Raw genomic sequence first — 53,719 nt, forward strand, 5'->3', positions numbered from 1 at the left:
ACAGAAATACACAGAGCTGACTGAGACCACTGCAGGGGAAAGCCATCTGGCAGCACTTGGGTTTCTGCCTCCTCTGCAGCAAAAGGACATACAAATTGCCCTGTCACCACTCATCCCCCAGTGGGTCACTGGGACTGCAAGACATCAGAATTAGGCTTTTGATGGTTTTCCAGTGATAGATGGCTTTCTTGCTCCTGGGGCAACAAAGCTTCCCAGCAAAGTGGGGAGAAAAAAAAAAATCAAAACCACTAGCACTGATTTCCTAATGTAGTGTTTAAAATACAGTTGAGATTTCTGACTGTTTTATTGATATTTTTCTGCCTGTAACTGTTTTTTTTTCCATTCTTCTGTGCATGAGCATGTTGTGCTTTTTGATTTGCCTCATTTCATACAACCAAACTGCTACCATTCAGATTTCCCATAGATTTAACTTCTATTTCATGGAGATATCTGAGCCATCCTTATATAAAATATTCCTATTAAACTAGGTTGCTTTACAATATTGGTGCTTCATATGAATATTCTTAAAAAGCTGCTTGCTATACTATCACTAGCTATGCAATTATGTGGCAGTTACTACTGTTAGCATGGGCAGGATGAGTTGTGTTTTATACGCTGATTTATTGATATAAAGTATGTGCTTAATTAACAAGTATTTATGTCCAGACAGTAGCTTTGTTAAATATAGGGTAATCACCAGAATAAGGAGCACAACAAAACAAGTAGGGCAAGAAATTCTAAGTGAAGTGGATATAATTCACATGCAGGAAGATTTGCTTGAGCAATTCAGTCTTGCACACCATAGGGAAAAAAAAGCAGAAAGGTACCCCTGGCCTTGCATAGCAGTGACCTTTCTTTTTTAGCTTCATCTGAGGAGGATACAGTACCAGTCATCTTACTGGAGATTCACGTGCTTAGGAAAAAGATTGAATAATGTTTATTGTGTAAAAAGGATCCTAGCATAATAACACTGGGTATTTGCAGAATGTGTTCATAAACTGTACTGATGGAGTTAAAATGCTGTAACTCAATGAAGGCGTGAGCTTTCTACTAACGCTGCATCACACAGAACAGGCAGAGGGAGCACAGTTTCCTAAAGAGAAGTCAGTTGTAAAACCCCCAAGGTGAAGGCAGTGCAAGCCTTTATTAGAAAGCATCCAAGAGCTGGTACTCCTTGTCCATCTCTGAAAATGCTCCAATTTACTACAGTGGCAAATCCAGTGTAAAACAGGAAAAGCAGAGTACGTAATTTATCATATAAATGCTCTAATTAAACCTTCCCCTACCTATGGTAAATATTTCTCTTTTCTTATTTTAAGAAGCTGTAAAAAGGATGTTCTTAGTCACTCTTGCTCAGCTTTGTTTTCGTTGAAATTCCCGCTATATCATCAATAAAATACAATCAGAAGGTTTTAAGGGATTCTCCAACAGGACAAAACAGAGGGTCTTTGCCATCCTGCCCCACAGACTTGCCGCAAGGGAGCTGTGTTTCTGATTTGGCATTGTGTACCTGCCGGGCTCCCTAACCTGTGTGCTGATCCTGAAACCCAGAGCTTTTGCAAAAGTTTGTGCACATCTAAGGACCCTGGTTTTTACCTTACAAGAGTCTACCCACGTAACTGCATGGATCATAAATCAAGGCTGATTGGCTCCTGTGCTCTGACCTAGCAATTAAACATGCACTTCAACTTAAGTACATTAGGAATGAGTGCCGGATTGGTACAAGTCGCTCTGGCATATTCTTGCCACAGGTTTTCTGCCTGCCCTCCTACACCTGCTTGTCAACAGTGCTAATTTTGGCCTTTTGTCTAAGCTTTACACAGGACTTCAGAGGAACATGGAAATGCTTGGCCACGCAGAGAACCCTGGCAGGTCAGACGGGGGCCATGAGGAAGACATGGCAAGACTTTTGGATGACCTTCCCAGCCGGTACGTGAATTGAAGAGAGAAGCTTTGCTGCTGGACTTGGTGGGTGGATTGGGGAACCTTGCTGGGAACTGTTCCTCGTGCTTCCACAAAATGCCTGAGGAGTGATGGGAGAGCAGGAGGATGGGTACTCAGCAGTTGATGCTGAGCATCAAGGTAAGTAGCAAAACTCCATGCAAGCAAGTCAGAATAGATTGGAGTGGAAAAGACCCCATCTTTACCTGAGGAAAGAGTATTCTAGGAACAAAGTGTTGGAAAGACAAAGCCAGGGCCAGTAACGAGGACTTCTCTTTCTGGGTGCACAGCAGATGCCAGGGACTGGAAAGGACCCTGAGGTACTTTCCATTCACAGGATGACCAGGAGCACCAGTGCCATATGGGTGTGATGTGTATGTGATAAAAGACTGTTCTAAGTGTTGCATGGACCCGGGATATTCAGAGCAGACAGGAAAGTGGAAGGTGTTTTTGAGATACTAAGGCACCCATGAGTGCAGCTCCAAATGTCTGCTCCTGCAAGGTGAATGTACTAAAGGAGGAAAGGGGAACGAGCTCAGAAAATGGAAAGCTTATTACGGGGTGTCTAAATGGGGTTGGTCACCCAGATAGTAAATTAAAAGTTCCTAACCGCTGATGGGGGGGATATCGTGGCCCAGGCCTTCTGGCTGGAGAAGGCTGAGTATGGAGGTGGCTGCATGGGGGCTTGCTCTTGGGGCAGATCAGCCTCCGTGGCCTGGAAGGTCCCTTTCTAGCCCTGCATTGCTCAGAAGGAAATGATGCAAAGGGGATTTCTAGACTATTTTTAGACTGCTGTTATTAATAGGCTAGAAATAACTGTAAACTAGTTTGGGTGGTAAGTACCCAGTGTAAACCCCTGCCACTTCCACACCTATGACAGGAATCGCTTAGAAGCGACGCAGCTCTCCCCACATCCTGACTCCTTGGCAATGTCTCCGGTGCCAGAGGCTCTGCCAGAAGCCACATCGCAGGCTCTGGACAGCGAGTGCCAGTGGCAGGACCAGGCCCAACACGCCTGTCCACCCAGTGGCAGCGGGACTTCAGCTCCTAGCAGCCCCCATGGCCGCCAGCAGGCGGTAAGGTCGGGCCGGCCTGCTGCCCCTCCGGCACTAGGCCGCAGCCACCTCCCCACTGCCGCAGCGGGTGCCAGGCCCCCACTTCTGTGCCTGGGCATTTCCGAGCCGTGTGGTCCTTACTGACCGAGAGAGAGGTGTTGTACACGGGCACATTGCCCACTCTGCGTCGTGTAGGGCTAGTTTACGTAGGGGAGCGCTCCTGGCTTCCCTCTGCCTGAAAACACAAAAGTCCTTCACTGTTTTTAACTTTCCCAATGGACGCATTTAGCCACATTTTTACATAGGATGAATAAGGGTCTAAAGGGTTTTGTTTTGCTCTGGGCGAGCTGGAATTTTGTGTCCGTGGCGCTTTCCCATGCCAGCCATGTGATGTATTTGTCTGCATGTCCTACTGTCACTGCCAGGGACAACAAAAAAAAAAAGCTTTTCAGCAGAAAACTGGCATTTTCCAATACCCAGGAGACAGGATCAAGCAGTTTCCAATAATCCACACCTACTTGTGTGTATGAAATGGCAGAGACTGAAAGCCACACAGGACTGACCCCTTGGCGCCGATCAGCAAGCTCTGGTCTCACTTTGCTCTCACATGGCCTGGAAATAGCTTTCGCCAGAAGTTGGATGCAGGTAGTCAGACAAAACCCCTAATTCAGTTTCCTGCATGGTCTCCCTCCAGATATAATCTTGCTTTAATTAAATCACATTACTCCAATGAATGAAAATGCAAGCCACAGATCGTCTTCCACATTGAATTTTTTCCACAGCCTGTTTTCTTAAAATTCCTCTCTCTGCTGTTCAAGGTCTTTTAGATGGAACATGTACGCTGTGAGCCTCACGTCAAATACTCTAAGGATTAATTGAAGAACATGATGGAAGGAAAGGGAGAGTGTGAGTAAAAGGAATGGTTTATATTTGTATCCTCAAATGTCAGTTCGTTACCAAAGTTAGAAATCAGCTGATGTAGAAAACTCATTACGGCCTCATTTAGAATGCTTATTTCTCAAGAAACAAAAAAGAATTGCTGTGTGTGACTTGTCCAAGACAAATATGCCAGATTTTACCGTATGCACTGGGATGTGAAGTAAAGAGCGTTTTTTTTAGGGTGCAGTATGTTTAATACTTTATATAACTTGTTTATCTGCATTTATTTAAAGTCCAAAGCAGTGAAGACTCACACTGTTACTAGTTTTCAATGCACCTATCAATATTCATCACTTTATTTGCATAGTTTTTGTGTATTTTGATTATTCATTTGGCAGCATATAAGTTAAGGCAAAATGAAATGCTTGGGGGGGGGGTCATGTCTACAGCCCTTTGTGCTAAACTAGACTTTTCCTGTGATTTTTTGTGCTTGTAGCTGCATCCTGTCAACAGTTTGGTGGCTCAGATCCCTATTCACAAGTGCAGCCAGGATGCGCTTGACTGCTTCTGGGGGTGAGACAGGCATGCAGTGCCTGGGATAGCCCTGCATGCCTGTTTGGCCAGCCAGCAGGCTGTCTGTCAGTGCAACGGTGGCATTTGTGTCACGGAGCCCAGACCCACTCTGCAGGGAGCAGGCTGAAGTCACCTGTCTTCTGCACGAACCCCCAGGTACTTTGTCATGCCCCCCTTTCCTCCAAGCCAACAGCAAGGGTGTGACCGGGAGTGGTTTGATTTGAAATGAAATTCTGCAAGTGAAACATCCCACAAATCTGTACAGAATCAGACTGTTAAGGGTGGTCACTGATAAATGGTCTCTGCATCTGAGCTGTGGCTGGGGCACTGCTCTGCGATGCTATTGTGAGGGCAAGGCAGGGTACGTCGCTTGGTATTGCTCGCTGGATTTCCCGAGCACTGCTAGCGTGTCATCTGTGCCACACTTGTATACCATTAGAAGGTGCATACCTGGATCAAGGGAAACTTGGGAGAATAAATAAAAAATGAGTGTATTACAGGGAAAAAGGAGCAATTGCTGAAGAAAATTGCCAATTTTTTTTAATCTCTGTGTGAAGTTTTATGCCTGGTAGTCCAGCCTTCGCCATTTGTAGGCACTTGGAGTTGCACCTCGCTGTACGACGGCTCCCCTGGGAATCCGTGAGTCTCCCCGCGAAGTGCGGTGCTTACAGGGAAGAGCCGCGGCCCTTCTTCGGGCATCCCTGTCTGCACCTCCTCTCTGCCCGGGGTCCCCGCCGTGCCACGGCTGCGGTGGCCGGGCCGTGCTGTCCTTTGTCACCTCTCTTTTCCCCCACCCCGACCCCGCGACGCTCCGCTTCCCGAGGAAGCCCAGCACCCTCCGTTCCCCCGGCAGGCCGCCGAACTCCTTCCTGACAGCAATTTGAAGCCCTTCTTCTGCCCGCGGGTAGGCGCGGCGCCTTTAACGCGGCCGCCATGTCGCGGGCGGCGGCCGCTGCGGGCCGCGTGTGGCGGCGGCGTGAGGCGGGCCGGGAGCCAGGCGGGGCCGCCGCCCGGTGTCACCCGGAGCCGCCTCCCAGCGCCCCGCTGCCGGCGGGGGGGCGGCCGGGGGCGGCGGGGGGGGTGGGGGGTGCTCCGCCGGGCCGGAGCAGCGCGTAGCGATGCTTTGGTTTAGTGGCTCCTAGGTAGGTGTCTCCGTGTTCGCTTCCCCCGGCCGGGATCCCCGACGACGCCGGCGGGAGGGCTCGGAAGATGCTCCCAAAATGGTGCGCGGAGCCCTCCCCGCGGGCAGCGGGGCAGCGCCGGGAGCCCCCCGCGGGCCGGGAGCGGGCGGGGAGCCCCGGCCGGGCGGGGGCAGCCGTGGGCGGCGGGGCCGCGGCTGTCAGCCCGCGGTCACCTCGGGTGAACCGGGCGAGTTCCTCGGGCAGCGGCACGGGAGAGCCCCGCCATCAGTTCGTCACTGCCCTCTCGGTGCTTTTTGCGCCGGTGCCTGTGTAATAAAGGGTCCTTTCTTTTCTTTTTTTGTTGAGCGGTGTTGATTGCTATCGGCTGTGTTTGCAAAGTTGTGGCTGAAGAGCATGGTTTCCCTGTTGGGTACTTCCCCGAGCGCTGTGACATTTCGCCGGCGTCCATTAGCGCGACAGCAGGAGCGTCCTGAGCCCTTGGTTAGTTCTTTGGTGCTCTCTGAAATAGAAATGTCTTCTCTGAGAACAGAAAGGAAAGGCTGGGGTCGTTTCTGCCTGTTCCTTGGAGCGGTGGAAAACGCTGTGCAGTGAAAGCACTCCGGCACGACACGAGGAGGGAAACAAACGGGATTGTCTCCTGTGTCCTTTGTACGGTCCTTTCCTTTTCAGAGTTCAGCGTACCCACAGAAGAAGCTGTGCTAGTGCAGGAAGGATGGTCTTACGGATAAGGTACGGAATTAGGCCTCAGGAGTTTTGGACTCGATCAGTAACTCGGCTTTCCAGCTTTATGTGTGACTTGGGTAGAAATCACGATGCTCATCTGTGCCTCAGGTTGCCCGTTTGTAAAACAAAGACATGGATTTCAAACCTCACTAGGGATAGGACTGTACACCAATTCGGGATGCTCGGTATAGCAGGGCGACTGAAGGCATCGTAAGCACATATGGGCTCTAGCTGTATACGTATTGCAGGTCAATCTCGCTGTGTATAGTTTACATCAAAATTTTATTAGCTTAAAAAAAATCAAATGTGGTATTACCTTCCTTAATTTTCAGGCATGAAACATTTGTTGTGTTAAAACCACAGGTAAACTTTTCCTAGCTCATTAGCTATTACCAGCTTTGCCAGGCTTCTGACGAAAGCAGTCTTTGACAGTGCTTTTGCTCTCAGGTGGAAACAGTTGTGTCTCTATACTGCTTGTTTCTGTTAACGTTATGTTGCGCTTTTCATAACCACCAATAATTAAACATGGCTTTTCCCCTCCTGTTGATAGTTGCTGAAGAAATCTCCTCCCCATGCTAACTGTTGACATGGAAAACAAGGAAAATGGCTCTCTGGATGTCAAAAAGTAAGTGATTCCATAGTGTTCAGTTTATGTAAACAGCACATCAGTTTTCATTGTAGTTTTTCATTGACTTAATGTGGTTGGCAAGGGTGGGGAGTCTCCATCTTTGTTTGTTTCAAACCTTCTGTATTCTCAATTACTTTTATTTCTGCTTTGAAATTGAAGAGTCTCAGGCATTGATGTAATTAAAAGTGGTATGTGGGAGGACTGTATAGCACTGGAGAGATGCAGAAACTAGTAAGTTGGGAGTATCCGTTTTTGCATTGATTTCTCATTTCAACCAGAGATCAGAGCAAGTGATAGCACTGTAACCAATACTCTACCTTTTCTCATCTGTCAGTTTTTATGGGGGAAGCTCTTTTCACCATCCAGTGTGAGTGAAATGGTGAAACTCCTGAGGAAGGACTTGCAAAAGTCAAAGCAGGAAATGATGCCCGAGGGAGTCTCTGTACTTCCAGCTAGTGGCTTTTACGGAACCAATGCCTGATGGGGAGAAGCGTCCCATGTGGAAGATGTCCCCTCTATTTCTCTTTGAAAGAGGTGTGCACATTTCTCTGCTGACTACCCAGCCACCCTGAGCTGAGAAGTAGTAGCAACAGCACGTGTCTTTGGTTTCAGTTCTGAAAACAGATATTTTAAACTGTTTGCTGAAGAAGCCCTAAACTGCTAGGTTACTACTACAGACCTAGGGTGGAAATAAGACGAAGACATGGTGTGCATTGCTCTACAATTTTCTTCAGTGTGGTGGACTGCAAACTAAGGGATAGAAACTGTTTTAGGGCATTTCCATATTCCTGAAGGTCAACAGTTTTTCAGTTAGGATTATTAGTCCTAATCTAATTTATGACCTGAAAAGTGCATTTCTGTGTGGAAAAATCGGCTGGGCTGTGTTAGGCTTACAGATGCTGTGGTGATCTATAACACAAAGAAAGGAACTAGAGAGAGTTCATCATCTGTCCTCTCAGACTGCAACACTTTACGAAGCTGCACCTCGTTCTTCTTCATATCTCTTTGCTAGGAGCCTTCCACAAAAACATGACAATTAGGCTTAGGTTCCCTGGCACTAAATGATATAAGCAATAGTAATAATAATGGTCAATTCAGAATGCTGTTGAAACACCTGATTATGACACAGCATCGAAAGATCTGCTGGTGGCCGTTAATATTGGTATCCTTCCTCTTCGTTGGCTACACCCCACCAATATAAAATGCACTTCCCTATTTAGGGACTGTGTGTAGGTTATACTGTGTGTGTCCATCAGAAGCCACCTCCAGTTACCTGTTTTTCTTCTACAACCAGGACTCCGTGGCAGGCGGGAGAGCGACAGCAGTCAAAGCAAGGACCGTTTACATTTAATCGTTTTCCCTTGAGGCTTGCGTGATAAAGGTTCAACTACTAATTGCAGTGGTGTTTTTTTAAAACCGATGGTGATTGTAATTAAACTGATCGGAAGCTGTGGTTTCTAAATGAAAGTATATAATAGCGCGTGTGCATATCTACAAAGGAGGTATTTGGCACTTTCCTGAAGTCGTTATAAATAGATGGGATAAAATCTGTTCACAGCTATGTCCTTTCAGGCCTTGCTGCTTCTGCCACATGATGGCAATAAAGCCACGGGGACAGTGGTGAAAAGCAGACAAGCCAAATCTTTATTCATTACTCGTACAGCTAGTATCTGGTTATAAAGCCTAAAATGCCAGCCCTCTTAAGGTTTTACAGCATCCAGGATGCCTGGCAAAAGCTGGTGTACGGCTGAGCCATGGCTGTAATATATTCCCCTTTCTTGTCTAAAGAATTCAGCCATGCACAACGGCAGGGCAAGGAGGAGGCTGTCTAGAAGCCAACTGAGCATCTGTGCGGGTAGATGGGTTAAAATCCAGCCAGTCTCCCAACAGTCTGCCACATGCCATGCTATTCCTTGAGGGAGGAACTTGCAATTATTTCCTGAGATTAGTTAATGACTAAGGTGGTGCCCTAGAAGCCATTGCAGTTGGGCCTGGGATGGGGTTGGACCAAGCTGTACGTTCCCTAGCAGTAAAAGAAGAGCTTTATGAAAACCAGTACATTTGGGCTGAAATACAGAATTGTGGGAGGGACTATATTTAGCTGGAAGTGAACATGCTTTGGGAAGTAAGCAAAATACAGTTGGGAGGTATTTTTTACAGGTCAAGTCTTTCATTTGCTGTTTAAGAATAATTAAATTCAACATCTCCTAGGATTTTTTATTTAATAGTGGGCTTTGGGGATTTAGTTTATTTGTCTTTAAGTAAGTGGTAGTTTACATATTGGGGGAAATGCAGAGGTTTAAATAAAGTGCTGCTTCCACAAATACCTATAGGTTTTTTATGCTGTTTTTCACGGCATTTTACTTCTTAGGTCTCAGAATGTGTACAACACCAAAAATCTTCATTGAAAGACATTGTGATTTAAAAAAAAGAAAAAAAGAAAAAAAGAAAAAGTGTTGCTCTGATAAGCTGGCCAGATAGTCTCATTTTAAATTTTGCTGAGTGTTGCCTTTCTCTGTTCCCAATCAGCGGAGCAATTCATGAAGCAAGTCATTATGTGATGAGCAAGAGTAAGAAACTCTGGCCTTTTGCTCCTTGCTCTGAAATATGTGTATGTTTTATGTGATAAGTGAGAGAAACTGCTTTTAAAAGGCCAACTGCAGCATACAGTGTGATTCATAGTTATTTAGAAAGTCCCTAGATTTGCCTAAAGATAAATCAAAAACAAATTTTAGAGGATATTCTATATTGAGCAATTGCTGGTACCTCTCATTTCTTGTTTTACAAGGTAAAGATGGTTTCCAGTAGTTTCTATCCGTGTTACAAGAAAGCACAATCTCATCTTGGAAAAGAGTAACCTGTAAATTGCAATTCTATATAAATACTTGGTAGTTGAGAACAGCCTACAGTCTTGAAAGACCCTGTACCTCAGACCCGGTAGTCTTTGTTCTCCAGCTGCAAAGGCAGCACACTCAACAGGAAAAGGTCCTGGCTGACTACCTTTGGCTGATGTGAATATTCATGTACTTTCTTCTTTTCTGAAGGGAGAGAGGTACAGAACAGGTACAGAGGAACAGAACAGGAGTGCCTGTTCTGTATAGGAATGGTGGGAGGTGTGTTGAAAGGTACTTTTCCTGGAGTTACAGAGAAGGAGGGAATGTACATAGGTTGTCTGTAAAGAAGCAGCAGATACTATAGATATTTAGTGATTACTTGTCTGGATTTGTGCTTTGCAGTTCAGTAGAAAATGGAAGACCTCCGGATCCTGCTGACTGGGCTGTTATTGATGTTGTGAATTATTTCAGAACAGCTGGATTTGAAGAACAAGCCAGTGCTTTCCAAGAACAGGTAAATCTGCTAGGAAACATCCTGGCACAGCGGAGATTTGTTGTTAGCTCTTGGCATGCAGAGAGATGCCTCTCTAGACGGCACTAGAAAGGCATACTGAAAGCTGGCATTGAAGTTGCATCATGAAAAAAATGCAGAATATAGAAGAGTAGCAAAGAAGAAATTTATACGATTCTCCAAAGCATATAAATTCTTACCTGATGCCAAAAAAAAAATCAGAATGGTGATAACAAATCTATGGAAGCAGTTTTAATGGGAAAACCAAGAAGAGGTGGAAGAAGTAAAGCTTACAGTAAACACCGAGATGTAATATACTTGAATATATATTCACACATACCCAGATAAGCATAGAGAATCAGTTTTCTATTCAATGAAAGCCTTAGATGACCTAGTTCCAGTATTTATTGAATCCACAGGGAACCTTGTGGAAGAAGAAGGGAAGGGAAATAAATGCTGTCTGTTCTTGGAGTTTGTCCTGCTCCAGGTACTGGATTTACTTCATCTGGATCCCTCCAAAGCTGTTCTTACTCCATAGCGTCATTGAACACCAGTCGAAAAGGCAACTCTAGAGCAGTCATATCAATGAGCAAAATACTCAGTGGTGTCAGAATTCCCATAAAAAGAATTGTGACAAATGAAAATGAGAAAATAGAAATTCTTTTTAACCATTAACATTTTCAGCAGTAATTGGAAGGAGGCACCTGCTATAATTGGGTAAAAAGTTACTGGAATCCTTATTTTTTAGATATGCTGTCACACTGTGCTCCTCGGTAGGGATTAGCAGTTGTATCTCTCAGTGAGGTTTTACAGAAATTTCACTTTCAGCTGATGTTTGACTATTTTGTGCTTTTTTCTTGTATTTAGTATTTTTAAAATTTATCAAATCATGAGAGAGATCAATGGACAAATTACTGCTGAACTCTAATACGTCTTCCTTTTTTTTTTTTCATGTTCAGTTGTAACCAAGGGTGTGATCTGTGACATTCTGAATACAACATTTAATATTTGTAAGGAAGATACTGCAGTGGGATAAGTTAATGTATAGTGTATATTACTTACAAAAATACACAATTTTGGCAGTATATAATCATGGACAACAACAGTGTATGCAGGCATCTGAACTTGTTGCTGGCTATTGATACCAAACTGAAAATCTATAAATTTTATTAACAGTAGAAAAGATGGCAATGAAGTGAAGTCCAGTGCAGGAGTACGCCATAAGGTTGAAGATTTCTTTGGGCTATGATGACCCTGTGGGGTCTGGCGGTGTTGTGAGACACCAGTCACTGCCCTGTAGGTGTAGGTCATGTCTCCTGGGTAGTGCACTGCGGTTGAGCTGTAGGACTGCATAAGTAAAAGGATGGTCGTTTGTCTAAAATGAAGAAGGGAGTTGTGAGGTGTGGATTCTTCCGTCTGCTTTTTGACCCATGAAAAAATGATTTACAGTGAACTTGCAAACATATGACAAGGTTTTGAGGTGAAAGAAGAAAAAAACACAAAACTTATAGGATTTCTAATCTAAGTAGGTCAGAAAGTCAAGGTTTGAGAGGAAAAATATATGTGTATATATATGATTTAAAAGTGGAACTTAGAGGTCATCGAGACCCAGTCTGGGATGCTGCTGCTTTTATCCTTTTTTGATGTAAGTGGAGGAAATGTTCCCTCAGAGTGTTGAGGTCTGCAGTTAGACCTTTTTCAAATTTTTGATTGCAGGAATGTTTTTTCCCCCACAGGAAGCATAAGAAGTTGGCTCTTTAAAGCAGGCACCTGAAGTTATTAGCAGATACTGACTAGTCCAAACTTGCAGGTTGCTGTCAGTGGTAATTCTGAAATGCATTTCACTGCCTTCTCCATAAATGTATCCTTCCCTTAATGGCTGTTAATTAGGCAAGCTGTACATGTACCTATTAATTTTAAACAGATGTACAAGGAGGGAATTTTGAAATGAGGTTGATTTGGATTTTGTGCTTAACTAACTAGCATTTATGCTTTAGTCAGCACAGGTGAGCACTTGAAAAACCAGACAGCAGAATTTAGCAGCTATAAACGTTGTTTCAGGAAATTAAAGGCTATTATTTGTTTTCTCATTGATCCTCTGTAATAGTCTTCCATTTGTTGCATGATTGTTCTCAACTGTTTGATTTGTATATTGTCTTTATCAATTCTTAAATTCTTCTTATAGGAAATTGATGGCAAATCGTTACTGTTGATGACAAGAAATGATGTACTGACTGGACTTTCATTAAAACTGGGGCCTGCGCTGAAAATCTATGAATATCACGTAAAACCTCTACAGACACAACATCTAAAGAACAACTCTTTATAGCAAATTGTCTAATTGGGGTCATGTTGTGCCTCAAACAGTATATAAGCAATTTGGTTTCATGTGATGGAACTTTGTAAAGAGAGAATATATTAAGAATTTAAACCAAATTAAGATATATATCCTATTGGATAGAGTTGGCAATATACTATATACTGAGTCTGAACTGAGAGAGGTGGTGTGTATTTTTTACATAGTACATGATTTTCTCTTTTAGGATTTGTCAGTGAGCATGTTGAGATAGCTATATCACTATATCCAGAACAAAAGGGAGGTATGTCATTCTCATTTCTGAGCCAGACGTGTTCTTGATTTCGTAAATTAAAATACCAAAAAAAAAAATATATATATATATAAAAATAAAGTTTACATGCATCTTTGGGAAAGAGAAACCAATAGAAGTAGGTTTTGGTTTACATTAAAGACCTACTAAAATTATTACTACTTGTAATTCTGGGATGGGACTGACACTTGCCAACTCACCCTTTTTTGCAGAGGGTCCTATTTTGACCTTATTAAGGTTTATTTGTGGTATGCTGCAATGTTTAAAGCTGTACATAAAACTAACATAACCCCTTCGATAGCAGAAGGCATTGCTGACAAGTGAAACTGGGTTGTGTATTTTTTGCTGTCCTTCAAATTTTCAGCTTGTTTTCACTTGTTTTTAATAGTAGTTCTATGTAAAGTATAGTTGATTTTTAAAAGTTTGTGTTGCTTTGCAAACAAAAAAAATCATTTTATTCTTTTTTTTTAATTTATGATAACTTGTTTTCTAACATTATGCAGAAGTTTGTAAAAAAAAAAAGTGAAATTCTGCACATTTTTAATATTGTCTGTCATTGGTGTTGTAATGGTTGATTATTTTCTTTTAATGCTTTACTTAACGGTTTGAATACTTGTTTTAAAAACTGAAAGAAGCTGTCTTGTCACCATACATCTCTGTTAAAAGAGAGTCTTGTTCAAACTGTTTGTACCAGTTCCCTATTTGATAGGTTGCTTGCTATATCCCAATAAAGCATTGCTTATGTTTGGATTCAGTTTACTTTACCGATTTTTTGTTTTACTTTCTCCGTTTCTTTGTTGTGGTATACTGGAGCACTTGTCTTTTTCCATTCCCCCATTAAAATGATACAAAAAACTACTTAATATTCAATGCTCTTCTGATTGCTTTTAATACCACCTACCAAGATACTTAAAGATTTCATTATTTTTTCTTTTTCTTATCCAGTTACATACTGCTGAAGGAGAGAATTTGAAGCACTGGTCATGTTCACCAGTAACATCTGAGCTTTTGTTCCCCTTGTCTAGAGCTGTCAGTGGTGCAGAGGTGCCACGCTTGGCACTGGTACAGCAGGGTGAATCACCCCGCAGTGCCTGGAAGATGACCCACAGGTGGTGCTAAACACTGTCCAGGCTCCCCATCTTCCCTGGCCCAGAGAGCTTTGTGTTGACCCCTAAAATGGGCCGGGGGGTCGAGGCTGAGCAAAAGAACTTGGGAAGGAGGAAATTACCAGGAGAGCGTGGTTTAAGTGGAAATGGTGTGGGAGGCAATGGTGAGGGGATGCAGCTCAGAAGGGAGAAAGTAGTAAGAGTGTAGTGATTTCAGCCCAGTGGGGACAGCAGAAGCTCCCGCCTAGTGGTGGACCTGCCTTCGCTTCTGATTTGGCCAAATGCAAGGTGGCTGTGGATGCTGCAGTGGTAAGGGAGCTGCTTGTGATTTCAGGTATTGAGGTTTGAGAGGGGATAACACCACGCGTATATCTGCACTACGGGTAGAGCGCACGGTATGTGGTATGATGCCTACACCGTACAGCAGCATGCTTTCTTGTATAGTTTCTAACCTTTACACTGTACAAAATATGTATTTAGAATTTTAGATGCATGATAGGATACTGGGGTGCATTAACTGTTTCTCTTCTTCTCCCTTGTACCGTGCTGTGTACTGTAGGTATCGATCTGTTTTTAGCAACAGGTTTGTAAGTTGCAGCCTGAATTTTGCTTGCAACTTAATTGTTTATGGTTTGGTAGCATCCAGGGATACCTACTGAGAGTAGTGATCGATACCTGCTGAGAGTAGTGATCTTCTGGAAGACTTCATTCAAATAGAGAGAATCATCCCTGCCCTGGGGTGTATTCAGGTACAGTCTGTATCAGGCTGGTTAGAGGCTGCAACTGAAAAATTATACATGAAACTCCTAAATATTTTAATGAAGAATTAGATCAGTTTATGAAAAGGATTATGTGAAGCAGCTGCCTGTAGCAGTCTGGAGATTCATACCGGCCCTGTATTTGTGGAATTATTGTTGGAGTGAAATACATAATGCTACGTTACTGAAAGATGAACTGAATATTCTCTTTTTCTACATTTGCATTTTTGGGGTGTGATTGACGCATTTCGGAGATCTGTGGATGATGTAGAATTGAAAGTAAAAGATGTTCATTCCATTAGGAAGTAAAAATCTTCACTGTACAGCTGTGAGGGCTCATTTGGTGATTACTGAGTACTGTGCTTTCTTTTTAATGCATTTTACTGTGCAAATGAATTAGATTCAAAAACATCCAGATTATACTCCTCTTTTGATCAGCACTGCTAACTCGTTCATGCAAGCAGAGGCATAACAGAAAGCTCACTGCAGGCATGAAAGGCAATTTAGAGGATGTTACTCGGAACTGTACTTTTTTTTTTTTTAACTGTCCCTGATCTTTATTGTAGTTTCCTAGTGTTCTCTGAGCTTTCTAATGCTGCCATTCCCTTTGTGCAGGTGACTGTCCTGGTTTTGTCTGTTACATTCTCCTTGCTCTTTCTGGGAGAGAAAAAAGCTTTTAAAAAGAGAATGGAGGGTCTGAAAGAAGAAGTCAAAGCCAGATTATTTTTAGCTACCATTCCTCTTGCAGAAAACACAGCTGCTGTTGAGATGAGGAAGCAGCTGATGGGCATCGCTGGATACCATGTCAATGCTGCAGTTCTAATAGTGGCAGAGCTATGCAGGAGTCCAGTTTAAAAGCCAGTGCTGTGCTTTGGGTGGTGGTTAAGCTGCCAGGTGTCTGTCTGCTCAGCTGATACTGGATGTGAGAGTGACAATGGCCTCGATGCTGCAGGTCTCCTTGCTTTCACACTGAATGAGCAATTTAGAAAGTGTCCTCCCTCTCCTAGAGGCAGCTCGAAGGAGCAAAGCAGCAGTCAGCTCCCCTGCCCTACTGCCAGCCAGCACAAGAACAGAGACATGCTGCAGCCGAGGTCCTCCTGTTTACTGTCCTGCCTCTTGACCATTTTCTCTTCTGAAGCTGTACGCGCACAGTGCATAGCACGTTCTCTTTGCACCCAAGTATCACACTAAGTGCCACACACACAGCGTGTAAGGCAACCGCCAACGAAGCATGAAGGCTGTGCTTGGGCCTGTCCTCCAAGGTCACTTTCTCAACCCAGAGAAAACAGTTCTGCTTGCTGATCTCTCCTATCTTTGTGTTCAATTGTTCCCTTTAAAGCAGTTTGTTCTAATGTGCTCCGCTTTGTTGTTATCAGTTAGTAGGAAGTTCTCTTCACTTACAATTACAGGACAAGGCTCAGCAGCTGTAGTGAAGGGAGTAGCTACTCACGCATCACTCCTGCATAGGGATGGCCCAGGCAAAATGTCACCTTAGGCCCTCACTATCAGTAGTTACTTGCTGAATGACCCTTTCCTGCTTTTTTCAATGTATTCACTTTCTACCATGTCCCTTACCAGCTCCTATTGTCAAAAATCAGCATTTAATTGGTCTGTTACCTGTAACGCTCTTCCTCCATACGCTGTCCTACTAAAGTAAACAATAACAGTTATTTGAAAAGCAGAGGGTCCTGCTTTATGTGAATCCAGGGAAACTACAACCTTATTTATCATTTTCTTATGCCAATATTCTATGCAGTGACCCTAAATTATTGAAAATTTGGAGGCTGAGACTGAGCAGGACCAGAAAAACATCTCCCTTTATCTCCTTTCCTATTTACTTCCAAGTCAAAACAGCAGTTCCTTCCCTTCCAGGAATGGGTTTTGGCTCAAAAGTAATGTGGGAAGTAAATTGGCTCTAAGTGTGCATGTGAAGAGTGTAACCGTACGTGGCTCAGCAGGAAGCAGGCTGAACGGAGCAGTTATTGAGGAGGGTCTGCTCTACTCTCACCTCCACCTCGGGGACGATTGCATAGGATTGTCTTCGGCCTTCTAACAGAGCAAGAGGACTTGGTGCCTGGGGACATCAGCCTGGAGAGCCCATCCTTGTTGCACTCCATCTCGCTGGAGGCCTTCACACACCTTCACCCCTGCATGCACCCTGAAGTTGCTCGGTTGCAACGGCAGCTTCCCCTAGGGGCTTGCAGAGGGCAGTGGCTGTCATTAGCTCACTGGCAGCCTGCGAGGGCAGTCTCCATGGGAATAACGGGCAGGCAGATTTAACAAGTAGCTTTAATTTGTGTTGAGAAAGGCTGTGTTCTTTAAATATACTAATGTAACAATGTCATTAAGCCCTTTTTTTGCTTAGCCCCTATAATTAGGGAATTGTTGGATTTAGTCATGTTTGGATCCCAGCTGTATGTTCAGTTTCCTCCCAGAATAGCATTAGCTAGTAGACACTGTAAATTTGGGGAACATGACTAACATCAAACACCTGGAGAGCCCAAGGGGGCCACCATGATGACTGTAAGCAGCCCTTAATCTCCGTGCAAGAGTTTCATCACTATTGAAGGTTGCTGGTGAGTACTGGAGACCACTGTTGTATTTACTGCTGCACCCACAAGTACCTTTAATAAAGAAACAATCAGCAGTTGTAACTGCTGTATCAGCAGTTGATCTGCTGATAAGGCAGCAACAAATGCCTTGGATTTGGCAGGCTTGCACTCATCTCATGATGTTCTTTTCACCTTTTCAATTGATTGCTATAATCCAGCTGCCTCTCTATAAACACTCTGCAATACTCAGTACGTTGAGGACGCCCCTGACTTTGCAGCAGTTGAATTGTATGAAAAGTGGGGGGAAGCCTCTTCAATGGCACTGGTTTCTGATTTAAATGTAATGTTGCATTGTCTTATACTGCTGGATTGCAGCAGGAGGGAGCAAAGATGAGGGACCATATAGCTGAGTTTGTGTTCCAGCAGGTGGACAACGCACAGGGAGAAGTGTGGAAGTGGGTTTGTGTCTGAATGCAACAACCCTGTTTCACAAAGATACTCCTCTTCTACTCCCTCCTCCCTTTTGTATAAACACTATGTGCCAATTTGCCCAGGCCTCTGGAAATGTGTGTAACCTAGAAGACTCAGAAATATTGGAGGAGTTTTTTGGTTACTTAGATCAGCTCAGTTCAACTTAGAATCAGGGTTCTATACTCCTGGTAAAAAGTAAATTAAAAAAAAAAAACACTTTAAAAATTAAAAAATAGTAACTTCAATAGTTAATCAAGACCGTCAGGTTTAAATGTGTATTAGAAAGCAGTTGGATTGAGTATTTAGAGAGAATAAGACAGTAAAAACAGTGAAAACAGCTCATTTGTACTGCCCCTGGCAGTGACATTTCATCTCTGTTTTAGATACTGGTTAAGAAGTTTTGTTACTGCATTTTATCTTCATGTGACGCTGTTTAAGCATGGGACATGATCAGCGGCTGAGGAGGATTGTGGTTGGACTGTCTGGGCATCTGTCAGAATTGAACAGAAAGAGGATGTGAAAGGATCAGATGCTGAAATGATAGGAAGTTTTTTGTGTACTTGAAATGCCCCGTGTCTTGGTAGGAGGCTGAGGGCCGCTCATGACAGGAACCACACACACAAAATTATCTCAATTAAAACTATGTAAAGTCCATCGTGGAGACCAAATCTAAAGAAAATAAGAATTTGGCCGGGGTTCAGGCCCAAGTAGCATGGCTAAGTCCAATTTTCAGGAATGATTTATCCCATTGCAATCTGAATCTATTTGCCGTGTGGAAGATCTGGGCTCCTTCCGATTGCCCAAGTGCTGACGCTGGAAGGAAAATGCCCACACGCATGACTCAGGTTCGCAGTGCTGGATGAGGCGCTGCTCCTCCTGTCTGCGGTCTATAGAAACCACGTTGCAGGAGTGTACTTGTGTGCTTGGAGCCACAGAAAAGTCTAAATCAACAACTGGTTGCTTCTTTGCGTCCTCTTTCTGCCATGAAGTTTAATTCATTACTACTTTATAAGCCTGCAGATGAAGCACAAACAGTAATGACAGGCAACCTTCCGCCCAGTGCAATACGCTTCTCGCAAGATAGAAAAAAAATGGTTTGTGAACAGCACAACAACTGATCTGCTTTGCTTAGAAAGAGGTGAAGACTGAAACATTCAGTAAGATCTTTTTTTTATGTTTTTAACAATTGCTAGTGAGCTGTCATTTGGAACAATACTGGTCACTTTTTGAGGCAAAATTGTCAGAACTACAACGTTATTCTATATGATGTTTGCTTGTATGTACAAGTAGGAAATGTTTTAATTTCTTATTTGGTAAAGAGTCAAATAGTCAAATACTAGTTTGGTTTTTGATATTGCTCTTTATTTGCCCTTGAAAGATACATTAATAAATTACAAGCACCTAAAAATAGCAGAAGTAGCAAGCCATAAGCCCAGAAGCACAATACAACACAAGCTGAACTAGGTAAGAGAGGATGTCCCCAGTAAAATTTAGCAGTGTCATAAATGAAAGTTTGAGAATCAACTAGCAACCAGAGCCCAGCAGATCACAGGATCATGGAATGGTTTGGGTTGGAGGGGACCTTAAAGATCACCGAACTCCAACTCCCCTGCCATGGGCAGGGACACCTCCCACCAGATCAGGTAGGCCAAGGCCCCATCCAACCTGGCCTTTAGCACCTCCAGGGACGGGGCATCCACAGCTTCTCTGGGCAAATCTGGGACTGATCCACTCTGTGGTATCATTTGTCCTGTTATGTTTAAGAAGTTACCTCAGGACTGTGAACAGTGCCTTCCATTTGTCTGTTATGTCCTGCTCACCAAGGCAAGTTCCTCTCTTGGAACATGGTGCAGGACATGTTCTTCATTTTCAGTGACTGTGAGTTGTACCGGTTGTACCCAGAGGAATGCTGCAGGTCTAAACTGAGAAGGCACAAAGGCAACCAAATTGCAGTTTTCAGAAATCACTTTGGGCACTTCCCATTGGATTTACACTCTGCCACATGGAGTTCTGTCACAATGACACCCAGAGAAAATGAGGGCAGCAGTCAGAAGCTGTTAGAAGTTGAGCAGGATTTCTATTGCAAATGGGGCAGCTGCAGTTTGAGAGACAAGAACTGCTGGTCTTGTAGTTTTATCTTAATGTTCAAAGCTATCACCTGAGTAACTAAAGTAAGATATGCATTGTCTGTCTATCTCCCTGCCCCTCCCAGAAATAATATGGTTACTTAGGTTGATTTCTGCCTGCTCAAAAGTCACGGTGAGATTAATGAACTTAAGAAAACTATTTAATTAAAATTACAGAGATAGCCCAAAACCACAGACACCTCAGCAGTTAATATAAAAGTAATTATAAAGTAACTGTATAGTCTGATGAATAGCAGCAGCAGCTATGCAGTCAGAACACATGCAGAGAAATTAGTAAACAGCTGTTAACTAGTCATACTGCAAAGAAGGTATAATAGATTTTTTTTTTCACTTCCTTCACAAATCAATGTCTGACTGATTCCCCACTCAGTTATTGGGTCAGAACCTCAGCTCTGTATAACAGTGTGGCATCAAGGGGTCAGGATAGCTTATGTCAATGAAATCTCTGGTCTCACGCCTGTATATTCATTTTACTGAAGGAACATGAATAAATAGAATATACGGATTTGCTGATTTTGGGTGTCAAAAGCATGTTAAAGATTATCAAATTAATTGTTTCATTAAGAAGTCTGGAAATAGCTGGTTTAAAAATTGACTATAATGTTTCCAGCAGGGATTTTTAAAAGAATTTATGGGGTTTCAATGTGCAAATCACACTGAGATTCAGGGAGAGACTTTGATATCTGAATTTCTGAGGCTTCTTTAGAAATCCCAACATATGAGTTCATAAAGGGAAAAGTAGTCAGCAATGGGAGAGGCCAATAATGAGTACACGTGGATAGGAAAGCCATACTGCAAGTTTATCAGGAACGTGTGAGTGGAGCCAAGAGGTTTAGTTTCCCTGGGAAGCTACCAGTCCAAACTGACTTTGCTTCTCATCTTTTAGCATGTGGCCTTGAACTTCTAAGAACTTCTTTCGGCCGAGCGTGCAAGCACAAGAGCCATAAGGAGTTTCCACTGGAACCAGAACCTGAGGAGAATGAGTAGAAACACAGGCGTCATTCCTGAAACAAGGATGTGCCATTGCCATCATAGCAGAAACTGCAGGTATTGACCTCCTTTCAAAATCATTCCTGGGTCCTTTCCTTCCCTTACAGACATCAATGGTAAATTTAGTTATCTCAAGTGAAAGTGGCTCTATAATGTCCACCCAAAAGAGGACAAAGGTAGGATAGGATGGTAGGAGAATCACAAGAATTTGGGAGGGAGACTAGAGTATAAACAGACTGTAAACTGTTGGTTGATCAAAATGGCAACTGCAAAATGGAATAACCCAGTTTCTCTCTGTCATGCAAGGATAACAGACTTTAGGCTTGACCCAGCCAACAGCTAAAGCAGCTGTGGAGGGAGGGGCAAATACATCACAGCCCTTCCATCTCTCACCCTCTGTCTGGTCCCAGGCTTATGCCTTGTCCACCGTTGGACCAGTTTGCTTTGGCTCTGAATGGCTGCAGAACAATCTTTTCACTGCTCTCTTACAGTGTTGGTCTTCTGTCACCTAGAGGTAAAGCCTATGGCCTTAGCTAACCTACTATTTCTGTTACAGACCCCAGTGATCTCCAAAGCTCTCCCCTGCGCTCATTTATTTATTATCAGCAACATAAGAAGGCAATCATCCTTCTGCTATAGTTAGTGTAGATCTCCTTTGGAGGTAGGGTGGAGCTTTCACTGGGGCTGGAGGAGAAAGTTTGTTCCCTTTGGCTGTTCTTTTGCATTGAAGTATAGCTGTTGCTATACTTTAAGGCTGGGAGTTTATAGAGAATCCAGGTAAGTTGTGTTTGGAGCATTTACTTACTTCCTTCTCGTTGGTCAAGCCTAGATTCTTCATGTCTACCACATTGTAAAACGTGTTGTTCAGGATGACTTCTATGACCTGTACCTGAAACCAGGAAAACAGGGCAATGAATTAACACACTTTCTCAGCCAACAGCCTACATTTTCCCTCAGTGTGAAGAAAAACAGAGCAACACCTCCCTTCCCAAAAATATGTACAGTTGATAAAATGCAAACTATTGAACATGTTGCCAATCTTAGAGCACTCCTTTCACTTTTGCTCAAGTCCTGCCAAGCACTGAGTGATACTCTCCCCCATATTATGTTCATGGCTGATAAGAAGCAGTGCTCAGGACTGAACTTGTGAGTGCGCTCATGGTTTTTCAGACAATCAAGCTGTACACCACCAGTTTCCAGTCTTAGAACTGCGAATGGAGATAGATAGGTTCATTTGGGTCTTCTTAGAGGACCAATTAACGTTCACTGTTGTTAAAGTAAAACATCAACAGGAGGAAAGAAGTTACCTGTGACACTTTGGAAAGGACACACATCTGGATAGAGTTGACAGTTTTCTGGTAAGAGGGCGAATACTCCCCACAGTCAGGTGGCCCTGAAAAGGCCTCAAGGATACATTCCCGGACTTTGTTCCTAGAAGTAACACAGGTTCTTACAAAATCTTTGTCTAGATCCATCATGTTTTACTGTGCTTATCTTATTTCTACTTTTCCCTGTCTTTTCTGGCAAATAGATGGCATGTGAGATTTCACAGAAGAACAATGTCTTTCTCCTGTCTCCTCCAAATTCCCCCTCCCCAAGTCTATACTTCATCAGCAAATGTTCTGTTAAAATTATCTAACAAACGAGTTGCAAATTTGTTCTCCTGAAGTGTTCTGTATTGAACTACAAACTGTCCATTTAAATGCTGTTGGCTGATGCACCATCAGGGAGAGAAGTCGATTTACCCCCAAGGCTTGCCTTTCGCCCCCAGCACTGAGTGCTTAGAGCCTCTGCTGAGATCTGTGCTCAGCAACTGCAGATCTGGCCCTTACGCTTGCTGTGCTCTACAGAGGGACTTTGGGATCATAGATTGGGTTGTAAATATTATTTGATTTGACATATACCATATGCAATCGAAGTCAAAATCTCTGCATTCGCCATATGACCATTTGCAGAAGAGCTCTCCACATAAAATCCTGTCGTGCCTTTCAGGTAGTGTGGTGTGTTCATTCTTATAGAAGCCTTCAAATCCAGACTGTGTTGTCTTCATAAGTTTCAGATCTTTAATTCCAGCAAAAACAACCAGAGGACCTGTGAACCAAAAACATATGAGAGTGTGAGCCCTTTTCAGGCGGACAGGAAGGATTTCTGGATGTGCACTTGCAGCAGCAGCTTTAGGACCATCAAGCAGTGACTCCAACACTCATGCTTCTTCTGTAAGTCTAGCTACTTTTAAAAATTATTTTCTGCACACTGATGTTATCAAGAAGTTAGGAAACAAGATAGAAACCACTGAAAGCAGAGCTCAATCTAGAAAGAAGAGAATCCTATCAAGTGGTCTGCAATGTCAGTCACGGAGAGTTTAGGACACCCCTTACCTCACTTCCTTGGAGCTGGGATATGCATTGGGTTGGCTCTCATTGATGCCACTTCAGAGACCACTAATTGCTTGAAAGTGAAATGAAATAGGCTACCTGTGCTGTGGTACACAGGAGAGGTAAGGTGGAACTTTTCTAACAATGTATAGAGTGTAGAAACGCTGTAACAAGACTGGAAGCCTCAGCCAGAAATTTGCTTTACGTATCCGTCCTGTTGTTAGTTTTGCATCCATTAGAACGAGAGGGCAAGGAGCCAATGCAAAAGCGTGCAGTTCAGCTAATTAGCAGGCACTGGCACTGATACAGATGCCACCCACAGGTTCAAACTGACAGTGTTTTTGCTCTTAGACACTATTTATAAAATGTGCCGTTGCAGATCACCGCTGTATGGGTGGATTATCTAAAGACCAGATAGTTGTGTCCTGAACATTTTCTTCTATCCGTTTGGATGGAAGCTATACAATTTCAACTGGTCAATCATTTAGATTACACCAAACTGATAACTGAAAATTTCACTGACCAGACCTGCCAAAAAAGCAGATTTAGAAAGGAGAAACTTTGCTCCGCACAGGTTTATCCAGAGTCTGTATAGATGCTCAATGGCTGAAGCCCATGCTGCTGCTTTGTGCTGCTTGTGGTGCTCACACTAGCTAGTCCAAAATGACTCCTTGAATAAGCCTGGCCATAGTAATCCTGCCTTTGACACACCTTGTCTTTAAACTGTACCTTTGCAGGAAGTCATATTAGAAATAATTCCACTGTGATGGATATTCCCAAATGACATGATCGTTTAGGGTATTTTTTTACATACATTCTCACTGGATATGATTAGAACTGTACTTCATCTGTTTATTTTCTTGTTTAAATTCATTATTGTTTTTGTTTGTTTGTTTTTGAATGAGTCCAAAGAAATGTGCTATTATTTTGGCTACTTTCCCATGTTATTTACTAAAGCTTAAGGTTTATCTTATCTGTCCAATATTCTTGGACAGGTTATTCTGGATTTTGTTCAGATCTTGATGAACTCATAGCTTAGATATAAAATAGTAATACATGGGTATTAAACTAGTGCAGATACTATCAGTGAACCTTGAAATATATTTATCTCATATTCAAATGCATAGTCGTGTTTGAAAGAGCCGCTTGCAATGCATGATTGCTGGCTGGCTATCTAGCTGTCTATCTGGATCTTACACTGAAGAAATAAAATGCCTAGGAAAAGCTTTCAAAGAAATAAAGAGCCCACCCTATGCGTTCAGTATGTTTTGTGCTTGTGCTGTCTTTTCAGTAGTCTAAGGGCAACTCCATTAAATTACTTATGATGTTTTCAGTTTCTGAAAAATTCTGAGCCTCTTATCAGTTGATATAGCAGGGGAAAAAAAAAAAAGGGGGCAAAAAAAAAGCTGTAATTCTATTAAGTCTCACCAGGTTTCTTTTAATGATGAGTAAGGTATTAAAACATAGGATTAACTGAGAAATACATTTCTGTGTCTGTCTGCTAGGTGCATAGGAGGTTGCTAAAGATAGAGAAGGTTCTCTTATGAGAAAAATAAAAGGGATTTGAAAATCTTCTCTTTAATTACTGTTCACCCAAGTAGGCAATCATAAAGAAATAGCTGAAGGGCTATATGAAGTGAAGACTAAGAAGGAAAGACAATGTCTTCAGAAAGTCTCAGTAAAGGCTTCTTGTTTGCATAGAACCTGGAATTGCAAAATTTCATACTGAATTATCAGGAGGATTAAAAATTTAGATTCAATCTGTACATTAGGAGTAGATGCTCTTCAAGAAAGTGTAAACTCCTATTCTTTCTGTCTGTCTTTTTTTTTTCATTAGGGTTTCTTTCTTAACATTTTCCAGAAGCCAAAAGGAATTATATTGAGGTTGCCAAAATATAGAAGTAGTCAATGTTACTATGAACATTAAAAAAGATTGTGCCAAAAGACATTGGGCTCTTGCATGAGCTCTTCCTTCTCTTTCAGCAGGAATATGGGGACAATGCTGAACTGAACCTTTCAGAACCTGTGTCCAAGCTGCAAGCAAAACTGGTCCTGCCACTGGTCCTAATGCTGATATGTTAGGAAAATAAGGAGAGAGGGTAGGATAAGAAATACCTCCAAGTTACTGTCCTAAGACAGATCTGACAGTAATTAGGACAGTAATAGATACTGAACTAACGCCTAAAAACTCCAAATGCATTGTGTGAAACAATGTGGTGGTCTCAGCTCTGTTCCCAGAGGTCTGATGGATTCGTTATGTGAAACACCAATGCCAAGAGATTGAACTGATGCTTTTGTTGTGTGGTATAGCGAGAAGAGAGATTTTTTTACATTCTGGAATGGCAAGTCATCCAACAACCCAAAACTCTTAGTGAAACCAAACGGTGCTTTTTTAGTCATGGTGTGCAAAAACAGTAAGTATGCTCTGAAGTGTCATGTGAAAAACAGTTTGCATGTAGACCTGAGTGCTTATGATGTTCAGGCCAGCCTGACTTGCAGCAATGAAACTGCATCTTTAGAAATAAAACTAAAGCATGTTGACAGGGTTTTGAAAATGACTGCAAACTAGGCAATTGTCCTATGGCAAGGTGGCTTTGTGATGTATTCTCTATAGGGAATGATAATAATGAGACTGCAGAATACAGTATAATGTTAAAAAGTGAGCAGAGCATTCTCAGAAGGCTATTAACTCCTGTGACAATATGTAACAGTTGTGGTGAATGTGGCAGTGTAACCAGTAAGTGTTTAGGGCACACATACAGATGTGAACTATATTGGATTTTCAGCCTTGTCTCAGAGATCAAGGACTGCAAGATTAGACCATAAAAGTACTCTTCGGTTTAGGCCTCTGGAGAGGTTTGGTTGTGCTGTAAGCCCTGTAATAGCTTTTGCTCTCTCTAAAGCCATCTTTATCTGTCATCAGCAGAAATATTTACAGAGAAGTAGGGGAAGCTACAGAATCTTTTCTCACCATTCCGGCACTGCTCAGCTTCACAAAAGCGAATCCCATCAGGAACACATATAAACGAGTGGATGTGGGGAACGCCGTTCTACAATTCAGAGCAGACATGTAAGTGCAGCAAACAACACCTTAACTGGGAAGCAGGAGCTAAGAGAGTAAGGAATAGCTCCGGACTGAACCAAGTGAATGCCTTAGTATTTCAGATACCTCGTGTAGACGTTGCCATGGAACTTCCTGGACATAGGTTTTGACGTAGGCCACTTGGCAAAATGTTGTCATGAAGTGTTTGCAGATATCTATAGCAAATTGTTCTAAAGTTGGGATCTAAGGCAGCAAAGAATATTATTAGAATGAAGCAATTACCTCATCTACAAAAGTAGATTGTTCTAATTATAAATATTTGGGAAGGATCAGTGTTGTTAAAAATACAGATTTCTTTTGATTCTGGCTGTGCACACAGTGAGGCTAGTCATTTGATCAGCTTGCAGCATACACTGCAAATAGCAGCTACAGATTCATATCCAAAATCTCCCATTCTGCAGTTAGGGAGCTAGAGCCTCTGGGCTGAGAGGAACTGCTACAGAAGCCTTAGGCTTTGAGGACATAATATTGAAATAATCATAGTGATACTCTGGCTCAGCTTTGCAGGCTAAAGATAGGATTTCATTACTGAGAGAGAGAACTTGATCTGCAGATTGTCCATACAATAGGAGGAACTGAGCAAGGGAATTCTGTTCTCAAACCCAGGAGACCCAGCCATTTTCATTACTGTGGTTAATCAGATGTGAAAGTCTCTGTGTTCTAAAGTTAAAATAACTAAAATCGTTACTAAAATTGTTAGACCAGGAGGAAGGGCCTCAGTAACCCCTGTATGCAGGATGAGCACTAGAGGAGGAAAATTCTCTCCCAAATCTTTGATGGTGATTTTAGTGCCAACTTGACATGCAGATGGGGGGACAGATTCTTCTGATTCATTTTGAAAATAAAAAGTCAGCATAATAAATGCTTCCAAATGAAGTGATAAGAAAAGCAAGGCTAGTTAAAAAATAAAAGATACCCCATTTTTTTTGGCCAACACCAGGACGATATTCTTTATGGTGTCTGTAGGTATCACAAAAGAGTTGTTTCCATCCAGGTACTCATGAGCAGAAGTCAGCCGGAGGTGGGTGCAGACTTCCACTTCTTTAACGAAGTGCTTCTTCCCTTCTCTATGGAGGCGAAGGAACTTAATCGTGTTTTTGCCATATTCACAGTTGAGGACTTCTATATCCTTAATCTGCAGAGAAAACACATGTTACAGTCATGAAAGAACTCAGCGGAAGCATCAGTTACGATTAGTTAGTGAAACACAAACAATGCTTATTGTTTTATTTCTGTTGTTACCTATGACAATGTAAATATTTATGTTACAAATCACCAAGTCCTGATACGAAGAAAAAATGTTTTAAGAAGATGTCATTGCAAGTTGCAGCTGTGACGGAATTTAAAACTTTTATTGGGGGGCAGACCATTTAACACGAGTAGCAGTGAACAATTCTCTCTCTTTCATCACCTTTGGATTAATCCTGACTGTGGCCCTTCACTGAATCTTCCCCATCATCCTTCCTGAGGCAGGGGTGTCCCCATCTGTTGGGTCTGTGTGCCCCACCGCTGTCCCACCGGCAGGGCTGCACCTTCCTTGGCACAGCTCCTGTCTTCCCCAGCCACCCGAGCAGCCACCCACAGCCCCCGCAGCGTGCGATGCACCAGGCAGGGGCATCCTGCAGGGCGTCAAAGTGGTGTTTCGGTGAGGGAAGGTTGCTTTGTAAGCAGGCACAAGTCCCGAACAGAAGATGAAAACAGGTGTCATGTTCCTGGTGGTTTTTTGTTTTCTATTACCCTATCTGTGCACGTTGAGATTCCCCAGAGAAAGAAGGAAAGAAAGGCCAAACTGGGCTGGTTGAAAGTATTTTGTTGCATGTGGTTTACAGCCCTGATTGCTCCTGAAATGGATGAGAAGCAAGTTTGAGCAGCAAAATTCAGCTCTTGATTCATACCTCCAAAATCTTCCCTTTCTGGAATCATTGTTTTTGTTTGCGTTAAGCCCTAATCATTTTTATCCTGCTTTGGTCAAACACAGCCCAACTTGCACAGCTATTATGGCGCTGGAGGCACTGCAACAGACAAAAATACTGGGGAGCTTGTGGGGATTTCTTTTATGCTAAAATACCTAGCAGTTACTGCACTAGACTTTCCCTGAGGCTGAAATATCTTGTACCTAATATTAATTTCTTTCAGCATAAGCATAATGGGAAGGGAGAAAAGAATATTTTCAACACTAAAATATAAATTGAAACTTTTTATTCATGACTTGCTGAAAACATTATCAGATGTAAAATTGCTCAATTCAGACTTGTTTGTTCCTAAGAGAAATGCTAATGCATTTAAAAGAGAATTAATATATATATATTATCTAATCGTAAGTAAATTACTGTGGCTCAGAGTTTTTTTCTTGCTGTTGGTTTCTGCAGGCTCAATTCCCACAGGCAAATTAAGGCTCCCTATTGACAAAATGAGAAATGGGGGGCTCAGCGCTGCACTGGGAACGCACTTTGCAGGAATGGTGCAAAGTCTGAGCTCACTGCATGGGCTGGATGGAAAAGTAGAGAGGTGAAAGTTGTTTTGGTTTGCTTGTCTGAAAACTGAGGTTTCTCAGGTAGTTGTCAAAAAAAAATCAGACTGCTTTCATACAGCGTTAAAAAAAAAAAAAGTTTGTATTATCTGTGTCTTGCTTTGAAAGCAGGCTACCTTACGTGTTTTAAATATTCAAAATAATTCCTCCAAAGATGCAGATGTAAGTTTTCTCAAAAGTATAATTTGACAAACGTCATTTTGCAATTTTGTTGCCCAGATTGATCCGGGGAAGCTGCCAGCCGCTCCCTGTGGGTGTTCACTGCGCGGCTGCCAGGGCCGGTGGCTGAGGAAACGCAGCCAACTTCTGCTTTTAGTCTCTGCCCCGCGCTCACACTGTGCAGCTGAGGCTCCAAGATGACCGTGGGGTCTGCATGGTGTAGCCCTGCTGTGCTGCTGCTTCTCTCTTCCCCGTCACTATGGGCAGTGCAAATTTCCTGCAGAAATGAAGACGGGGAGGCAGTCGATTGGTAAGTAAATACCGCGCATGGGAGGAATGCTGGATGAGTAAATAACACCTAAGATTACTCTGCGTGAAGTAGGTGGGTCGCTGGGAAGTAATGCATAGCAATCACTGGTTTAATCCTGTTTGCCTGTGAGTAGTAGCTGAATTTTGCATTTGGAAAACCTAGGGTAAGTTATTGAAAGGTGATTTCATTCCACGGAACCAACCACGCTGCTGCATTATGAGTAACTGCAAAATAATGACGGGTTTACGCAGCGTTTTTGTCTGATGATCAAAGCCAGCCTAACCTGTGTTCAAATGCCAAGGCTGCGACTGCCTGCAGCAGCCCCCACGGCGCCGGGTCGCAGTGAGGGCTCCTGCACAGGGCCTCGCTACCTGCAGGAAACAGTCCGGGGGGAAACGTCGTATCCTGCCCTGAACCTTGCTGCCCGTCCCCGACCGGCAGCGGGGCAGGATTTGTCCCCTCGCTGTGGCTGTGGAGGGGGAGCTGAGGCCGGGCCGCCTCCAGCAGCGATGCGGGAGAGGTGCGAGGAGCGTGGGTGGACGCGGCGGTGTGGGAAAGCGCCGTCTGGTAGCATCGCGCTGCCAGCACCCAGCCCGGGTTTGGGTGCTAAATGATTAATTGGATTAATGCGCTTTGAAGATGAAAGACGCAAAGTGTAATTACGTAATAGCCAACCCAGGTTTAAAAAGTGAAACGAGGCCTCTTAAAAAAAAATTAATAATAATAAATAAATAAATAAAAGAGTACTGAAGCATCTCAGAGATAAATATCAACCAATTTAAAAAGAAGATTCTCACTGAACAGCGATTAGTTTGTATACAAGCAATAAAGGAGTGGGTGCTGCTCGTGTAACAACAGCAGGGCGTCCCTCCCCTCGCGTGCAGAGCTGGCTGCAGGTGGGCCGCGGCCCGTCCCCCCGCGGGCAGGCTCCTCAGGCACGGGCACCAGGCCCACACCGCGCTGCGTCGGCACAGCGTTGGGTGTCCGAGGGTCCAGCCCGGCCCTGTCACCCCTCACCCTTGCCAAGGCACCTCCAGATCATGTCATTTGTCAGGAATCAGTCCCTTAGGTGGTGCTGCCAGCCAACAACTCGGTGATAAGAGAAGTTTAATTTATCTGCAAAGTGTAATTATTCCTTTCAGAATGAGTCTGCATGTGCTAAAGCTATAAAACAAACAAAAACCAATGAACCGCCAATAACAAAATAAAGGCAGTTCCTGAGGGATTCCAGGGCTCCTGCAGGGCCTGGTGCAGGCCCTGGTTCCTTCTGACAGGCGTAGCAGGGAAGAGAGGGGGGATTTTGTTTCAAATGTGCCATGATCCAAAGGAGGATAAACTCATCTGTCAGCATGGGTCATGCTAGCTTATTGACAAGAAATAGTGAACCTTTGCCTCGTTCTGGACTCGGTTGCTATGAAGCTGATTGAAGAAGCAGAACTGAAACTGCTGAGAAAAGCTTCCTCTTAACCAGAAGATGTTGATGCCCTTTCAAACAAACACGGATTTTCATTTTTTATATTAATTTAGCAAGAGCTTTATGTGAGTCCCTGCTGTTCAGTGGCTTCCTCCTGCAATATAATTGCTCATTACGAGTATTCACACACTTTTCATTTGGTGCTAAACTGGAGGTATCGCTTGCCTTATCCGATCTGATCCCTCCCTGGAAGTGCTCAAGGCCAGGCTGGATGGGGCTTTGAGCAACCTGGTCTGGTGTGGGGTGTCCCCGTGCAGGGCAGGGGGTTGGAAACAGATGGCCTGTAAGGTCGCTTCCAACCCAAACCATTCCGTGGTTCTGGGATCCCACCTGCCTACCCAGACCGCCTGCGGTTCCTACCCACATGAAGTACTGCATGGGCAAAGGTCCCCAGGTGCATCCCAGCTGGGAGCTCGCCTCGCTGTCCCCTGTGCACCAGGGGGAACGGCCACAGGTGCGGCGCTCTCAGGAGAGCAGAAAGTCTCTGCTGTATTCACCCAAGCCCATGACTCCTTGGAAATCTTTTTGCACACATAAAAGAAAAAAAAACACAACACCTCTGCTTTCTGAACAGGTGCTGAGTCAGGGATTCAAGCCCGGGCTGTGCATTTGTTTTTATTGGAGGGGAAAAAAAAAAAAAGAAAAAAAAAGGTAAAGATGTGATTACTTCTAGTGCCTTAGTGTTCAGGCACAAGCTAACACTGTGACCGTGCTAATTGGATTCCTTGACATTAATGCCTTTGCTTTTCCTCAGTTCTCAGCAAAGTAACTTTCAGTCCGCTCCCACAAATACTTAAGCCACTTAAGCCCTTGAGAAACTTCCCGTGTGCAAAATAGCAGTGAAGACTTTTATACAGTTTAAATTGCTAATGCACTCAACTGGCTTTCTGTACAGGTCCAAAGCATTTATCGCCTGGGAATCAGCAGGCAATTCACTGATAACTCAGCTACAAGCATTCCCTCCAGCACATCTGCTAGCGTGTGTTTGTCAGCTGCAAGGCTGTAAACACTGGCAGAGCATAAACCTCCCAGCACATTTCAAAGCAGTTTGGAAAGGCTTCAGATATTAATTCTTGGCTCAGCTCCTACTCTTATAGCTACTACTACCACTTGTCTTTCCAAATCTTCATTGCAAATAAAGGGATTGTTGCGGCTCCTCGTGCACGGAATGCTCTCACCAGACCTCCCATACAAATCACTTCCTCATCTTCTCTAGAATCTGTCATCAGCTACAATTTGTCCTGAGAGATTTAAGGAACATCACTCAGCTAGTGGTGAAACTGGTGGATTACCGGGATCACCTCTGTGCTTCTCTTCTTCCTGTACATGTGCCCTTCCCATGGACTAAATGTTCCTCTTTCAAAATGCTTTCCTGGCACTTTAACCTGCTTTCCGAAATGCATTTTTTTTTTAACCAACTGACCAACTCTAAATTAACTGGGCGAGTCCTGCTCCTCCTGACATACATACAGTGTTAAGCAGTCAAGCTGCATTTTTGGTAAGTACCATAGTATCAAAAATAAGGCCCCTCAGTTCTTACTATTGACATAAATAACAAATTACTTAAGTACAGCACTCAAGGAAAGTGGCTCGATTAATTACATCGCAGTTAATCCCATGGACTTGTGCACTAGGAAAACCTGTTTACTTCATCAGGGACATTAGTAGGAACTGAACAATTTACCAACAATATTTAGTACTCTGCAATTTTGAAAAGATTTGTATTTCTGGCTAATTGTTTGTAAATATTCAGTTTGCAGCAGTTCCGTGTGAGTCGGCTATGAAAAGTAGGATTGTAACAACATTATTAAATAGTTTCATGCTCATTTGTATATATGTATATATGAAAATATTGAGTTGTGTAATTTTATAATTTAATACTCCATTTTATATAATTAATTTAAATATAAAATTATATTCGTATAGAATAAGAAATTATTGGTAAGAGATGCCCATGCTGACCAAGGGAATGCCAGACTGAGCTTGGGAGCTGAGGTTCAGGCCCAGTCTCTTGCTGTCTACCAGAACCAGGAGTAACAGGGATTTGGTGGCTATGCAGGGCTCCAGAGGACTTCCCTGCAATCTCCATCCCTGCACAGGTTTTCCTGGTGCATCTCCCTGATGCTGAGCAGGCAATTCGTTCACTGAAGTGCCAGGCAGAGCAGATTCAGCCTCGTCTCCTCAGCAGCCTTCTTGCTGAGGGTGAAAACCCCATAACCGTGCGACACAAAGCTCTGCTCAAAAAGGTACACATCCACATTTTAGCCACAACAAGGGCGTTGGTGCAGCAGGGACGAACCAGAGGTAACGCAAAACCAGCTCTTTTGGTGTACAAATAGCAGCATGGCCACAGCAAGAGGAGCTTGGTGCCAGCTCAGCCTGCAGAGAAGCAGAGTGAAGGTGAGCCCAGCACGGGCATCCCTGCGGTCACCCCGGTCTTCAAACCCTCAGGGCGGGCAGGAGAGACTGACCTACGTATTCAGATAGGATGGTTTGCAAGAAAAACAAAACTTGCTCTTCTCTGTTGCAGGTTTGCTCTGTACAAGCTGCCAAAATACACCAGAGGAGAGGATGCGGGGCTGGGGCTGCAGTACCTCTACATGGATGCCCTGGTGCAGGACTGGCAGCTCGGCAAATACCTCATCAACATGACGCAGGGCGCGCTGGGACAGACACTGAGGCAGCTCTACGAAGCATACGAGTCCAAGGCAAGTGATGTTTAATTACCATTTTGCTCGTATGTTTACTTGATATTACATGCAAATGAAATGAAACTAGCCAAAATAAGCACGTAGAGCTATGGCAAGACCTGACTGACTAGATCTGCTAAAATGCATCAAGGTGAGTGTGCTGGCAGCTCAGCAGATTATTTGCAGTTTTGGCTACACTTAGAAGTTACCCTAGAAATTTCTAGTCAAGCCTTTCACGCACTTGAAGCATTGCCCATCAAGTAAATGAACATTGGTACGTAGGCCCTGTGGCTTCTTTTCTGCAGTTCCTCTTGAGCAATGGCTGAAGCGGTGAACTGGCTGTCAACTCAGCCCAGGGCTGGTGGTGACTACCACTGACCTCCATCCTAAGTCCTCCCAGGTGCATGTGTTTCAAGCTCCATCTCTGATCACATTTGGGTTTTGTTGTTCCCCCATTACTGCTTCAGCAGTATTATTTTTTCCAGTCAGAAACCTCATTTATATTTGTATGAAATGATTATAAAATACCACAAGATCTGCCTATAGTTATTTTTTACCATCCACATAGTCTACGTGCTCACATTCTTCGGAGTCTGGGTGTGTCTTTGCATTTCTACTGCGACTTAATGGTAGGGTGTCATTAAATTTATATGTAAAAAAGACTCCCAGAAGTCAGTCAAATATTGGCAAACCCCGCAACTTTCCTATCCCACGTCACACCATAGTTGCAATACAAACAATCTTTTACAAACTCAGTATTGAGCCACATTGATGCCATCTTCCTACCCTGCTATCATCGCAAACTGTACACCAGGTGGGGAAAGTTCTCTGTTCAGGAGGAAATAAGGTGTGGCTGTATGCAAATACTTTGAAAAAAAAAAAGTATTAATCGTTTGTCCTTTGTAAGAACACTTGTCATGGCTATTTTTCCTGAGCAAACATTTTCACAGGATCTGGTAGCTAAATCAGAGACATACACAAAGGACGGGCTGTTGCAATGACTGAGAGAACTTCCACTTATATTAACTGGAACCCTAACGCTGAGTCTTTAGGTTTATTTTAGTGTAAACTCTGTGAGGACAATGCCAGCTGACATGGGGGAAGAATGAAGCTCATGATATGCACAGAGAACTTCTGAAATCTTTCTTCTGTTCTCAGCAAAATTTGTTTGCTTAAGTGCTTTCCTCTTACCAAATGTCATGTTTCAGAAATGTGTCTTTCCCTGCAGAGCAACAACACTGCATATGCAATCTATAACGATGAGGTCCCTCATTCAGACTCCACCAGCTGGAAAAGAGGACACACCAAAGGTACAGGGAGAGTCCCCAGCTGCTGTTTCCTCCTTTTTAAAGCCGTGCATAACATCTATTTGTCTGTTTGTCAATCTGCATATCTAAAAATCCTGCCTAAAGCAAAACTGGAGAATGATTTGCATGATGCATGGTTTGCTGTATAGTGATATCCGTGGTAGCTTCTGTTCTGGTACTGCTGTGCCTGTGCTCTGTTGAAGAACTCTTAATGATTGTGGACCCTTTCTATTCAAGACTGGAAACTCCTGTCTCTCCTTTCAGCAAGTACAGACCACGTCGTCCTGAGCTGGCTGGCAACAGCAGCACAGGGGACAAAGGGAGAGGCACCCTACATGACAGAATTGACCCTGAAAGCCTCCCAGATCTCCCTCTGAGGGCAGGATCATGGAAGCACTAAATATGCAGTGACAGTACAACATGACTTTAAATAGATAAAACCTCTGTGGAGGTCTAAGTGGTCCCTTGAGGAAGCAGGGTTTGCCCAGCCCAGCTCTGGGATGGAGAGGCTTTGCAGGGCTGTGTTTTCAGGTGGCAGAGCCGCCGTGGGTTACTATTTCCTGAGCCATCTGCAGCAGGGGAGGCATACCCCATCTGCCCCAAATGCAGTTTGGTCTAAGGAAGAGGGCGTGGTGCTGACAGAGCCCATTTCCCCTTATACAGCAATGAAATTAAGGGAAGGGAAAGGAGCAGTGGGGGAAGAGTTGCAGCCATTAAATCATCAGATTTTTCAAAGACAGCTTTTGAGCAGATAAAGAGAAAAGGTTTTGCAAAGGTATTTTTTCAAAGGAACGGTGATGACAATTGAAGTTAGGCTGTGCAGGAGAGAATTACTGCAATTCTAGCACAATATCAGTGTCTTCTACAACCCATTAATATACTCTAGAGGCAGACTGCTGTAGCCATTACCACACTGAAGCATGGTGTCTGTGGCAGCAAATCCAAAGAAGGACACCACTGTGATGTCTCAGGGCTTTTCCCTCCTTAATTCATTTGCTATAACTTTCTTTTGGCAGGGTTTCTGCTCTTGGACAAATCACAAGGCTTCTGGGTGATTCACAGTGTGCCCCTGTTCCCTCCCTTCCCTGAGGATGGTTATGGGTACCCGGTGAGTGGGCAGTCCTACGGACAGACAGCCATCTGCATAACCTTCAAATACGACCAGTTCACAGAAATAGGTATGGAAAGCTTCTTCCCAAGGATGCCTTTGCTCTGCTGCACCTCTCTGACTCCTTTCCTTCGGGCTGTGCCTCCAAAACTGATTGCTCTTGTCCTTCATTGTCACATTTGGAAACCAAGTGGGGCCTGGAAGCTGCACCCTTGGCTTTCAGTTCTGTTTATCCAACCATTTTGTGTGGGAATGTGGGAAATTCACTCTTCCAGTCTGCCTCCATCTCCCCATGGGGACTATTGGGATAATAATAGTCACAAGAGCATACTGAGGGTAAAGTCAGCCCATGCATACCAAACGCTTTGGAAATATAAAGGAGGATGATGAATCATTTTTAACAGTAATAGCTCATTCAGCTGCAACAGTCTGCCATTCTAAAAATGCAAGGCAATCACTACTTGAGCTGGAGTGGTGGCCTTGACACATCAGAAATACAAAGTACGGAATAAATATTCCCAGATTTCCACAGGTACATTTTGCCACATAAAATACAAATCCTAAAAATAAGAAAAAGGAAATTTATACCCATAAGACTCAGAACTACCTGACACTGGAGTCCTGAAGGCTGGCTGTCAAGGGCATTATAAGAAGCCACATGTTACGTAACACTTTTCACATTGCTTTTTACATTTTGCTGAGCTACAAGTCCCAAATTATATTAAATAAATGTGTAAGACTGTGCAAATGTGCAGGCTGGTCACACCACAGAGCCATCAAAACCAAGTTCCTGCTTGCGGAAGCACATCTTTGCATGTGCTTAGGAAAGAAGACAAGAAAATGAGAAGCATACAGTAATGCTTTCCTGCTCTATCCTCCCAGCTTCTGGTAATCTGTGGTTTAAGGATTTCCTAAGCTGGAAAGACTGGAAAGTTCCTAATGGACTCATCTTCATGAGCTCATCAGTTGTGGAGCCCATTTGTTCCCTTGCTCTTTACAACATTGCTGGCAAGGACTTTCACAGTTAAATTGCACTGTGTTCAGAGAAGTACTTTGCAGATTGAATCCCGACTTTGAAAGTCAAGCTTTGTTCTGCCTAAAACTCAGCTGGGTCGCTTGGCAGCTCTTCTCTTTGGCTTTGGCTTGGCGAGTGTCACTGACTGGAAACGACTCCTGTAAGCACAGGCTTGAATTCACACATGCTGTCTGAGTGCCGTGTGACCGCTCAGAGGCTTGAAGGTGACCGTGGAGGGATGTGGCATGGACTAAGACCACAGACTGGCAGTCCTGCTAAGAACAGGGAGGTACACATGGAAAAAAGGGAGCATACTCTCTCAGCCAGACTATGAGATGCTGGGTCAGTCAGAACACAAAGCAATTAAACATGTTTTTGGTTGCTAAAACCAAAGCTACTTTGAGACTGAACTGCTCCAGAGATAAGCTGTGAAGATTAAAAATGATTCAGGTTTTCCTTCCCAGACAGAACTTTACCTTCTTGGTTGCTTTGCTTTAACCCGTTTTCATTTTGTATGTGTTCATTTCTTTGTGTGTTTTTTATTGTTGTTTTTTTTTAATTGTTTTTTGTGTGTGTGTGGGTGTGTGGTTTTTTTTTCAGACCAACAGATGCTGAGCTCTAATCCACAAATCTACAGCTGTTCCCTCGCTAGTGCCTTTCAGGCTGATCTCCCAAATCTGCAAAAGCTCTGCGCACGCTCCAGGCTGCCCTCAGCCCCCTTGCACCGCCTCTCCAAGCTGCAGTCAGCTGGCGGGGAGGCCTTTCTCCACTTCGTGAAGTCCCACTCATTCATGGATGGTAAGAGAAACTGCTGTTACCTACCACACGTGCTCAAGCAAGTAGTAAGCAGTCAATGTATTCTTTGACAGTATTTACTTTGAGGGGAAAAAAAAGAATTTCAGTTTCAGAAATAAATGTAATGGAGTACTGGGAATGGTCTTCCATCATAATATTCTGTCAGCTCCACTAAGTGAAAAGCTGTCTGATCTTTCAAATGTTTTAAAATGTACATTAATAGGATTGTCTGAAAATTTCTTTCCAGTTATTTGGCTGCAGCAACAAAGGACAAAAATAGGGTTTGAATCATCAGCTTTTTTGTTATGAAGGATTAAAAATTCTTTTTCCTTTCCTTTCTTTTTTTTTCCTCCTGCTGATTATTTGTAACAGGATTTCCAGGAAAAGAAGGGAAAACAGGAATGAATTTCTGAAACAAAAATCAAAATAAGAGGAGGTTGGGGGCAAAATCTCTTCTGGTTCACTTCATGCATTAGAATTAAACGAGCCCAGTTTAGGTGATCCTTTCTGATCCCCACTTAAATGAAGGCAAAGGAAAGGCTGATTTCTCCCATCTTCTGTTATCCCACAGATATCTACGTGGCCTGGGTGGCTCAGGAGCTGAAGACTGATTTGCTGGCTGAATCCTGGCAGCACTCTGGCCGAAAACTTCCCTCAAATTGCTCTCTGCAGTACCATGTCTACAACATAAATCTCATAGGGACACCACTGAACTCCACCTTCCATTCCATCGAGGATCATTCCAAATGGTCTGTTTCAAAGAAGAACGAAGATCAGTGGACCTGCATTGGAGACCTAAACCGTGCTGCTGAGCAAGCTTGGAGGAGTGGTGGGTTCATGTGCACACAGAATGAACACATCTACAGTGCTTTCAGAAATTTGGTAATCCAGTATGAAAATTGCAATGATGCTTCCACCTAGATATAAATGGACCATTCCTCCCAAACAGCATAGCCCCTTATTACATAAAAAGCATAGGAAACATCTCCCTTAAACCATATTTTCACTCTGAAGAACAGTCCTGTGAGTTGCCAGATGTGCTAGACCTTTGCATTGTTAGCTATAAAAGCAGCTGGTTTATGGGTAAAACACATCTGGTTTTCTCTCTGCACAGTAATGCCACGGCAAAACATGCTGCTGTCAGTGATGATGCACAGGGGACCTCAGTGAGTGATGCTGGACGTGGGATGTGAGGAGGAACAAAAACCTGCCTTGCTAGCTAGGTTGTCTGGGCGGTTAACAGGAGAAAAGTACCCTAAAATGCTTCAAAATCACCTCCTGTTACAGGTGCTGTTGAGATCAATCAGAGCATGTCTGCTGAGTTTGGGAGTAGGCTGGGCTGAATCTCTTAAAGAACAGGCATAATTGGATGCAGACAGGAAGACAAGTAGTCTGTGGACAAGAAGGCTTCATTTTTATGATTAATTTTTAGAGAAGAAATGAGCTTTAAATAATTTGTAACCACTATCTTGGGAGTATTTCTAGTGCTTTTATTCATGTGCAGTAATCATATAAACAAATAAACATGTCCGAATTATGAATGAGTGAAATAAATTAAGAGAGAAAATGGTCTGTTTATGGTCTCCCTCTTCCATCTACAGCCATTTGTGGTTTATTACAATGTTTTATAGCTGCCAAAGGAAAAATGGAGAAAATTTGAAAAAAAATTAAAAGAAGAATGTATTTGAAGGAAGATATTATTTCACCTACATTTTCACACTATGACTAATGTGGCTATTAATTTTCAATACCTGCATTCTCAGACTTAGCATTTAAAGTTTGCATGGATTTGTTATAAAGACAGAGCTCCCTTGCAAGCTCCTGATAAACTTTTGGATTCAAATTACAAAAGTTTATCTGCTTTTAATATGTTCCTAAAAATAGGTGTATATCTCACTTGTGCTTTTTTTTTTCCTGAACTGGTGCTATAAACTCCTGTCTGAAGGTTTGGCTGTCCTGCTAATATTTCTGTGTTTTGCTGTGTTTATAGTCCATACCCCTGACTATCTACATCTTAAAAGGAAGTAGATATAAAGAAATACCCCACAACCACAAGAAGTTGTTGAAGACTTCCTTCCCTTTCCATCGTGAAAAATCAAACAAGCAACAAAGTGTTCAAAGTACCAAATATATTAATATCAGATCACATTTGTTCATACTGCTTGAAGAAATGAAATTATTTAATCTGGCCTTGAAGAAATAAAATTACTGTATCTGGCCTGCTTAACACGGGGAATTGTGCAGGACTGGATTTTTTATTTAGTTGATCTGGATTGAAGGAAAACCCAGTTCTCATAGCTCAGTGAAAATAATGTAGATAGCTTAGATATTCTGCATGAAATAAACTTTGTTCTTATCCTTGCATAGGAACAAAAAATTTGATAAATAATTTGCTTGATTATGTTTTCCTATGAAGCTTGCCAAATTATTTACATATATATTTTTCATTTTTTACTAGCTGTGGTCAAGTAACAACTATTTGTGGCAGTGAAAATTGCCAGTGAGGCAGAATGCTCAGCAGTGGGATGGGTGGTAGGACATTGCTTGGATTAGCCATGATAAAATTCATTTGTCTTTTCCCCATTTCCATGGCAGACACTGGCCTAACCTGCCTGAACTCTTGTATCTTGCCCACAGAGCTGCATGCGCGTGACCTCACTGCACAGGAACGGGCAGGAACACTTCACTGGGGACAGCTCTGGTGAGGTGCTCCGTCAGGCATCAGAGCACCGGACTGGCTCCACCACCTGTATTTCCTATGGGAGATGCTCAGCCACAGCATTTGGGTCACAGAGCTCGACAGCAAGGAGTCTCCACCTCAGGCTGACACAGTGGTGTGTCACAGTCCCGCTCCCCAGGCTACAAGTCAACAGCCTATCAGTGGGCTTTAAGTGCTAATTGTTATTCTTAATCATTTGATCAACTGCTAGTTATCATAGAGCAAGATTATTCACAGCATTCCTCTTCCAATATGCCCAAGACTGGTAGCCTCCATGTTAGCTGCTGCTAAAGAAGCATAAACGGCAGGGGGAAGATGGGGAGAAACATTACATGACAGTCACCTAAATAGGCAGGTTGGGTACACGCTTATTTCACAGGTGTAGCAATACAAAGGCTGCAGTTCTGGTTCTCTCTTTTTTTGACTGTAAACAGTTTTAATGCAGTTTTCCTCACATTGCGTAATGTCCATATTTACATATCCCAGTATTTCCACTACATACATTATAAAACTCAAACTCATATGCCTTCATAGCATGCATTGTGATCAATTGCTGGTGTGAGAAGTATTTTTGCATATTTTTCCAAGGTTTTAATTTTAAAATGTGCTGTTCTTTGTCAAAATGTCAAATGCTTGACAGCTCTATCCACCCCATGCTCCCTTCGCTGCCCGTGGTGACCCCTCTGGCTGGGCTGCTCCTGCGGAGGGGGACATCCAGCACGGCCCCTGCAGTGATTTCGGGGGGACCTGCTGAGCCAAGCTGAGGCTGCCAAAGGACAGAAGTCTTGGACACAGCCTGGAGAGGGCAGAAAGCTGTTTTCCATCCTGAAAACCCCGTGTCTCTTCCCCTCAGCACGCAGGTATGGCTATTCTGACCCTTGGGCTCTGTTCTGGTTAGACTAAATGTGAACATTTATTACGCATGAAAATTGTTTGCCGAGGGAGTAGGAGAGGCCAAAAGCACACATTATTAATCCACTAAACGTTGCTGTAATGCAGATGAGTTTGCAACAAACACAACAGCAGGGATCATTGTTTGGTAGGAATTGCCTTGTAATTATTCAGGCAAGACTGGGCCCTGTCCCAGCACGCATCGCAAGCGCCCAAGCGACGGGGAAGGCGAACGCAGCCTCTCGCAGTGCCCGCCCGCCCCAGCGTCTCCCACCCTCGCCACCACCGCTGCCCTGCAGAGCAGGCAGCATGCCTATCTTCCCCTCCTCTCTGGAAAACCAGGCCCGATGGTTTTCCTCTGAACCCCCAAGGATTCTCCTGCAGCGCCAGTAGTCGGGGATCCTTTGGGTAGTGTCTTGCTGTGCTGGAAATGGGCATTTTTACACAGACCTAAATGTAGGAGGCCGTCTAAAGGATTAGACATCAGCCTTGTTGGGACAAAAACTAAAAGACCGTGAAGGTGTGGAAACTTAAGCTGTGTGAAATTTTGTTCCAGCTGGGCACTTACTCCACTGGAAAACAGGCAGAGGCATCCAGTCAGAGGCCCTTTCACAGGGTGGCCTTTAAGGGGGGACTGCTCCAGGTGTCTTCACAATGACTGAAAATATCCTGAGAGCTCGCAGTGGGAGTCACCCCTTCCGACAGTGTGCTGGGAAACTTCTTGAGGACTCCATGCCAGCCATCTGCCAGCAAGTGAAAGGAATTCTGAGGAGAAATTTCTCTGACTTAGCTGGGAGCCTTCCCTTCTTCGAGGCATGCCAACATAGCCTGCCACTGGCCTTGTCACAGAGGTTTGCAGATCCATTTCTGAAACAAAGTCTGCTTCAAAGCAGGCATTTTTAAAAGTACCTAAGTCCTGCAGAGCTGTGCAGGTTTTGCCCATCCAGCTGCCAGCAATGCCCGTTCTGCCAGCCGCCCTTGCAAAGCCGTGCCTCTCTCGCCTCCCCAGCAGCTCAGAGCAGCTGCTGCACCAGCAGTGCCCTGAGTGCAGCTTCCTGCTCTCGGAGCGGGAGGTTTCCAGCAAACACCTCTAATGCAATCTCTTATGTCAAACAAGTGCCTTCTCAGCGTGCCTGTGGTGTGAAGAGACAGCGCTATTTTTGAGAAGACATATGGGCCTCTCTTGTCCCTCTCTTCTGTTTAAATATATACACCCCTGACTCCTGAGAGTAATGAAATGCTAAAGAAGAACATTGTGAGGTGTTTTTTTATGTATCAAAGCATCCTTCGCATTATTAGCGTAGTCACATAATTATCCCCAGAGAAACTCACATCCATAAGTTAACACCCATAAATTACTGTGTGGATGTCTTTTATACCTTCATTTTCAGCTTCTGGGAAAGATACATCACTGGGTTCTTAGCACAGTAATTGCTTCCAAACATGTAATCTGCCTATGCCCTGGGTAAAACGTTCAGGAGACAGAGCCATGCTGGCAGTGTCTGCTAGAATCTCAGTGCAAGCCAAAGCCTAACTGTGCTCAGAACATGATGCAAGAATGTGATGCACCTCTTGTGTTTCACAAGAGATTTCTTAAAAAGACAGAAAATTAAAAATGAGAATGTAGAGGAATAGGAATTTATGTTAGGCAAAGCATGGAAAATAAAATCTTGTAGCAGGGAATAAACTCTCCATAGTGCAAGGCAGGGAGACAGATCTGAGATTTCAAGCTAGGCTATCAATATCAGTATATTATAGATACTCTGATACCCCAAGCAGATTAGCTATATCTAACATTTTCCTACTTAGATCAGAGATACCAGATTAAAGGCCTACCCTGCTAAATATTCTCAGAATCCTTCAGCAGTAAAAGCTGCTGCATGTGACCTCAGAAACCAGTTGTAGCACTTTCAGATCTTGGCCTCAGATAGGAGGTAGTTCATAATATTTTATATTTTTTTTGGCAGGCTCATTATATGCTTATCTACTGTTTTTAACTGATTTATCCCAGTGTAAAGAATATGCTATTCTAGCCATTCTATGCATATTTGATACCTTAATTTTACTCAAAGTGTTAAATAAACACTAGGACTTGAAAAATATATCTTAGCTCTAAAACAGCTGTTACATTTTTACTCAAGTGATTTTAGTAAATCTCCTTGATTTTATTCTTTTCAGTTGAGATCATTTTGTGTTTCTACACAAGGTAACAAGTGACTATTCCAAATCTCCTGTAAGACAGATAAAAGGGAGAAACATTCTTCTACTCCTTTCATCACTTTGCAGTTTGGGAACTGCAAGCTGGTATTCAAATATTCAAAGCTTTACTAGAATAGAGCATAGTATTCAATGTCGCCTGCTGGATTGCTGGCGATTGCTACAAGTGGTTCACAGTAGTACACTTGTGCTAGCATTGCATAATTTATTAATCATAGAAATTGTGCATGCAAATTAGCCACACAGTTCTGCATCATCATGTATTAACCAGAAGATTTGTCTTCACATGTATTAACGCTCTCAGATAATCATGTCGCATTACAGCAGTACACATTTTATGCATCACCTTCCAAAAACTGTCAAAAGCTCACTAAAAGCCATGTCATCAAGTGTGTTGTTTTTTGTTGTTGTTCCTGTACTTCTGACTTTCCAAAGTTTGAAAGTATTTAGCTCCAGGCCTTTTCTGTATCTGGCTTTTTTTAGGTTTCCTATTTGGGCTAAGGTTCTATCAGGCAAAAATCAGTATTTCTCTTTCCATAGTGCACTTTCAAAAATGTATTTTTTGCACTAGGATTCTTCTGCTTAGCTCCACTGCCCACTGCTTCATGTTGAGGATTAAGAACGCTGAGCTCAGTGCACTTTTCAGGAACTGTTTCCGTCCTTGCCCTGGAAACTTCTCCATTGCTCATTCTGACCTGGGCACTGTGCAAATGAAATCTGCATCTTTTCCTCTCTTGCTTTCAAACTGCTCCGATTATTTGTTGCACGAAAGTAAGATTTTCAAGGTGAGTGAACTGACAATTTTGCATGAGACATTTTTCAAGGAAAAAGCAGGTAAGAAATGCTGCACAGCAAATAGGGACAATTACTACAGCCGTGTTCCCTGCTGCCCACCAACCTGCCCTCCTCTTTACTGCCAAAGGATGTGAAGTACCAGAGAAATCAGAGCAAAGAGAACTTGGATAAAAACTCAGAAGAGGGAACAAGACAACTGAAAGTGAAAAGTGAGCAAGAGAGAAGAAGCAAGGGGAGAGCAGAAGGAGCATTAGGGTGGGAGACACACTCGGGGAGGTCAGAGACCTCCATTTTGATCACAGAGGACCATTAGGAGTTAATCATGCACAAATCCAATTTGCAGCTTGTTTCACTTACTTAACATTTATCCATTTTATAAATGTAGCCTCCACAGGCTATGCCACAGAGAGAAAAAAAAAAACAAAAGGCACAAACTGAAGTGACTTAGCCAAGTATTAAAAAAACAAACAAACCAAACACCCACAGAGGAAGCCGCTACCTGTTTGTTACCAAACCTACAAGAGGTGGGGCAAGTCAAAGGCAAAAGCATTAAATATATAAAAGTAGGAGGGAGAAATTTATAAGCCAAACTAAACAGTTTGAACCACACACATTTGAACAACATGCTGTAACTTTTTTTTTTTAAAGGAAGCTACTATTAAGATTTAAAACCAATAAAAGTACAACGAAAACAAGAGGTGCAAAGCATTTACAAGAGTAACTGCAGACCATTTCATTATGGACCATGACACTAAAACCATTCTCATCTCATTAAGAAAGCTGCAGGCAAAAAAAAAAAAAGTAAATACAAGTACAAAATAACATAAACAGTGATAAGCAAACTGATGCCTTTAACGCTTCACTCTTGGGATTATCACATGCATCTCTACAACTTGTAGCATTTTATTCTCAGATAAAAATAAAGTTTACTTTAGAAAACTCCCCAGTTTTATATTTTCTGTGGTTTCATCTCTTCCTACATCCTGATCCTGCTTGGTTCTCCAGCAGGAACAAGCCACCAGTGGTCTAGCACCATAGTTTTGGCCCTGCACTGAGTCAAAGCCAGCAAGCATTACTTACTGTCACTTGGCTCATGGTGGCCCGCTGCCTGCTAGCTTCCCAGTCTTGGATCCCACAGAGGAGTAATGGCAGTGCAGAAGCTGTAGCTCTATAAAAACTGTCATCGTAATATCAGAGGAGGAGCTAGGCATAAGGGGTTGGCTCCATAAATGTAAATATTTCATAATTTATTTAGTAACATGGCTTTTTTTTCCCCCTAGGCAAAAGCTTTAATAAAGGAATAGGTCTACTGCAACAAAGGAAACAACAGCAAAAATTGAGACAAGGACACATCCTCCTAAGTCCATTAATGCCAGTGGGAGTTTGCCTTCATCTTCAGTGGGAACAGAACTTCAAAGACACGGCAATCACCCATACAAACCGGAGGATAAAATCTGAACCTTCCACGGTCTATGACACAAACCGTCTTCAGAGGATGGTACCATAGCCCTGACACGGTGAAAATGTCTCCAGCGGGATTTTCACAGCCTGGCTTGACCACAGCCTTGTCCACAGCGCTGCCAGGCCGGCTGCTGGGACGGACATCAGAGCGGCCACTGGTGCGGGCGGTTTCTTCGGCAGAGGCTGGGCAGGCAAGGAAGGATGCATCTCCTCATGGTGAACGCTGACCCCCTCGCTGCTTATGGGTTTGATTTCAGTGCCCTAGTCCAGAAGCAGTAATATCCCCACCTTCACAGGTCTATTTTTTCACACATCAGTAATTTAAGAGCCTCTCAAAGACTGTCTCTGACAGAATGAAGACTGAAAGCTGTCTGTATCGCCTCAGTCCTACGGTTGTTGTTAGCACTGAGGAAGATGAGCAGTGTAGACAGTGAGAATCTTCTCCAGGAAGATTCAAGATTTTTATTTATTTGCTTGTTTGTTTGTTTATTGAGAGCATTGCCAAAGATCCTGCAGGAACAGATAACTTATCTTTTTTTTTTTTCCAAGAAAATGCAATATTTATTTAATACCAAATTCCTTTGGTTTCCAGCACCCTCACTTCTAACTATCACCAGGTATAAAAATCACCATGTATGAAATAAGGGATGAAGTGTGTGGTTTGGCTGCTTTTAAAATCATGTAGTAATGCTATTAGAGTTTGTGGGATTAGTTTGATAGTCCAAGTAAAATAACTGTCAGCTAGACAGATAGTGCAATGAAGGTGAAACACAGTATCGCTGATAAGAAAGTAACCTTTATCTCATGGCCCGAGACTTTTCTCAGTATATGAGCACAGCACTTTGTGGGATCAAGTGACATTCACCAACATACAGCTGCTGAGCACAACCAACACGATTAGATTAGTTAAACCAATGTGGTAAAGGCAGAGTGAAACTGAGCAGCTTCATAGCCCTTACCAAGTATAACCTAAGCACTTCTTCCCTACACAAGGGAAATTTCATGTGTTAGGGCTAACAGCATTTGAAGCAAGTCCAATGTAATTTCAATGCAGTATTGGATGAAGCATGACAATAAGATCAGCTAAGTTAAAAACTAGAAGAGCTAAACTGTTGACAAATTACAAATGTACTGCAAAAATTTTATATGTACTTGTGCAAGGTATTGAGCAGAAGAGAAATACGTTTCTTCTAAGAGGATGAAGGTGTGGCTACTACTGTTTACCAAAGATATTAAAAAAAAAAATCCTGTTGATGCTGTTCATTTAAAGTAATAATTAGAGTCTGGCGTCAAGTTTGAATGATAACTATTGCTTTCTTCACGCAGATTTTCTAAGCTTGAGAGACCAGTTTTCAAAAGCTATCTAGCAAAGCTCTTATGTTACCAGCATCAGTCCATTGGAAGAAATTGTTAAAGGACAATCAGAAGGGTGAGTCCTTGTTTTCCAGTATCCTTTTGGATTGGGTTCATAAATTAAAGTCAGCTTTTCTGAAAGTGATCTTTCATAATTACAATTGAAAATTATGTAATTGGCAAATGCTCAACAGCCTTGAAAACTGGACCTAATGTAGTCAAAGTGTTAATAAAGGTATAAGCTATTTTGCACATAGACACTTTTTGTTGATGCTCTCAATTAGAACTCATGGTTTTGTTCTTAAAGAAAAAACACATGGTGTTTCTTTGATTACTGATACAGTTTTGTATCTCAGCATGTTTTGAATTTTCTGTTTAGAATATTCCCAGAAGGAAGTTGTCCCTGCAGATGCCCCAGACTGCCAGATAATTAGCTTTCTATGCAGCTCAGCCATTTACCTCCATTGCATGTATTAGACATCCCAGTTTACTCCATCTTAACTCAATTCCATGTTTTTTTTTTTCTTCTGCAGGCTTATAAAAAACAACTTGTGGACTGAAAGGAAAGCACGTGTATCAGAACAGATCCTTGGATTCCTTCTACTCTGAACACTGGTATCATAACGTCCCAGACGGCTTAACACTGAGGAGTATTCTAGTAAGTTGTGTATATGGATGTATGAACATGCCACTTATAAAAAGAAAGGTACAACTGAAGAGATCTAATATTGTAAAATAAAGTATTCAAAAGTGAGGAAATATAGGAACTACACTTGCCTGGGCAACTTTGATTTGCCCTGTGTATGGCTATCCTTTACAACTGTCTCTAATCACTCACTGGACAGTCCTTCATTTAGTGTGCAAGATCTTCAGCATACTCAGATAATGGGTAGGGGAGTTTTGCTGGATTTTAATCCTTTTTATTAAGTGTATAGTCTTGTGGTACTATTTATTGCCCATTAGCCAGCTCATTCCCATAACCTAACTCCATCCTGGAGTTTTATATGTTTAACTCCCGGAAGTATTATGGTTCTTACATTTGGTCTAGGATACTGTAGTAGTGGTGCAAGTAAAATGTATGTTTATGGGTGGAGGGATAAAGAGTATTTACTGTTAACAGACTCAAACTGTTCATTTCCTTCCTTTTGTGGGTTCACTTCTGGTATACTATAACAAGTTCTGCTCCAAAACAAATTTTCTAAATTTAACATATTCTTAGTCACAGGATTACCTTGGCTTCATTTAAAGGCTTTACCTAGTAGCAAAGCTTTCTTAAATCCTACTGAAATGATTTTCACCCTAAGTACGTAGTTTGGTTTCTGCCAGGCAGTCCCCTGCTAGTACTATGATGTAATGTTTTTTCCAAATCCCTGTGGGTGGAAGCTTGGTTTGAGAACACACTGGGATGTACAGTAGCATTGACATTTATGTCATAATTGCTAAAAAGTTCTTGGAAATGTGAGCAGTATTTAAAGGACAGATGGTTCAGGAAGGCAATAAGAGATTAACTGGCACCAAAATGTGGGATAACAAAAGAAGTAAAGAGGGTTGTCTACTGCAGCTTGCTTTTGGAAAGAAGACAAATGGGAACAATTCATGCATGCAAACACGAAGGGGATAGCACTTTTCAAAGAGTTTTGAACTGCACAGAGCAGTGGAGCGCCTGCCTCTTCCTAAGGCAGGATCATACCTAGGGAAACAACTGGTGGGTGAGGGTACCAGATTAACATCTTGCCTGAAACAACAGCATTATCTTGTTTCATCTCTGCCAGCAGGCATAATGAAATTAAAGATCCTGAGCCCAAAGGAAAGCAAATCATTGCTCCCAAGACGAGATGGACTGCTTCCTCATGAGGAGCTGTTAAGGACAAGCTCCTCTCCATGCAAAGCTGGACAGGTGCACAGAGAAACAACAGCATAGCCAGTGGACGCAGCGATGTTCATCCTCATCAGGGTGGCAGTCAGTTCCCAGGACTACCAAGCAAAATACAGCTCAATGAACAAGTGAGAAGAAAATTGTAAATATCAGCCTCAACCTGGATAAAAGTGCAGGCTGTAAAATTATATATTTAGCTGTAAACAAATCCAGGAGAATGATGTGCTAAAAATCCTCAACAGAGATCTGTGAAGAGATTACAATCACCTGAGCACTTTATTCTACTTCAGTTTTTTAAAAAGTGGAACAGAACTTGGGCTTGATAAACAACTTGTGTGCAGGATCAAGAGCAGCTTTGTTGGGACCACCAGCAACACCATCACTCCATCTTCCAATGACTGTGGTTGGCATCATATCAACAATATCAACCCTGCAGGTTGTGTAACAGCATAATGATACAAGCCTTAGGGATGAAGGTGGAGGTGCTGGTAGGATGACAAAGTCCCACCACCCACATGCAGAAGAAATAATTGAGATTAGGTGAGGCTGCAGTCAGACATGAAAGATTAAATATACTGTTTATTAACAGTCAAAAGGACCAATTAAACTAAGTTTATATAAACTATTTAAATAGATTTAAAAGCCTGAAGTGACTTCCGTGATCTTCTAGTCTGATTTCCTGTACAATGGAGAGTAGATTGTCCCAAACTAGCTCCTCAATGTATCATTTTAAGGAGGAAACATCACGTCTTGATATAAATATGAACAAAAAGGCTACCATAATGCTGGGTAACCCACTCAATAGCCAGTTACGGTTAATTATATATTAAGATTGCAGCTCTTGGATCTTTGTCTCCTAGAGCAAAGCCATGCATTTTTAAAGGCATATTCACTGCATAGAAAGGTACATGAAGGGCCCTCATTTGCCTTCTCTTTGAAGGGATAAATAGGTGGAAATCCTTGAGCCCCACATTAGAAGGAGAGTGTCCTAATCCTTTAATCATATTTCATGTCTATCCTATGAAATCCCTGATTTTTCATTTCTCTTTTCAAGTTTAGAACACAAAACCCACGTACAACATTCCCACGTGCTTTTCATCAGTGCCAGATACAGAGGAAGTATAAACCTCCCCCCTGTTTCTCAATATTTTCTTGCTTGGGCAATCAGGAGTTAGATTTTCTGTTTTAGTCACCGTATCAGAGAAATAGCTGCTGTGGTCCATTACAGACTCGAACTCCCTTTCAGTGACTGCTTCCCAGGAGAGCACTCTGTGCAAGATTTGCTGGGCCCTTGTCCTTCTTTCTAGAATATGTTATGCTTATTTATCCCAGTAAAGCAAAAATGCTTTCACATTAATTTTGTAGAAGAATAAGGCACAAAGGCGGTTATGCATGGAGTATTTGTGAAGAAGAGCAGGATGGGACTCTTCAGTCCCATACTGGCACTAGCAGTGTGCATTGACATTTGAAGTTGAATTGCAGAAGTCAATTCAGAGGCAATGCAGAGGCATTGTCAGCCGAGGGTTATGATCCTGGTATCAGACTGAATGCTGTCATTACTTTTCAGGTGCATTTAAAACAGATCTTATTCTGCTGGTGAAATAAAATAATAGGGCTCAAGTATGAAGCCTAACCTTCTATCAAAGGTAACCATGTTGTATCTTCTCTTTCATTAATAATCACACTCAAGAAATATAAGTACAGCCATTCGATTTTCCCAAGCAGGATGAAAATACAGTTGAATTGGAATTATAGACAAAGGAAAATATTATCTTAGCTAATTCATCATTGTCATCTTGTACAGTAACTTTTACTGAAATGGTGGTTTTGATTCTGTCCACTGTCTCCAGTCTGAACAGCGATGGTCCTCCGCATCAGTCTGTGAGTGTCAGGTAGAGCACCAAACTTGCTGAACCACGTAGACTAAGCAACAGAGCAATTGTCATGCAAGGTCTAATTTAAGACCAGATTTCATGATGAGTTTCATTTCTTCATTCAGCCAAATCCTGTGCATCAGATAGGATTGGATCCGACAAGTTTCTGTTGTAAAATGCTATAAAACAGGCTGAAATCTAGGCCAGAGCTAGGGATAGATCTTGGGAAGCTCTCAGGATTTCCTGGAGGGCAAGGTGTGGCTCTGTACGTGGGAGGTAAACGCCAGTGATTTTCTGTTACTAGTAATTACGTGCAGCTTGAGTTTCATTAATAGGAGCTACATATGCATACTGAGGAAAAAAAAAAAAAAGTTTATCTGACATGGTTTATTACATGTTGCCAGCTAAATGTCTTACAATGTTCATTACCTTTGTTATTTTGTGATTAGCTCTTATAAATGCCCAAAAACATGTTCATATTTTACCAACACATAAGAAAAAAAGTTCTGCCACAGAAGAGTTTATAATCTAAAAGAGAAGAATATGTCTCCTGATGCATCTCCAAATTGTACCGCCAATCTAATAGTTTGGAACTGCTTCTCCTTGCATTACTGTTTGTTTTTACTAGCCTTAGTCATTTTGCTTTTGACAGCCACCTTGTTTACAATTACTACCAAATACAGAAATACACCTTCCAGAAAGTTATCCTGAGGTGAACAACCAACATGGAAATATCAGTCTTAAAAGATTTCATAAACGGATAAAGAAAAGAAGCAGAATTGTATTACGAGAAAGGGGCTGGGTAGCCTTAAAAGAGTTGCTAGATGCTAGATTGAGTGAATATTTTGAGCGTTTGAGTGAATATTCTCCGAAATTGGGCAATAAAAACAGAAAAGAAAAAAAAAATGTAATCTAGCTAGAAATGTCTTTTAGCTTGATTTATTTAAAAATCCATTCATTGCAGTCTCCAATCAGGTACTATTTGAATATTATGGCAGATATTCTAAAATTTTTATTAAAGTTTTAAAAGTTGTTTTTTTTTTTTCTCCGTTCTGATGTTTCATAGCATCACGGGGTTTTAGGCCAGAAGAAAGCACTGATTCTCCCGTCTGACCTTTTGCACACTACAGGTGATAGAGTTAACTCAAGTGATTTCTGCATAATTTCTGCGGGAGCTAGAACACTTCCTTTGGAAAAAATCCACCATCTCAATTTAAAGACTTAAGGTGACAAGCAATACTTCACAAGCGGTTTTTAATCCAAGAATATCTCATCTCAGCTTTCAAGCACTACATCTTTTAAAAGGTTCATCTGCTAACTGAAGATTACTATGATGACAATTATTCTCTTTACTGATGTAATTCCAGGTTAATTAGCTCTTCTGTGATTCATTGATGGGCTAAAGATACTATGTTTTTTAAATCTCTTCTGTAAGGAGGGTTTCTAGATCCCAAGTCAACCAAGTCATTCAGGTCTTTAACCACTTCCAGTTTGCCGGCTTTAGCACAGATACCAGACCAAGACGTGGTGCATCACCACCAGAATTCCTGCCGCTGTCGTGTGCTCCCCATGTTTTTACACCCAACGACTGCATTTCTGTGTGCTCTTAAATGCTTTTATGTAGTGCTACTTTTCATATTGCAGTCCTCCACCAGATATCTGATCAACGTATTTCTTTCCTAGAAATATTAGCTTGCATTTAACTATATCAGCTTGCACATTGTTCAAGTCAGCTCATCTGACCTAATATTCTGGTAATGCTGAGGAATCAATCCTTATTATATACCACTTCACAATTTCTGTTTCTTACCCAATAATTTTTTCAACTAACTAATATGTGTTACTGGTCATTTATAAATACTTCTGACTTATTAATAATGCCAAGTAGAAAATGCTCCTGAGTCTATTTTTTCACAATTGAAAATGTAAAGTTTCTACTAAGAGCTAAAGAGTAATATAACCAGACACTGAAATGTAGTAAAATAGAAACATAATTAAGCAATATACTTTGTTTAATTGTTGACAACGTGTTGATACCATGGATGTAGGAGAGATTTACAAGGGGAAAACCAATTTCACTTGAGGTATTTTACCCTGTAACAAAACAGTCCCATTGTTTCTATGGTAACATCTACAAATCACTCCGCAGCAATTTTGAACAGGGAGAAAATTCTTAGATATCTCTGTGTAATCTGCAAGCAGAAAAACAAACAAAACTATTTGCTGTATCCAGTTCTGTTTACTACAGAGAAAATATTACACTACAGCACAAATATGCCCTAATATAAAATAACAGGAAGTCAGTATGTAGGACGAAAACAGGAGGCAGCATATTCTGAAATATATCTGTTAGAAAGGAGTCATATTCTAATAAACTCTTTCTTCTTCAGTACGTGAAGGAATGTTTTATTAAGGTAGCCTAAGCCAGGTATAATTGCCACTAGGAGAGAGATACTAAGATTACTTACTACAAAGAGGACCACACCCCCCCCAGAAACACAAGTTTTTCTACATACCCACAAAGTTGATGAAACATTGCCATTGCCTACCTTCCCTCTTACAGGACAAGACCCTAGAAAAGGACAGTGATCTTCAGAAGGAGCAAAGTGATTTCAGCAAATATCAGGCTGAAGACAGTAGATGCTTTGATGCTTCTTCACTTCGTCACAAGTAGTTAGTGGATTAAACTTCTCAAAAAGTCTAAATGCATCAAATTACAATTTTCTGGTTTATAGGATTTGTAGTTGG

General features: G+C 42.4%; 3 protein-coding genes across 15 annotated transcripts; 2 read left to right on the forward strand and 1 right to left on the reverse strand.

The window, feature by feature from the left end:
- Positions 1-5,429: 5,429 nt before the first annotated feature.
- Positions 5,430-13,645, forward strand: SAMD13 (sterile alpha motif domain containing 13). Of its 6 annotated transcripts, XM_080602567.1 has the most exons (6): positions 5,430-5,590; positions 5,936-6,070; positions 6,260-6,319; positions 6,864-6,938; positions 10,178-10,289; positions 12,472-13,645. In XM_080602567.1, the coding sequence occupies exons 4-6, from the start codon at positions 6,886-6,888 to the stop codon at positions 12,613-12,615; spliced, it is 309 nt and encodes a 102-aa protein (XP_080458693.1). In that variant the 5' UTR covers positions 5,430-5,590; positions 5,936-6,070; positions 6,260-6,319; positions 6,864-6,885; the 3' UTR covers positions 12,616-13,645. The 6 variants fall into 6 exon arrangements, with proteins under 6 accessions (XP_080458693.1, XP_080458692.1, XP_080458691.1 ...); XM_080602566.1 differs by having other exon boundaries at positions 5,432-5,590; positions 5,936-6,319; XM_080602565.1 differs by lacking the exon at positions 6,260-6,319 and having other exon boundaries at positions 5,432-5,590.
- A 5,322-nt stretch (positions 13,646-18,967) lies between these two features.
- LOC308198795 (uricase-like) lies at positions 18,968-45,558 on the reverse strand. The gene is made up of 8 exons (XM_080601836.1): positions 45,488-45,558; positions 27,314-27,532; positions 26,464-26,580; positions 26,266-26,344; positions 22,824-23,010; positions 22,227-22,350; positions 21,725-21,808; positions 18,968-20,899 (listed from the first exon to the last, which is right to left on the reverse strand). The coding sequence occupies exons 1-8, from the start codon at positions 45,500-45,502 to the stop codon at positions 20,762-20,764; spliced, it is 963 nt and encodes a 320-aa protein (XP_080457962.1). The 5' UTR covers positions 45,503-45,558; the 3' UTR covers positions 18,968-20,761.
- On the forward strand, positions 29,222-49,732 carry DNASE2B (deoxyribonuclease 2 beta). 8 transcript variants are annotated; one of them, XR_013954207.1, is made up of 11 exons: positions 29,222-29,396; positions 33,401-33,578; positions 34,789-34,870; positions 35,884-36,045; positions 37,591-37,788; positions 38,357-38,614; positions 41,145-44,397; positions 45,688-46,485; positions 47,195-47,297; positions 47,755-47,879; positions 48,994-49,732. XR_013954207.1 is itself a non-coding variant. In XM_080601834.1 (7 exons), the coding sequence occupies exons 1-7, from the start codon at positions 29,284-29,286 to the stop codon at positions 40,488-40,490; spliced, it is 1,059 nt and encodes a 352-aa protein (XP_080457960.1). In that variant the 5' UTR covers positions 29,222-29,283; the 3' UTR covers positions 40,491-41,071. The 8 variants fall into 8 exon arrangements, 3 of the variants coding, with proteins under 3 accessions (XP_080457960.1, XP_080457961.1, XP_080457959.1); XR_013954203.1 differs by having other exon boundaries at positions 41,145-46,485; XR_013954204.1 differs by having other exon boundaries at positions 41,145-46,485; positions 48,997-49,732.
- The last annotated feature ends 3,987 nt before the right edge of the window (positions 49,733-53,719 follow it).

Source organism: Anser brachyrhynchus, assembly GCF_964034855.1.
Source record: "Anser brachyrhynchus genome assembly, chromosome: 8".
NCBI lineage: Eukaryota > Metazoa > Chordata > Aves > Anseriformes > Anatidae > Anser > Anser brachyrhynchus.

Bases quoted from the DNA above. Each gene is read 5' to 3' on its own strand.
- SAMD13 (XM_080602567.1), top strand. From the start codon at position 6,886: ATGCTAACTGTTGACATGGAAAACAAGGAAAATGGCTCTCTGGATGTC. The intron at 6,939-10,177 runs GTAAGTGATTCC...TGTGCTTTGCAG, and splicing joins GGCTCTCTGGATGTCAAAAA to TTCAGTAGAAAATGGAAGAC. The intron at 10,290-12,471 runs GTAAATCTGCTA...TTCTTCTTATAG, and splicing joins CCAGTGCTTTCCAAGAACAG to GAAATTGATGGCAAATCGTT.
- DNASE2B (XM_080601833.1), top strand. From the start codon at position 29,284: ATGACCGTGGGGTCTGCATGGTGTAGCCCTGCTGTGCTGCTGCTTCTC. The intron at 29,397-33,400 runs GTAAGTAAATAC...TCTCTGTTGCAG, and splicing joins GACGGGGAGGCAGTCGATTG to GTTTGCTCTGTACAAGCTGC. The intron at 34,871-35,883 runs GTACAGGGAGAG...TTCTTTTGGCAG, and splicing joins GAAAAGAGGACACACCAAAG to GGTTTCTGCTCTTGGACAAA.
- LOC308198795 (XM_080601836.1), bottom strand. The intron at 23,011-26,265 runs GTGAGAAAAGAT...TTTGGTTCACAG, and splicing joins AGCTGAGCAGTGCCGGAATG to GTCCTCTGGTTGTTTTTGCT. The intron at 21,809-22,226 runs GTAACTTCTTTC...TCCTGGTTTCAG, and splicing joins TCCTTTCCAAAGTGTCACAG to GTACAGGTCATAGAAGTCAT.